The sequence below is a fragment of the Nicotiana tabacum genome, chromosome 1 (genome assembly GCF_000715075.1).
Source record: "Nicotiana tabacum cultivar K326 chromosome 1, ASM71507v2, whole genome shotgun sequence".
NCBI lineage: Eukaryota > Viridiplantae > Streptophyta > Magnoliopsida > Solanales > Solanaceae > Nicotiana > Nicotiana tabacum.
Window position 1 is genome coordinate 153,215,750 of NC_134080.1, and position 72,089 is coordinate 153,287,838.

At 38.7% G+C, this 72,089-nt stretch overlaps 2 protein-coding genes across 2 annotated transcripts; both read right to left on the bottom strand.

Annotated features, from left to right (window-relative positions):
• Positions 1-9,875: 9,875 nt before the first annotated feature.
• LOC107824792 (putative UDP-3-O-acyl-N-acetylglucosamine deacetylase 1, mitochondrial) lies at positions 9,876-30,308 on the bottom strand. The gene is made up of 7 exons (XM_075254098.1): positions 30,186-30,308; positions 29,785-30,096; positions 28,034-28,240; positions 27,456-27,557; positions 12,975-13,039; positions 12,535-12,679; positions 9,876-11,562 (listed from the first exon to the last, which is right to left on the bottom strand). Exons 1-7 carry the CDS (start codon positions 30,228-30,230, stop codon positions 11,509-11,511), a joined length of 930 nt encoding a protein of 309 aa, XP_075110199.1. The 5' UTR covers positions 30,231-30,308; the 3' UTR covers positions 9,876-11,508.
• A 7,048-nt stretch (positions 30,309-37,356) lies between these two features.
• On the bottom strand, positions 37,357-53,680 carry LOC142181243 (putative UDP-3-O-acyl-N-acetylglucosamine deacetylase 1, mitochondrial). Its single transcript, XM_075254107.1, has 5 exons — positions 53,569-53,680; positions 53,168-53,479; positions 51,437-51,643; positions 50,858-50,959; positions 37,357-37,653 (listed from the first exon to the last, which is right to left on the bottom strand). The coding sequence occupies exons 1-5, from the start codon at positions 53,611-53,613 to the stop codon at positions 37,507-37,509; spliced, it is 813 nt and encodes a 270-aa protein (XP_075110208.1). The 5' UTR covers positions 53,614-53,680; the 3' UTR covers positions 37,357-37,506.
• Positions 53,681-72,089: the final 18,409 nt, after the last annotated feature.

The following is a 72,089-nucleotide window of genomic DNA, read 5'->3' on the forward strand; positions in this document are numbered from 1 at the left end:
AAAAGCACAAAGGGTGATGTCGTGCATTTTCTGTTTGTTGTGTTTATTTGTTATTAACAATTCAAGTGTATTAACTGTTTAGATCCCTTTTACTGTTGTGATCCTTTGTGTTGTAACCCATAGTGTTTTCAATACTTCGTCGTATTTATATAAAGCTTTCAATACTTAAATTTTTAACAATTGTTATACCTCTAATTCAATTGGTTTCTTAATTAAACCTCCTTAAAACGTCTAAAGTCGTATTTTTACTTAAAATGGAATTTCTATTATGTTTTGATTTATTTATTTCTCGTGTTAAAGGTAATGATTTCTAAAAAATAACTTCATCTTTTCTTGTTGATTTTCTAATTGGGTTTGAAGTTGTACTCTACTTTATTAAATGAGGCTTCTTGAACATTCTTAATTGTATTGTGTTATGGACCTTATGAACTGAGTAACATAAGAACATTGTTGCGCAATGTATGACAGAAACATGTGGGCACTAGGTGCCGGGAAAAATATGATAATTTTATTTAATGGCACGTGAGTTGCCCGTGTGGTTGCAATAGAAATATGGGCACGAGATGCCGTGAAAATATGAAAGTGGGTTGAGACCTATATTATTTATGATTATGAAATGAGGCGTCACAAGGTGACCTTTACTCGAAAGAAATATTTTTGAAAGATGTTTATTTGAAGGAAATATATTCGAAACATATTTATTGGAAAGTATTATATCTTAGAGATTATTACTTGAAGGATTTATAGGCGAAAGGTTTATATTTGAAGGACTTGACTAATTGATTACACTTGTATTCATTATTCGTTGAACAATATTTATGGTGTTCTTGTTGCCCTGCTATTTATGTTACTGGTTGAATAATGTTGACATCGTTGTTAATTGCTTCCTATTATTTTTGTATGCTATATAGCACAGGTTATTAGACTAGTGAGTGTCTTGACTGTACCTCATCACTACTCTACCGAGGTTAGTCTTGATACTTATTGGGCACCGTCGTGGTGTGCCGATACTACTCTTCTGTACATTTTTTTGTACAGATCCAGGTAATTGATCGTTAGTGTTGTATGGATCGTTGCGGTGGAGACTCAAGGTAAACATGTTGCAGCGTTCGCAGGCCTCGGAGTCACCTTCAATTGTACTTATTTCCATATGTTCTCATGTTTCGGAACAGTGATGTATTTATTTTGTATAACTACTCCTAGAAAGGCTTATGACTTGTACCACCAGTTTTGTGAATTGTAATTTGTTCAGAATAATTTAATGCAAAGTTAGTAAATACCCATATTATTACAGTAAATGTTAGGCTTACCTAGTTTAGAGACTAGGTGTCATCACGACTTCTTTGGAGGAATTTTTGGGGCGTGACAAGTTTGATCTAATTAATCTAGATGATAAACTGATATTATAAGTTTGAACGGGTTCATTGAACCTGATCTTAATAGTCCCATCCGAGGTTTGTTCTATTTCTGTTACCTCAGTATTACTATTGTTCTGTTATTATTGTTATTATTGTTATTATTGTTATTGTTATTGTTATTGTTATTGTTATTGTTATTGTTATTGTTATTGTTATTTTTATTATTATTGTTATTATTGTTATTATTATTGTTATTGTTATTATTGTTATTATTGTTGTTATTATTGTTATTATTGTTATTATTGTTATTGTTATTATTGTTATTATTATCATCATCATCATTATTATTATTATTATTATTATTATTATTATTATTATTATTATTATCATTTTTTTTAATGGTTGATCGAACAGTTGCCCACATATCATGTGGGAACATGAATCAGATCTTACGAAGTTCAGGAAAATTAGGAATAAAGTAAATAAACTAACTCTTTTTTTATTTTGAATTTTTTTTTAATTTCCGAAAAAAGAACTTATAAGGAAGAAAGAAAATATTTTTGGATTACGATTTATTTTATTTTTTTGAGAATTTTTTAAAAGAAAGACTTCTAAGAAGCAAGAAATTTTTTTATTGGGGGGATTTCGAAAGAAAAACTTCTAAAGAAGAAAGGAAATATTTTTGGACTTTTATTTTGAATTTATGAAAGAAAAACTTCTACAGAACTTGCATTTTCTTTTCAAATATTCGAAAGAAAAACTTCTGAAGAAAAATAAAAATATTTTTGGATTTTGAGAAGAAATTAAAAAATATATATTTTTGGATTTTTTTAAAATTGGGGTCTCAAAGAAAGACTTTTCTAAAGAAGGAAGTAAAGGAAAATATTATGGATTTTTTTTAAAAAACAATTGCGGGCCGGAACCGATGAGGTTCCGGTGATAATCAAACCCGCGTAGTTCGGTCAGAAGTAGGGAATATTTCAAAATCGCAGTCTATTTTCAACAACATTTGAGTAAAATTTGACACAGTTCGAACACAAAGATTTTATGAGAACCAGTGAATTTCACTCTCTTACTCTTTTTCTCTTGGTTTTTCTTGATTTCTTTCCCTATTTTAGAAGCCAATAAACATGCAAACTAGATCAAACAAATGCACAAGTAGAACGTAAAATGCATTAGGATGGTCTTTAATTTTGGTACACTTGTCTTAGACGGATCCTACCCCTGTGTTGAGTCCCCAAAGTCAAATGCACATGATGCAAACAAACGTACCTACTAGGAATCTGGCATGAGACTATGTCATTATAAGTTTAAATCCTAGATGTATTGTTCTAGACCTGACTTACCCGAGCGGACAACTCGAGCCGATGGGAGCACCATATCGAGAATACAGAAGCTTCGGCTTTGCAACTTGTCCGATCCTCGTTCTAAAATTAGGGATATGACTCTAACATAAAAGAAGACACGCGAACCACACGCTTCCTAGAAGATTTAGAAGACTCAGAGAGAAGGAGGGTATCGTAACAATTTTATATACAGTTCAAACAATATCAAAGCGGTAAAAAGCAGCATTTAGACATTACGCTCAAACACGTTAAAAATTAGATAATAAATAAAAGTCAGGTATAAAAGTATTCTAAACTCGAATTTTGAACCCTGAACCAGAGATTTTGGGTTCGATTCCCCAGCAGAGTCGCCAGAGTTGTCACACCTCCTTTTTCCAAGGAATAAGGAGTTTTTCCAATTAAAGTAACATTAATCGAAATGGAATTATTTATGTGACGACCTGGCCAGTCGTCTTATGAGTTACCGCTCTGTTTTCCCTATTTCTACTTCTTTATGCTTTTTTTATCCGTGTTTGTGGTATCAGGTTGGTCGGATCGAGTTCGAAAAAGATTTGGTAAGGTTTGAGACACTTAGTCTCTTTAGAGTGAGTTTAAGTTGGAAAAGTCAACCGGATGTTGACTTATGTGTTAGAGTGATTGGATGTGAGTTCTGATGGTTCGAAAGCTTCGGGAGGTGATTTGTGACTTAGGAGTGTGGTCGGAATGAGTTTTGGAGGTTCGGAGTAGATTTAGGCTTGAGTTGGCGAAGTTGATATTTTGGCGATTTCCGGTTGATAGGTGAGATTTTGATATAGGGGTCGGAATGAAATTCCGAGAGTTGCAGTAGTTACGTGGTGTCATTTGGGATGTGTTTGCAAAATTTCAGGTCATGCGGACGTGGTTTGGTTGGGTTTTTGATCAAAAGCGGAATTCGGAAGATTTAGAAAGTTTGGCTTGAATCCGATGTGTTTTGGTTGATTTAATATTGATTGAGGTGTTTTGAAGATTGGTACAAGTTTGAATAAGGTATTAGGTTATGTTTGTGTTCTTGGTTGAGGTCCCGGGGGCCTCTGGGTGATTTCGGATGGTTGACGGAAAGGTTTGAGACTTGTTGCAGCTGCTGAACTTTGCTGCTTCTAGTATTTCCGCACATGCGGATTAGGGACCGCAGGTGCGACGCCGCATATGCGGGAGACGAGTCGCAGAAGCGGATTTTTGAGGAGTTGTCAGGAACCGCAGATGCGGTTAGGAGCCGCACCTGTGAAGGCGCAGATGCGGGAAAAGTATCGCAGATGCGGAAATGGGAATTTAAGTGATTTTCGCAGAAGCGGGTAAGTGACTGCAAATGCGGTACTGCAGAAGCGGGTATGGGACCTCAGATGCGGAAATGACTGGGCAGAAGGTATAAATTGTGGCATTCGCGAAATTGAGCTATTTCACCATTTTTATCTCGGCTTTGGAGATTTTTGGACGATTTGAAAGAGGGATTTCAAGGGAACTTCATTGAGGTAAGGAATTTGGACCTAAAACTCATTCATATGCTATTATTTCACGGATTAGAGCTAGAAATTATGAAAATTAAGGGTGAAATTGGGGAAACTAGGGCTTGTGAACTTAGGCCTTTGATTGAGGATTTGGTGGACCATTTGAGGTCGAATTTCAGAACTTTTGATATGTATAAATTCGTGGGGAGATAAGGAATCTATTGATGTAAAAATTATTGAATTCCGAGTTGTGGGCCCGGGGTCGGGTTTTGGTAATTTCGGGATTTACGTTGTAAATTGATTATTTTCGCTTGGGCTTCGTTCCCTTAGCATATTTTGACGTACTCGTTCTGATTTTGGATAGATTCGACGTGAGTGGAGGCCGACTCGGGGGCAAAGGCGTCGCGAGCTAGAGATTTGACCGGTTCGAGGTGAGTAACCCTTCGGGGATTTTCACTGGTATTTTCCTCACTGTTTTGACTTTATACTTGAACTCAATCATGTTATATTTCACTGTTTTCGTATTCAGCCATGTTTACTATGTTTTAAATACTTAAATGATTTTTTTAATGATAATTGGGCTGGGAATCACTGTTTTACTGTTGCCCGAGGGGCTTATGAGGATTTTTGACTGAGTAAGGTCGAGGGCCTATGTTGTGAGGAAATATTTGATACTGATTATGAGGCCGAGGGCCTGAGATATGTACGCCACGAGGTGGCTTGTTTTGATATGAGGCCGAGGGCCTAGTGATGATGCCACGAGGTGTCTTGATAATGCGTTTGGGCCGTAAGGGGCCCCTCTATGAGTTTGTACACCGCCAGTGAGCGCGGATACCCATTGTGATGTGAGATTGAGCCCGAGGGGCTGGTATTGTTCTATATGATTGCCTGAGGGGCTGCTACTGTTCTGAGATGTTGCCCTAAGGGCGGATTTGTTGATACTGTGCCCGGGGGGCGAGCCTATATGTGTTTACTTTTCATAATTTACTATCAATTTCCTGCTTAATTATTGAAAAAGTCTTTTCATGAAACTACGTTTGAGTTAAAGAATTTTACCATCTTTCACTGGTTTACTATTTTAATTGTTTACTTGTCACGACCCAACCCCAGTTGTGATGGCGCCCAACACATTGCTAGGCAAGCCTGGCCCACTGACAACCCTTTCTATTTTCTTATGAAAATCATTATCAGTTAACATAGTTAAATTGCTAAATTACTCCAATAAGAGTTTAAGACAACGAGTTAAATATGCGGAAAGTCAGATGATAATACCACTACATAGCCCATACAGATCTGGTGTCACAAGTCTCGAGCCTCTAGTACAAGTTTAACAACCTAATACATGTCCATCTACGAAATACTAATTAATAACAAGGATAGAAGGGAGAGATCAGGGCTGCGGATGCCATGCAGCTACCTCGATGCTCCCGGATATGCGCTGCTCAACTGAAATAATCCTCACTCAACCTCAGATGCACCTGGATCTGCACGCAAGGTGCAGGAAGTAATGTGAGTACTCCGACCCAGTGAGTAATAAGCATAAATAACGACTGAGAATAAGAAATCACGGAAAACACAGAGTAATCTACACTGCGGCAGTTTAAAAACAAGTAATATGAGAGTAATAAACCAATGGAAGTGAAATGTAGAAATACTACAACAAATAAGCAGTTAAGTGACAGACATATAAAGAGAAATCAACACATAGAACGGTACCCTATAGTACCCGCTGCGGCATGCAGCCCGCTCCATTTATTTATCGTCGACGGCGCTCACTGGGGGTGTGCAGACTCTGGGAGGGGCCCCTTGTAGCCCAAGCGCAATATCAAGCCATCTCATGGCATCAAATCTAGGCCATCAGCCTCATATCAATATCAGTATAACACTGTTGCGGCGCGCAGCCCGATCCCATAGTATCCTCACATCTGGCCCTTGGCCGTACTCAGTCCAAAAATCGTATAAGCTCCTCAGGCAATAGTAAAATAGTAGTCCTCAGCCCAAAACATCATTTAATATATCTTTTAGTTTTGAAAATCGAGTAAAAGTGGCTGAGTTGTAAGACAATAGAAAACGGTACGACTGAGTTCAAGTAGCAAGTCAAACAGTGAGGAAATAGTAAATAAACTCCCCGGAGGGTTCAAAGAATTGGCAAGAAACACAAATATGACAATCAATCCAAATAATGATGATAACAAATAAGCTTTAATCAAATACGCAGTAGAAGCATCACTCGGGACGGACCAAGTCACAATCCACAATAGTAAACGACCTGCGCTCATCATCAAGCTCGTGTCTCACCTCAATATAGCACTACGATGTGCAAATCCGGGGTTTCAAACCCTCAGGACATCATTTACATTCATTACTAACCTCAAGCAGGCCGAAATCCTAGCTCGCTACTCCCTTGCCTCGCAAATCAACCTCCTCGAGCGTCGAATCTGATCAAAACCACAAGTAATACGTTACAATAGGCTAAGGGAATACAACCCAATCGAAAAGACTCAAAAAATATCGAAAATCACGAAGTTGGCAAAACCCGAGCCCCGGACCCACTTCTCGAAAAATCAGAAAATTGACATCGCCGGATTCCTTATCTCGCCACGAGTCTATACATATCAAATTTACCAAAATCCGAGCTCAAATGCTCCCTCAAACCCCCAAATTTCTATTTCAAAAGTCAAGCCCTAAGCCTTCCCTTTTTAATCAAATTTCCATGAATTTAGATGTTGAATCTACAATTAAATGACGTTTCTAGGCCATAAAACTCACCTCCAATCGATTCCCAGTCAAAACCATCTTTAATACTCGTCAAAAGCTCCCAAGGTTACTCAACAATGGAGGAAATGGGACTTGGTTCGCAGGTGAAATGTTTATTAAAACCCTTCTGTCAGCCCAGATTTTACTCTATGCGATCGCATCCAAGCCTCGCCGATCGCATAGCTCAACTTTCCCAGGCCTCCAAAATGTCCTATGCGAACGCGACCCCTTAACTGCGATCACACTGCTTCACCAATCAAACCTACGCGATCGCATACACTACTCCGCGATCGCATTGAACAAAGTACCCCTCAGAACCTCTGGTCTATTTAACACTGTGCGGTCGCATGCGATCGCAATGAACAACCTCCTCAACCTATGCGATCGCATACCCTATTCCGTGATCGCATTGAGCAATCAGAACGGCCTTCCCTAAACCTTCTATGCGATCGCAATTGCACTCCTACGATCGCAGAGAACAAAAATGTTCTGCAACACTCAGCAGAAATCTGCAACTTCAAAAACCAAGATTGGTCCGATTGACCATCCGAAATCACCCCGAGGCCCCTGGGACCTCAACCAAAAGTGTCAACCCATCCTAAAACATCATTCAAACTTGTTCCAATCATCAAAACACCACAAACAACACCAAAACCATCAAATTACATCGGATTCAAGCCTAAATTTCTTAAAAACTTCCGAAATACGCATTTGATCAAAAACCCGACCAAAACACCTCCGAATGATCTGAACTTTTGCACACACATCCAAAATCACCTACGAAGCTACTGCAACTCTCGGAATTCCATTTCGACCCCCCATATCAAAATCTCACCTACCAACCGGAATTCGCCAAAATACTAACTTCGCCAATTCAAGCCTAATTCCACTCCGGACCTCCAAAATCAATTCCGATCACACTCCTAAGCCACATATCAACCCCCGAAGCTAACCGAATCACCGAAAATCACATCCGAGCCCTCTAACTCAATAGTCAACATGCGGTTGACTTTTCCAAAATAAGTTTTCCTTAAAGAGACTAAGTGTCTCATTTCTTATCAAAACCAATCCGATTTAACTCTACACACCGAATACCGATAACGAAACATGAAGAAGCATAAAAATGGGGGAAACAGGGCAGTAACTCACGTGACGACGGGCCGGGTCGTCACATTACTGCTTCATTATAGAATGTTTTGTGCCTTATGTGATTTCTTGCTTTCAGTCTTTATTTACATTTGTTACTCACTGAGTTGGAGTACTCACTTTACTCCATGCACCCCTGTATGCAGATTCAGACGTTGTTGATCCTGCCAGTGCGAGTTAAGAGCTCCCGGCAGATATCGGAGTCCACGAGGTAGCTGTTCGTCGTCCGCAGTCCCGTGTTTCTCCCTCTTTATCATTTCCATCTCTTAGCAGACATTTGTAATAGTTTGTGGATTTTTCAGACTTGTATTAGGTTTTATAGATGCTCGTGACTAGTGACACCCCGGTATCGGGCTATGTTGGGTTGTTCTTCCGCATATTTATGATATTATCTGCTACTTTGGATTATTTTATCATGTTTTGACTGTTTCGTAATGCTTAATTGCTAATAAATTGGAAAATCGGAAGTTTCGGATAGCCTTGTCTTCACGAGAGGCGCCATCACGACCGGGTCCTAGTTTAGGGTCGTGACAATTTATTTAAATTAGAGTCGCCACTTGGAATAATTGTTATGGTGTCCCAAGTCACCGATTTACTTTAAAATCCCAATCGAGGAAAATGGACTCTATTTATGGTCCGCGAACATAGAAGGTCAGGTAAGAAATTCTGTTAATCCGGAAGAAGGTGAGAGGCACTCTCGAGTTTCGGGGGTTTATCCGATCGCTTAACAATTAATAATTGGCCTAATTATCTGAATTATTACATGTTTTGAAACCTTTTCTGCTTGTCGCTTTTATACCGCTTTCATCTATTTTTAAGTAATTATGGAATTTATTTAGAAAACAAGTTACGATGTCGTACACTTCTCGTCTTGTATATACCGTAAATTGCGCCACGTGAAACGCACCCGCAATTTACAACATGTTTATTTTTAAAATTACATTGAAGTTGCAGCCAAGTCACACAAACTTGCACTCGAATTTGGAGTTACGTATCATGACTATGCCGCGGGAACCGCACCCATAGTCACGATAATTTATTATTAATCGCGCCTAAAGCAATTAGCATGTTTTGAATTATTTTCTTAAACTATTTTGAGATTTGTTGTAGGACAAATGAGTTATGGAAGTTATTGTGAAAGGGATAAAGTAGATTAATTAGGGAAAGAGGGCTAGCTTATTCAGGGATAAACTAATCCAAAAACCAAAAAATTTGTCCACCCAATTCTTCTCAATTCCAAACAAACAAGACACCACTGCTCGCTTCTTTCAGGTGGCCTATGCGCCTATTTCGTACCAAGAATTCAACAGATGTTTACCAACAATTATTTTTAATCACTTTGTTTAACAACCAAAATTTATGCTTCAAATAAATGATAATTAACTTAAGAACAGGATATTTGAATCACTAGCGCATTGATTATTCACATGAGGAACTAAATGATAAAAATAAGTTTATAACTAATTTCAAACCCCAACTATTTCCTTACCGGGCCAAAATCCCTTTTCAGTATATTAACTATTTTTTTAACATAAAAGCACGATAATTATATTACCGTGCTTTTATGTTCAAAAAAAATAGTTAATATACTGAAAAGGGACAGTTGAAAACCAAAACTTTTGATTCTAACTAAACCCAAAACTTATTGTTGTCCAAGTTCATTCACAATGAAGCATTCAAAAATTCCTCATCAAAGATGCATTACCAGAACCCAAACAAAACACATGGAAAAGATTCGTGAACAAACAAGAATTTAGAAAAAAAAGGCAATTAAGAAATTCGAATAGGAAAGGTGAGAATGAACCTTTATACTCAGCAAATAAACTTCTTCAATATATCAAAACATAAAGCTCCCAACGTCATCAAAATACATGAATCCCAGCGATTACTACCCAGATAAAGAACTAGAACGAGACCCGCGACAGGAGCACTCGAACGGCGACCTCGACGACCCTGACGGACTGAACATTTCCAATGATTTTATAGTAGAGGTTTCAGCTCTTTGGGTCTCACTCTCTTACTGCTGCATTTGGAATTTTGGGTGGTTTTGAGGCTGGTTTTGGGGTCATTTTGAAAGTATTTTCAGATGCTTTTGGATGGTTTTGAGACTAATTGTAGCTAGCTTTTTGCTGCTTTGTTGGTTGCGTTGTTGGCTGGATTGTTGGTGGATATGGAGGAGTTTTTTTATGTTTGTTTTAATTGGGTCTTAAGTGATAGAGACAGTGGCTGATTTTTAGGGAGAAGATTGAAGTTTTCATGGGTTTTTTATGATTTTTGCTTCTGAGCTTTTGCTATGAAACGCATCAGAAGGGTTTTTCCCTGCCTCTGTTCTTTTTCCCCTGTTTTCACGGGTTCCCCCTTTTTTTGTGTGTGGTTGGTTATCTGCAAGTGCCGACTTGGGGAGGTCTTTTCTATGGGTAAATTAGTTAGAGGAGATATGAGGTAATCTTCCATGTGGCCATTTATTATTGGCTCTCTTTTTGTTAATTTTCTTTTCTTGAAAATAAGTAAACAAAATAAAATCTACTCCTAAAAATATTAGTACATACTTAATATTTATTTATTGAAAGTCTCTAACTTAAAAATTGCACTAAACTATACATATACATATATATATTCTTTGTAAATGAAGATAAAACTTATACAAGAAATGTGATTTAATTTTTTTTTATTTTCTTAAGTAAAACCTATAATAGATGAAACAAAAGCTAAAATATTTAGATTAAACTTAAAAAATATTTACCTATTAAAAATGGTGAAAATAAAAATATGATCAAAAATTAGGTGCTCACACAGGGGCCACACACATCTTGTCCCGAATAACTTCATTCCTAATTTTATCTATCCTGATATGCTCGTACATCCATCTTAACATTCTCATTTCTGCCACCTTCATCTTCTGGACATGGAAGTTTTGACTGACCAACACTCAGTCTCATATAATATAGTCAGTCTGACCTTTAAGGTTTGGTGGCACAGTCTTATCATACAAAACACCAAAAGCAAGCCTCCATTTCATCCACCCCGCCCCATACTCATCCAATAACAAGAATAATAATGCAATGATTTTTAACTAATATGATTTGTGTAAACAAATGACCTTAATATCTGAAAAGTTGTGCTGAAACGGGCTCTTTAGACCCTCACCTTCGGCATTCTCCAAGTCATGATACCAACCATGCCTCAAAGTCGGGGTAATAGAATAGGCGTAAGTGCTCGTCTTACCAATTACACCATCCAAGTGATAATGTCGTCACGAGTTCGGTCATGTAACTCATGCTTCCTACTCTTAACACTTCGCTTACTATTTGACAACGTCCAGCAAATAATCAAGTGCAGTCTTAACGGCTTCTGGACCAGCAGGGAGTCAGGAAAAACTAGGCTTCTACCAACAACAAGAACTGAGCGCCAAAACTAGTAAATTTCCAACACACCAGCTCATTTGACTCTCGATAAGCAGCGAGCAAAATCCGTATGCAGTGCATGTCCACCCTGCATATATGAAGTTACTTAAGCAGCTGAAATTAATCAATTGAAAAATTATTAGCAAATTGTTCTATCTCCAACAAATATTAGGAGATGTTTACCATCAATCTAATGTTGAGCAATCCAAAAGTATATTTCATCATTACCGCCTTGTAAATACAATGCCTTCGACATCACTCATATCATGTACTTTTTCTTAAAAAGAAAGTCTTGTTTTTACTTTTCTCCAGAAATGAAGTTACCAGATTATGCCCTTGTCTCAGCCACAATACGTCGGGGGCATAATGGCAAGATTAGTGCCCTCTATCAATAATAAATTTTTGCACTTCCAGTACCAGTCAACGTCGTTTGTGAAAACACGTACAACAAAGCTCACCAATGACTTCATGAGCACATGCACAAAGACATTTTAAACCTTCGCACTTAATCCAAATAGCAAAGTTATTCAGAAACTATTAAAAAAATAAAAAGAGGAAGGAAAGCTGAGAATGCAAAATCGAAACACAAAAAGACTGGGACAGTGCTCACAATATGCAATTATGCATATGCCTATAGTAGTGTAGGGACCTGCATTACTATGACTATGACGAGAAGGTAACCAAGTTCATGATGCCCAACAATGAGGTTCAGGACAGATACAACACCATTGTAGAAATAAGATGCAGAAAAAGTTTTTACTGAGTAGAATTTAATTCAGTTTCTCTTTCACCTCTCTTCACAGAAGCAGAACATATAAGAACCTTTGCTAAAGAAGGCAGCATACTACATCGTAGTAAGCAGTGGCTTTAGAAAGCTCCCATGCCAATCAGAGTTTCAGCCAGATTTGAAAGCTCCATATAAAGCAGATGTGAGAACAAGGATTAAACAACAGATCAGGCAGAGGCTAAGAAAAGGTCACATTTTCTGCTAGACAATCCTTTCCATGGTCCATCACCATTAAACACCAAAACGAAATAATTGGAAGGCAAAGAAACAAACCTTATAGACAATAATGTGTGCCACTGGAAGCCCTTGGTTACCACCCTGCGCCAAAAGGGAAAGATCACCCATAAGATCTAAAACCTTGTGTCTGCAAGGTTCATCACTGAAACGCAGTGGTGGATTCAGCCAGCCTCTACTTTCACTGCAGAAGAGGAGATATCATATGTGAGGTTAAATCAAGAAAATACACCTAGTAGAAAGCATAATGGCCTCCGGTTGACAGTGGTGGTAATTTTTCATAAGGATGTATCATCGTAGCAGACATGTTATATCTGATTAAATATAGAACGAGACATACCATGCATCATTAGCTGACACTACTTACTCTTGATCAATTATTGCTTAAATTTTCTGAAAGTTGGATGAAGTGTAAGTGTTACCTAATTACATTTTCCAGCATTTTTCCAAATACAACTGAAAAAGAAAGTATCTCTTACCTACAAACAATGGCGTTTTCAGTGCTACCCCCTTTGATAAGTCCTGATTTGCGTAGTTGTTCAACCTGGACAGTTATTCAGCATAGAAACCATGTAAATGCCATAAACATAACAACATGAATGATGAACCATCAGCTATGCTTTGACTCCATAACTACTGATGAAAGAGGACTACCTTTTCATGATAACCAACTAGAAGACAGGTGATGAAAGCAATAAATGTGAAGAAGAAAGCATGAATTGAGCTAAGTCAATTCACAAAGATTTCGCACCATGAAACACAAATCAAGAATGTCAAGTTTATTTTTTGGGGACAGATTTTAGTTATTTTTTAACACCTCCAAGATAGCTCAAGTACTGAAAAAGAATGTCACAAGATGCTCAATGATGACACTCTTCTACAAACAAGAGCAATACCTGACTATCAATTGATAGCATTGATGGAAAGCTCAATGACCGGCCGGCAATGCTGTCTGGGCTGAATGTTAGGCAGCCAAGAATTCTCATACCCAGAAGATGAAAGTGGTAGAAATGAGGATGTTGAGATGGATGTGCAGACACACTAGGCTGGATAAGATTAGGAATGAACATATTTGGGAGAAGGTGGGCGTGGCTCCCATGGACGACAAGATCCGGGAAGCACGGCTTAGATAATTCGGGCACGTGCGGAGGAGAAGCATAGATGCCCTGGTTAGGAGGTGTGAGCAGTTGACACTGGAAGGTATGAGGAGAGGTCGAGGGCGGCTTAAGGAGTATTGGGGTGAGATGATCAGGCAGGACATGCCGCAACTTCAGATCTCCGAGGTCATGGCTCTGGATTGGAAGGTGTGAAAGTCGAGTATTAGAATTGTAGGTTATGAGGGAGGAGCGTTTTTCTATGTTGTTCCGGGGGCGGGGCTAGGCTGATAATGTTTCGCCTTGGGTTGTTAGGGGTTTACATAGCTTCTACACTATTTTCTATGGCATTATTACTGGTTATTGTTATTGCTATTATATCTATTTTTTGTTTCTTACGACGCTGATCTTTTTTTTCTGGCTTCTGTTGTTGTTAATGACCTATTGTCTATTGTTTATTTTATTCTTCTTGAGCCAAGGGTCTTTCGGAAACAGTCTTTCTACCTCTCCGGGGTAGGGGTAAAGTCTGCGTACATTCTGCCCACACCAAACCCCACTTGTGGGATTTTAATGGGTTGTTATTGTTGTTATTGCTGATGGAAAGCTCAATGGCATTAATGACAAAGATGAATATTTGGAAGTACCAACAAACCCATAACAAGATCCCAAACAAAGAAATTTCAAACTAGTGGAAGAAGAGTTCAAGCCCAAGGAGGATCTTTTGGCCAAATCTTACAACAATGTGGAGGCTCAAATTGAAGTCCAAGAGAAGGTGGACTAGGGCCCAAAGCCAATCCAAAAAGGAACAAGTCCAGCAGCCCAAACTAATGCTTAACTCTAGCTTTATAGAATCTGCCTTTTAGGCTTAAATAGTTGAGCCTTGTACGCCCCCTCCCCCTGGAAATTTCAACTTATTTAGTTTAGTTTGACCACCCCGAAAGTAATTTCAAGGGGTTGGCAGCCCCCTTTTATGCTCCTATATAAAGGGGTGCTTTGTTCTTGATTATAACTTAAATTTTGATGAATACTATTATTTGAGAGTTCTTTTAAACCTTTGAGGCATCTTACTCCGGATTTTATCTTTCAATCTAAACAAGTTCATAGTTCCAGATTGTAAGGTAATTTCTTCTTTGATATCTCCGATTTTTTCTTGGTATTCTTAGAAGACGATTAGTAACCGAGTACTAATTGTTGCCTAACGTCGCTCACAAAGCGGTAAAGATTTGATTCTAAGTTTTGATTTGTTTATCAAGTATAGGCGTTTAGTTCATCCAATAACTAATTTGTTGTTACCTGGATCTTGTCAAATCATTAGAACTTGAGTACTTGGAAATTCTAGGAACTATTTACTTGAGTTTTCCCATATCCTTTAATTCTTACTTCAGTGTTTTTCAATTTCTTTTCTAGTTTTGCTTCCACATTTATTCTCAAACCATACTCTAGCTTGAGATTCCCAACCATTATGTTACAAAGTAATATCAGAGTTGTTCTATCAAGATTCGGTTCTTGTTAATCTTTCGAATTATGAACACAACAGCAACACAAAAAAACAAAAAAACAAAAACAAAAAAAAAAGTTATTGCAACAACATGAACAGTTAAAAAGAAAGTCAAAAAAACGAAATTCAATCAAAAAAACAAAGAGAATCATATTGCTCTTCAAGAAATCAAATTTTATTACTTTGCTTCCTAATCAAAAACGGAAACAAGAAACGGGAATCCTAGATCTTTAAGGATAAAAAAGTTTCGATGTAAAGATTCCTCTACCAACACATTAACTCCATTTGTTAGAATAGCTTCCACTAAGTCTCTGCACCTATCCTTTTTTTCTGAACCTTTTGTTTGTTTTCAGAAAATAGGATTTTTTTGTTAACTCCAAGGTTTCTCTAAATTTGAAAGTGATCACTTAGTAAGTTTCGATACAAAGGCTCAAACCAATTAATCCCATAGTGTAAATGTCGAATCAACCCATTTGCCCTTATTTCAACAAAAGAAACATGGGCTTCTTCACAAGAACTTTTTTTGTCTTGGTTCCAATTAGACCTGTTTAATCTAGTACGGAACATGCAATCCTTGAATACCAAGTGGAAATAGCTTTCTATCATTCAATGAGCACCTTGTATTTCATAAAAATTGGGGGAAATATAATCCTAACGTAAGGGCCACATCCTATCCAACTTTAGTGATAATGAAGGGAGGACTCTTCAAGAGGCCGAGCGCCAAGCAAGAAAGAAATTTACTCTGCAAGCTATGTAGCAACAACTAAAGATGGACTTTACAATTCCATAAGATGAGGGACACCATTGTTCAACAAAGAGAGACAAGACGGACTTAGCAGGGGAAATCAACATGTTGTACAACCCCGAAATAATTCTAGGCTACAGAATATAAGGTATGTATCCCATACCCTCATTGTAAATCAAGAAGCCCTATAGATGATATTGTTGATGATGTTAATATAAATCTTGATAGGGTAAGAAAAACCAGTAGGCGACAACGAGGTAAGAAAGAAGAAGATATATTAGTAGCATAAAGATAAAAGTGTCATCTTCCAAAGGCACAAGATATCCTTACTTGCACCTTGATCGGGAGAGGAAAGTCGAAGGCATCTTTGATTGTCATAACTACTCTAAAGGTAAGAAGGTTAAACTTGCTATTGTTGAATTTTCTTAACTATGTTGCTATTTGGTAGAAAAGGCTGACAAGGGACAAACAACAAGATGGAGAACCACTCATTGCTATTTGGGTCGAGATGAAGCAGCAAAGGTTTGTGCATTCCCACTTTCAAAGAGACCTACAATGTCTTCGGACCTTGAATCAAGGAACCATGACTATTGATGAATACTTTAAAGCTACAGATATGGCTAGGATCCAAACTAATTGTATGGAAAAGGAATATGCTAATATGGCTAGATCTCTTAATGATTTAGATAAAGAAATAGCCGATGCAGTAGAGACACAATAATATATAACTTCAGATGAGTTAGTAGATTGGTTGTAAAGAGAGAAAAGCAAAATAAAAAGAAAGCAACAAGCTAGCTCACGGAGAAGTTGGCCAAACATCAATTTCAAGAAGTCATGGCCAAAACAAGAAGTGACTGCTACAGCTCAAGAAGACAAGAGGAAAGATGATGAAAAAGAGGAAGGTAAAACTTTTAATCCTAAATCTTCCAAACCATCTAAGTCTATTCAATATCACAAATGTCATAGAAGAGGGCATATGATGCATGAATGTCCAAATAGAAAAAATATTCCTTTTAGAAAAGAGGGAAATATAGGGATGAAAAGAGAGAGAAGGGGGAAATTGTGACGACCCGGACGGTCATCTTAAGAATTAACGCCTTGATCCCCTATTAACTGCTTTCCCCAAGTTTATTCTGCTATTTTAAAGTGTCGGGATGTTCGATTCTGAGTTTCGGAGAGTTTTGGGACACTTAGTCCCTAAATGAGAGCTTAAGTGTTGGAAAAGTGACTGTAGTCGAAACAGTGTGGAGACGGCCTCGGAACGGAAATCCGATGGTTCCGTTAGCTCCGTTGGGCGATTTCGGGGTTAGGAGCGTGTTCGGATTGTGTTTTGGAGGTCCGTAGCTAATTTAGGCTTGAAATGCCGAAAGTTGAATTTTGGAAGTTTCCGGTTTGATGGTGAGATTATGATCCGCGGACCGGAATGGAATTCCGAGAGTTGCAGCAGTTCCGTTGTGTCATTTGGGATGTGTGTGCAAAATTTCAGGTCATTCAGACGTGTTTTGGTTGGGTTTTTGATCGAAAGCGGAATTCAGAAGATTTTAGAAACTTAGGCTTGAATCCGATGTGTTTTAGTTGTTTTGATGTTGTTTAAGGTGTTTTGAAGATTTGTACAAATTTGAATAAGGTTTTAGGATATGTTGACGCCTTTGGTTGAGGTCCCGGGGACCTCGGGATGAATTCGGATGGTTAACGGAGGAAATTTTAGAGTTGAAGTTGTTGCAACAGCTGGTCTTCTGGTATTTTTGCATCTGCGGTTTGGGGACCGCAGATGCGGCGCCGCAGAAGCGGCTTTGTGTCAATTCCTCAGGAACCGCAGATGCGGTGAAGGGCTCCCAGAAGCGGAACCGCTCCTGCAGTTAGAGGTCCGCAGATGCGGAAGCTGGCATTTTAATGAAAGTCGCAGATGCGACGTTGTGTCCGCAGATGCGGTCTCAGGGCCGCAAATGCGGAAATCGCTGGGCAGAACATATAAATAGTTGCCTTCGCGAATTTAAGAGATTCTTTCACCATTTTCATCTGGGTTTGAAACTTTTGAGAGAGATTTTTGAGGAAAACAAAGGGGAATCGCTTGGAGGTAACATCCTTGACTTCATAACTCGTTTTTATATGATTAAAGACCTAATTAGTGGTGAGAAATCTAGGAAAATGGGTAATTAGGGCTTGAGTTTAATAGGCTTTTAATTGAGGATTTGAGGGGTCATTTGGACTCAGATTTCAGTGTTCTTATTATGTATAGACTCGTGAGAGTACAAGGTTTCTAAAAATGTAAATTTCACCCGATTCCGAGACGTGGGCCGAGGGGCGTTTTGGTCATTTTACATAATTTCGAGTATTAGCTTAGAATTTAATTGTAGAATCAGTTATTTAAAGTGTTATTTACATTATGCAATTGAATTGAATAGATTTGGGCCATTTGGAGTCGAGTACTCGTGGCAAAGACGTGGTATTGGGTTGATTTTAAGCCGGTTCGAGGTAAGTGGCTTGTCTAACCTTATGTGGGAGACCTTCCCCTTAGGATTGGTATATTTGGTAATTGAAATGCCTTGTACGTGAGGTGACGAGTGCGTACTTGTGCTAATTGTTGGAAATCTGGTTTTCTTTAAGTACTTACTAGTATGTTTCCTTTCCTGTTTCTATTACTTGCACTATTAAGCCTGTTGTTAGCTTAGGAAAGCATGTCTAAGTGACTTAATTGCTTCATTTGATTTAACCGCCTTACTTGAATTATGTGCAACATGCTAGGCTAGAATCACTTATTGCCTTGAATTTTGCTATTTCTGTCTATCTTCCTGTTGTTGCTGTATATTTATTTTGGGACTACGGATGTGGGATTCCGGTAGCTCCCCCTTGTCTGTTTACTTTGGGACTACGGGTTAGATTCCTGGTAGATCTCCCTGCACATTTACTTTAGGACTACGGGTTAGATTCCCGGTAGATCCCCCTGCACATTTACTTTGGGACTACGGGTTAGATTCCTGGTAGATCCCCTTGCACAGTTATAAGGAACTACGGGAATGCACCCGGTAGATTCTCCCAGTACTGGGTATTTACATTTGGGACTACGGAACGGGATTCCAGTAGATCCCCGTGCACTATGAGTTGGACTACGGGACGGGATCCCGGGAGATCCTTCGAACATATATATGATGGACTACGGGACGGTATCCCGGGAGATTCACTAGATATGTAAAGATGGGACTACAGGACGGTATCCTGGGAGATCCCCGATTGTTACTATTGGTACTGAGCTGAATTTCCTTTCCATGTTTACCGTGTTCTGTATAATTGTTGTTGTTTTGTATATCATGTCTTATTTTACAGCCGTACTTATTTATATTGTTTTGTCCTATACTGTTGACCTTTATATTTGTTTAACCTCAGTAAGGCCCTGACCTTCCTCGTCACTACCCAACCGAGGTTAGGCTTGGCACTTACTGAGTACCGCTGTGGTGTACTCATGCCCCTTCTGCGCATGTTTTTCATGTGCACATCCAGGTACCGCTGATCAGGCTTACTATCCTTGAGGGAGGCGACTGCCCTAGAGACTTCGAGGTACATCTGCCACGTCCGCAGACCAAGAATTCCCTTTCTATTCCTGCTTTTAGTATTTAGCCCTTCTATACTTTCTATTCTTATTAGACAAATTCCGGAGTTAGAGCTATGTAGTATTTCCTTTTCTTAGCTTGTGATTCGTGGGTTTCCGGGTCGTGGATTTAGATATTGGTTTTGAGATCTATATAATTATGGTGTATGCCGAGCGGCACATTTAACACTGTTATTGCCTTACTTCTGTTTTTAAATTGTTTTACTTCCGCAAGTTTTGGTTATCATCCGCAAGTTTTGGTTATCTTCCGCAAGTTTAGGCTTACCTAGCCGTAGAGACTAGGTGCCGTCACGATGGTTCACGGAGGCCGAACCGGGGTCGTGACAAGTTGGTATCAGGGCTCTAGGTTCATAGGAGTCACGGATCACAACCCGATTTATTAGAGTCTCGCAGATCGGAACAGAGACGTCTGTACTTATCTACGAGAGGCTATGTAACTGTTAGGAAAATTCACTTAATTTGATTTCCTTGTCGTGTGGTATTTTGACATCACAATTCTAAACTTTTGTCTTCCATTCTCTCACAGATGGTGAGGACACGTGCTACCCGAGACGATCAGGCACCCGCGCCCCTACTGCAGCCGTCAGAGGCAAGGGGGGGTAGAGGCCGAGGACGCGCACGTGGTGCAGCAAGAGCACCTGCGCGAGCTGCCGCCAAAGTATCACTAGCGGATCGAGCCGGAGTCCAAGCACCTGACACGCCTACTGCTACTACCACTCCAGCTCTTCAGGAGACTTTGGCACAGTTCATGAGCATGTACACCACCTTGGCTCAGGCAGGGTTGTTTCCCCTTGCTGCAGCTACGTCTCAGGCCGGGGGAGGAGCACAAACTCCCGCCGTCCGCACTCCTGAGCAAGGACTGCATGTTGAGTAGGTCCCTGAGATTATTCCTGTGCCGCCTGCAGTGCTAGTTCAGCCCGAGTACAGGGCAGCGGCTTCCGAGGATGAGCAGTTGAGGCTTGAGAGGTTCAAGAAGTACAAGCCCCCTGTATTTAGTGGTCTAGCATCGGAGGATGCTCTGCGATTTCTTGATGAGTGTTACCGCATTCTCCGTACCATGGGTATCTCAGGATCGAGCGGGGTTTCTTTCTCTATCTTCCAGCTTCGAGGAGCCGCCTATGAGTGGTGACGCACCTATGAGTTAGATAGTCCAGATGAGGCCGCTTCACTGACTTGGACTTAGTTTTCAGATCTGTTCTTGAGAGAGTATGTTCCTCAGAGCCTCAGGGACGCATGGCGCGCAGAGTTTGAGCATTTGCGCCAGGGCGTTATGACTGTCTCAGAGTATATTGTCCGTTACACCAGTTTGGCTAGGCATGCGCCAGCCTTGGTTTCTACTGTCCACGAGAGGGTTCACCGGTTTATTGAGGGCCTTATTCCCAGCATCAGATCTAGCATGGCTCGTGAGTTGGAGATGGATATTTCTTATCAGCAGGTGGTGAGCATTGCTAGGAGGATCGAGGGTATGCATGCTAGGGAGAGAGAGGAGAGGGAGGCCAAGAGGTCTCGAGAGTCGGGCCATTAGATAGTAAGATTATGATCCGAGAGCCGGAATGGAATTCCGAGAGTTGCAGTAGTTTCGTTGTATCATTTAGGATGTGTGTGCAAAATTTCAGGTCATTCGGACGTGTTTTGGTTGGGTGTTTGATCGCAAGCGGAATACGGGTTAGATCCCGGTAGATCACCCTACACATTTACTTTGGGACTACGGGTTAGATTCTCGGTAGATCCCCCTGCACAGTTATATGGAACTACGGGAATGCACCCGGTAGATTCTCCCAGTACTGGGTATTTACATTTGGGATTACGGAACGGGATTCCAGTAGATCCCCGTGCACTATGAGTTGGACTACGGGACGAGATCCCGGGAGATCCTTCGGACATATATATGATGGACTACGGGACAGTATCCCGGGAGATTCACTAGATATGTAAAGATGGGACTACAGGACGGTATCCTGGGAGATCCCGATTGTTACTATTGGTGCTGAGCTGTATTTCCGTTCCATGTTTACCGTGTTCTGTATAATTGTTGTTGTTTTGTATATCCTGTGTTATTTTACTGCCATACTTATTTATATTGTTATGTCCTATACTGTTGACCTTTATATTTGTTTAACTTCAGTAGGGCCTTGACCCTCTTCGTCACTACCCAACCGAAGTTAGGCTTGGCACTTACTGAGTACTGTTGTGGTGTACTCATACCCCTTCTGCGCATGTTTTTCATGTGCAGATCCAGGTACCGCTGATCAGGCCTACTATCCTTGAGGGAGGCGACTGCCCTAGAGACTTCAAGGTACATCTGTCGCGTCCGCAGACCGAGAAGTCCCTTTCTATTCCTGCTTTTAGTATTTAGCCCTTCTGTACTTTCTGTTCTTATAAGACAAATTCCGGAGTAAGAGCTATGTAGTATTTCCTTTTCTTAGCTTGTGATTCGTGGGTTTCCGGGTCGTGGATTTAGATATTGGTTTTGAGATCTATATAATTATGGTTTATGCCGAGCGGCACATTTAACACTGTTATTGCCTTACTTCTGTTTTAAAATTGTTTTACTTCCGCAAGTTTTCGTTATCTTCCGCAAGTTTAGGCTTACCTAGTCTTAGAGACTAGGTGCCGTCACGATGGTTCACGAAGAGCGAACCGGGGTCGTGACAAGTTGGTATCAGAGCTCTAGGTTCATAGGAGTCACGGATCACAAGCCGGTTTATTAGAGTCTCGCTGATCGGTACGGAGACGTCTGTACGTATCTACGAGAGGCTATGTAACTGTTAGGAAAAATTTCCACTTCATTTGATTTCCTTGTCGTGCGGTATTTTGACATCACAATTCTAAACTTCTGTCTTCCATTCTCTCACATATGGTGAGGACACGTGCTACCCGAGACGATCAGTTACTCGCGCCCCCTACTGCAGCCGTCAGAGGCCGGGGCCGGTGTAGAGGCCGAAGACGCGCACGTGGTGCAGCCAGAGCACTTGTGCGAGCTGCCGCCGAGGTACCACCAGCGGATCCAACCGGAGTCCAAGCACCTGACACGCCCACTGCTACTACCACTCCAGCTCTTCAGGAGACTTTGGCACAGTTCATGAGCATGTACACCACATTGGCTCAGGCAGGGTTGCTTCCCCTTGCTGCAGCTACGTCTCAGGCCGGGGGAGGAGCACAGACTCCCGCCGCCCGCACTCCTGAGCAACGAGTGCATGTTGAGAAGGTCCCTGAGATTATTCCTGTGCCGCCTGCGGTGCCAGTTCAGCCTGAGTACAGGGCAGCGGCTTCCGAGGATGAGCAGTTGAGGCTTGAGAGGTTCAAGAAGTACAAGCCCCCTGTATTTAGTGGTCTAGCGTCGGAGGATGCTCTGGGATTTCTTGATGAATGTTACCGCATTCTCCGTACCATGGGCATCTCAGGATCGAGCGGGGTTTCTTTCACTACCTTCCAGCTTCGAGGAGCCGCCTATGAGTGGTGGCGCACCTATGAGTTAGATAGTCCAGATGAGGCTGCTTCACTGACTTGGACTCAGTTTTTAGATCTGTTCCTGAGAGAGTATGTTCCTCAGAGCCTCAGGGACGCATGGCGCGCAGAGTTTGAGCATTTGCACCATGGCGCTATAACTGTCTCAGAGTATGTTGTCTGTTACACCAGTTTGGCTAGGCATGCGCTAGCCTTGTTTCTACTATCAGCGAGAGGGTTCGCCGGTTTATTGGGGGCCTTATTCCCAGCATCAGATCTAGCATGGCTCGTGAGTTGGAGATGGATATTTCTTATCAACAAGTGGTGAGCATTGCCGGGAGGATCGAGGGTATGCATGCTAGGGGGAGAGAGGAGAGGGAGGCCAAGAGGTCTCGAGAGTTGGGCCATTATTCTGGTGCTCGTACCCCAGCTGCAGGTAGTCATGGTAGGGGTTATATGAGTCGCCCTGTTCATTCAGCTCTTCAAGCAGCCAGTAGTGCTCCAGCTCCTCCTAGACCGCAAGAGCCCTATTATGCACCACCAGTTTCTAGCGCGCCTCCTGCGCGGGTTGCTTTCAAAGGCCGGTCCAGCAGACCTGGCCCTAGTTTCGTTGAGATTATGATCCGAGGGCCAGAATGGAATTTCGAGAGTTGCAGTAGTTTCGTTGTGTCATTTGGAATGTGTGTGCAAAATTTCAGGTCATTCGGACGTGTTTTGATTGGGTTTTTGATTGAAAGCGGAATTCGGAAGATTTTAGAAACTTAGGCTTGAATCCGATGTGTTTTGGTTGTTTTGATGTTGTTTGAGGTGTTTTGAAGATTTGTACAAGTTTGAATAAGGTTTTAGGATATGTTGATGCCTTTATTTGAGGTCCCGGGGACCTCGGAATGAATTCGGATGGTTAACGGAGGAAATTTTGGAGTTGAAGTTGCTGCAACAGCTGGTCTTCTGGTATTTTCGCATCTGCGGTTTGGGGACCGCATATGCGGCGCCGCAGAAGCGGCTTTGTGTCAATTCCTCAGAAACCGCAGATGTGGTGAAGGGCTCGCAGAAGCGGAACCGCTCCTGCAGTTAGAGGTCCGCAGATGCGGAAGCTAGCATTTTAATGAAAGTCGCAGATGCGACGTTGTGTCCGCAGATGCGGTCCCAAGGCCGCAAATGCGGAAATCGCTGGGCAGAACATATAAATAGTTGCCTTCGCGAATTTAAGGGATTCTTTCACCATTTTCATCCGGATTTGAAGCTTTTGAGAGATATTTTGAGGAAAACAAAGGTGAATCGCTTGGAGGTAACATCCTTGACTTCATAACTCGTTTTTATGTGATTAAAGACCTAATTAGTGGTGAGAAATCTGGGAAAAATGGGTAATTAGGGCTTGAGTTTAATAGGCCTTTAATTGAGGATTTGAGGGGTCATTTGGACTCCGATTTCAGTATTTTTGTTATGTAGACTCGTGAGAGTACGAGGTTTCTGAAAATGTAAATTTCACCCGATTCCGAGACGTGGGACCGAGGGGCATTTTGGTCATTTTACATAATTTCGCGTATTAGCTTAAAATTTAATTGTAGAATCAGTTACTTGAACTAGTTGTGAAGAAGATTTAGACTTATTATTATTATTATTATTATTATTATTATTACTACTACTTTCATTATTATTACTACTACTATTATATATACATATATTTAACTGAATTTTCACTTTTACGTTTATTTTAGAGAGAATTAAACATAAGTACAACTCATACACCTACATTGCAACATAATAACCCAATCATAATTTTGCAAATCTATAGCCCAAAGATAATAGCCCACGGCTACAAAAAGAGCATGTTTCTGTTTATTTATTCTGCATATATCTTTAAGCGTGAAAATTCCATTATTCTTCCCAAAGTTCATATACATCACTATTCCAACTACAAAAATGCAAAATCATACATCATACAACTCGAACAACTTAAATTCTCTACTTTCCCAAGTTCCAAATAGCATAAATCAAACGCAAATATTAAAAAAATTGCTGCAAGTTCGTAATTTGGCAGAAAAATCAACAAGGAAAGTCAATTTCTACATAGATTGTTCAAGAAAAGTAAGAAAACGCACAAAAATTTTAAATTTCAGTTTTAGCTGGACATGAGCAATACATGTATAACTTTGTATAAATTTGTATATGGAATGTATAATGATGTATACCAGTATTTCACTGACACAAAAAAGTAAAACTAGTGTTAACAAAAAGCATATAGGATACAAAGTAAAAGAAAAAAGAAAACTCTAAATAAAATGTATGCAAAACAAAAGCAAAACGGAAACACAGCAAAACAAAAAACCAAAAACATGCAACAAAACTAGAATTACTATGGCGAAATAGGAAATTACTTCAAACGAGGGAGTAGAATAAAAATCGTGAACAGAAAGATCAATGTTGTATAATAGTATTTTCATACCAAATGTACAAAATTATATACATATTATAATGTTGTATGATATTGTATAATGATGTATAACGTTGTATACGAAAATTGGGTTTCATCTTCAACTTCCTTTTTCAACTGGTATGATTCCCAAAACGAACGTTAATCAAATTTTGGTTTCCATTTGATTCAACTGGTATGATTCCCAAAATCAACGTTGTATATGAAAACTAGGTTTTTTCCATTTTTAACTATGGAAATTTTGACCTCTTTAATAGGGATATTAAATAATAAGTTTTCTATTAATTGTCGTATTCTTTTTTCCTTTTTAACCTACAAGAGTTTTGACTTCCCCAACAAACTAGGATATGAACGGGCCGTTTTTACACTCTTGTTATTAGGAATATTAATTAAAGAAGGATTCTCCTACTTATGTTTTACACCTAAACTTCGCAAAGGTCCTATTATTCTTTCTATTTTTGTTCAAAATAAAATTAATACCATTTTGATTGCCCATGTGGCATATATTAACTCATGAGAACCCCGCTATTGTAAATATGCTCCCCATGTGTATTACACTATTATTGAGTACAAATATCATTCACTATTCTTTTCCATATTTTCTTTTGCACTTTTAGATGTTATTTTCAGCCGTTTCACTAATAAAACCTAGAAAAATATTGAACACCGAATTTATATTAGACAAAACTTAGATGATTTTGAACTCCTAAATAGTAGGAAAATTTTTTATTTTACACTTTTATCCAATGAAAAATATGTTTAAGGGGTAAAAAAAGGCGAACGACAATGTGTTAAGGGCCTTCGTGCTTTTAATATAACATATATGGATATAGATTTCGGTCGTAGGTTATCTCTACACAGTATAAATACACTAGAACCACATTTTTAAGGGAATTTTGACCTAGGGAGCTATTGGAGAGCATTGGAGGCTTCAAACACAAGATTTCATCATCCTTCCACCAACTCAATACGCGAGTTTGGATTGTAGCATTGGATTAATATTTTCTTATTCTTTAACTCTATTGTGATGACTTTCTCCATATCTATGGAGTAGATTACCTAAGGGTTTGACATGATTTGGTAATTTGGTTGTTGTTTATGGGTTTGATTATTATTTAATTGCTTGAATATGATGGTGGATCTTTAATCTTAGTTGTGATTTTATTCGTTATCTTGTTTAACATAAAGAGGAACACTTTATTGAATATTTTTTGCAGCATATGCTTTAATTTGTTTTGGTAGTCCATAGTTCTTTAACCTAATCGAATGAGCTTCGTGATCTACCGTTTGAATTACAACAACAACAAGATTGAGAAATATTCGCGAGAAGTTTCTCTTAGACCATTCCTACCAATAGATTCTTGCAAGTTTCACCGCACTTCACATTAGCTTATTTGAGCGGTTCAAATTTAATCAATAGAGGAGTCTGAATCAGAATAATAAGATAATAACATGTTGAATGCGTGAGAATCAATAAAACCTTTAACTGTGTCAAATCTAGGACAGCAATCGTACACATATCATGTCATGACCCTTATTTCTCGCAGTGATGACAACCCAAGTTTACTACTCTCTAGTTCTCTGTGATCAATTATTAATGCTTTAATTTTAGCTAGTTAATTATAGTTCATAATCATCCCAAATCAAAGTGTTGAACATCCTAAATAGCATTAACCCAGAAATTATTTGAATTATCTAAATCCAACCCCTATGGAGGCGATATTTCACTATACTATCTTTGACTAATGAGTTTCAATTTATATGCGCCAGTTTTGCGCTCGTCAGGATTCCCAACCATTGTGTTACCATCAGTGCTATCACATATTTAACAGATTCAAATTCATTTAAAAGTTCAGATTTAAACCATGATGGAACATATTTATCAAAAATAATCTTTCATGACTACTTTGGTAATTTCCTTGACTAAGTACTAATGTAAAATTACGCGCTGAGCAAACATTCCATTTGTTCGCCTAGTCCAAAGATGGCATATCAAAATAGGTTCATGGTGGATAAAGTATAAGAAAGTGCTTCTTGTTGCCAAAGCTAGATTGTAATATCATATTAATGTTCTAATTCAGAAAAGCAAAAAGGAGAGCTGAAATAACATTTTGAATCAGAAGATTGGAAGTTACCTGCTCATAAATGCAAAAGGTTCTAGCAGAAGCTAGTTCTTTGGCAAAGAAATCTTTATCCGAACAGGTTGAAGAGAACCACTGGCAGCCAATTTCAGGTGCCTACGCCAAATGCATTCATTTAGTAGACCTTTCTATCAAAAACATTTGCCTAATCTTGGTAGCTCAACATGTCATATTTCTTAGCCAGAAAAAAAAAAGCCTCATATCTCCTTTCAAATTTTGATTTTTGAAACAAAATACTACATCACCCATGCCCCAGAGCTAATTTATAGTGGTTTTGACCATCAAGCTATTTGCTACACAATCAATTGCCGCTCATCAGATAAACAAGTTTAGCACAGATATGACAGCCAAGAGTACGAATTCAATTAAGGGATTTTAGCAAAAAAAAAAAACTTGCCCTATGTCAGGCAATCACTGCTATCAGTTAGATGCATGAAGTATCCATACCATGGTCTATTGATGTGCACAAAAACAATGTCATTTACTTCATTACCATCCGTTACACTTAACTTTTTCCTTATTTTACCTAACTGAGAAGAAGAATAGCACAGCAGACAATCTAATGAAATTACCTGTAGAAAGTCAATGCCATAGGTAATCTTGACCTTTGAATAAGGGAATGCAGCTATAAAAGAATCGTTCCTCCATGCAGTAATAGGTTCTGTAAGAACACGAGCCAATTTCTCACGGCTTTTACCACTACGATCTAAAGATGCCTTCAGCCCAGCTTCTTCAATTGCTTCTACCCATTCTCTTGCTGACCCATCCAGAATAGGAACCTGTCTCAGTTTGTTTAGTTCAACAATTAATTATTTTACTGCTAATCCAATATTGTTTTTGACACTGCCATTCATCTAGTCAAATAAAGATTTTTGAACACCATAATTTCCATTATTAATTGCTAAAATTACCACCAAAGAAAAAAAAAATGAATAAGTCAAAAGCACAAATTATTCTTTGTTATCGGTATCCCTTTCATATTCTTTGTTGCTATCTTCGATTTAGTTTTCTAATTATTTTGTCTTGCTATTACTTGCTATCAGGGCTTCTCCCACCTTCTTTAGCCGAGGGTCTATCCGAAACCGTCTCTCTGCCCTTTCAGGGTAGGGGTAAGGGTAGGGGTAGGGGTAAGGGTAGGGGTAAGGCTGTGTACATCCTACCCTCCCCAGACCCCACTTATGGGATTATACTGGGTGGTTGTTGTTGTTGTTGTAGTACTATCCCACATTGACTTTGGTGGTCAAAATTAGGAAAGCTGATCATCAAACCATTGTTAATGTACTTAGACTTAAACAACTGAACTCAATATTCTTATAAGTAAATCAAGAATCTCATTAAAATAGAAGAAGCACCATAAAAGTGCAGACCATGTACAGTGAGGTTACAAAAAAATATACGAGACCCCGATGAGCTTTGGAGGAAGTCAAGGAAGACCAAAAAAAAGTATGTATATATATATACATCTTTCACTTTGCACACAAAATCTAATAGATGTAGACATTGTGTATTTTAGGGTTATTAAGCTACTTGTTTGGAAGCACCTATTTCTCCTCTCCTTTCAGAGATCTTTGCCTCAAATTTGGTAGCCAAGTTAAACAAATTGGAGACTCCACCCTAAAGGGAGAATGCATTAATATCCTAATTAATTATTACTTCGTTAATTCCAAATGTTATAGTTCTATTTTGACTTGACACAGTTGAAATTGGAGGAATTTATGTACTGATATGAGTAAGGGATTCCACAAATATTGCTTGTTGAACTAGCCTTATGTGCAGTGCCGGCTTAGGGTAAGGCAAGTAAAGCAAAGGCTTTAGGCCCCAAAAATAGTCCATTGATATTGACGATTTAGACTTATATTTCAAACTAAAACTGTTAAGAAAAATAGTATAATCAGAAGGTAATACTCTAAACGATATACTTAATCATATAAGAGGACTTGATTCTTTTCAAAAGAATAATATTAATAATTTTTATACTAGTTGCATATACGGAATTCTTTTTTTAAATTAAAATTAATAAAATCTTAATTAAGATCAACAATATCTCAAGATAAATTAAATGGATTATCTATACATATTACTAATTGAAAAAATTATCACAAAAAGTTAATTATAAACAAAATTATTACTTAATAATTTTATATTTCAAAAAGCTAGATAAATAAACTTCAAAGAAAAATATATAGGAAGTTTTTGTTTTAAAGAAAAAAAAAGGTCTCTAATCTGGCTTTAGGCCACCAATTCCGTTGAGCCACCCTGATTGTGAGTACTGAGTCAAATTAGGACTACACTTGAAAGTGCGATAAGAATGGAATGGGAGTACCTCAAAGGAGGAGGGATGATGAGGATCAGAGGTTTCCACTTCGAGACGGCAATTATCGACGCCGGTGGCTTCCAAAGCGGAAAGCAAGTGCTCAACGGTACTAATAGAGTGGCCATCTTTACACAGCGTGGTGCACAGTGGAGACTCCTTGGCGAAGTCAATGGATGCCTGAATGACCTTTGAACCGAGTTCAAAGTACCTACCCTCGCCGGCAAGCTCCGGGCAGATTCTAACGGTGGATACTTTGCCGGAGTGGAGACCGATTCCGGTGACTTCTACACAGTTGGCTACTGTTTGCTGGAGCTTACCAGTCTGTAAAAAATGAATTTAATTTGTCAGTTAACAGTCTTGTGTGTGTGTGTCTATGTAGAGAGAAAAAGAGAGTGAATTAGTGTGTGTACGGAAATCCAAGAGATGAGGGTTGACGAGTTGCGAACGAATGTCATTACAGATTGTTAGGTCAAGGAAATGTCTTCTTCAAGCGAAGGGAATAAACCAGTCAAACCTTAAATTTCTTCAAAGAGAATCTATATTTATCTATATTCTACATTATTATTATTATTTATTTTTATTATTATAAAAGCATGAATAAAATATTGGATTACAAAAATAATATTTTAATATTAAGTATAATAACTCATATTAAAGGACATAATTGGAATTCTACACATTAATCTTGTAATCATATTAGTTTTAGGACATAATACTACACATTAGGAATCCTACATAAATTATCTTTAGGAATCTTATTAGTATAATTATTTTTGGGTATAAATATATAATACTACATGTTAGCATGTAAATCTAATACCTTTAGGAACATATTAGATTTTCTATTAGTATAGGCACGGCGTATTTGATTCGCTTCTTTTTGTATTCAGTCTAAACGGCAGCGGCAATCTAAACAACAAGAATTTGACCCAATTATGATGGTAGTCCAAAAGCGAGTCCGACCTAATGTATCTATCTATATCTAGCTATCTAGCTATTTATCTATTTATATCTATATCTATATTATTATAAAAACATGAATAAAAATGTTGGATTACAAATATAACCTTTTAATATTAAGCATAATAACTCACAATAAAATGACATAATCGGAATTCTAGACATTCGCATTGTAATCCTATTAATTTTATGACATAATACTACATGTTAAGAATCTTACATGAATACCTTTAAGAATCCTATTAGTATAATTACTTATCGGCATATATATTTATAATACTACATGTTAGCATCTAAACCTAATACCTTTATTAGCATGTAAACCTAATACCTTTAGGAACATCTTAGATTTTCTATTAGTATAGTTACTTTCGGGATGACATATTTTTGGTCATGTAATCCTATTACTTTTAGGATATACTTCTTAAAAAATTTCTATTATTAATTTAATTTGAAAACGTATTATATTGTCCAAATTCATTTAGAAAAAGAAGAGTATATTATCATAAAAGCAAGAATATAATATTGATGGACGAAAATAACCCAAAAATATTAAACATAAGAACCCATATGGAAAGGACATACTTGTAATAACTTATTTTTTGGACGACAATAACTTCTATATTAATTTTTTAATATTTAAGATTTTAAAATTAATACAATATTGTCTATTAAATTCTTATTAAAAATATATAGGAAGGTTTAATAAAATCAATTTCACAAGAATCCTCCATATAATATTCAATACCAAAAAAATAAAAGTAATGTTAAACGGACTGAATAAAGCGTTGAAATTGAAAAAAAATCCCCACAATAATATATTATTATATTATTTTTGAACTGCTTTTCTACTCAAATAATATTTTTGTAACGGTCCGGTCGGTCGTTTCATGAGTTACAGTCTCGTTCTCCCCGTTTCTGCTTCTTTATATGTTGTTCAGCTATATTTCATCGTATCGTGTTGGTTGTTCTATGTTCGAAACGGTCATGGAGTGAAATGAGACACTTAGTCTAATATTTGAAAGCTTAGGTTGGAAAAGCCAATCAGATGTTGACTTATGTGTAGAAGTTCTCGGATGTGAATTCTGATGGTTCGGATAGCTTCGTTAGGTGATTTTGGACTTAGGAGTGTGTTCGGAATGCAATTTGGATGTCCATGGTAGATTTAGGCTTGAAAGGCGAAATTAGATATTTGGCATTTTTTGGTCGACAGTGAAAATTTTGATATCGGGGTCGGAATAGCATTACAAGAATTGAAGTAGGTCTGTTGTGTCATTTGTGACGTGTGTGCAAAATTTCAGGTCATTCGGATGAGGTTTGATAGGTTTTTGGATCGGTTGCGGAATTGGGAAGTTTTGAAATCCTTAGGCTTGAATCCGAGGGTGATTTGGTGTTTCGATGTTGTTTTGAGTATTCCGAGGGTTGGTATGAGTTTGAATAATGATATGTGACTTGTTCGTATTTTTGGTTGAGGTCTCGGGGGCATCTGGATGAATTCGGAAGTTTGTTGGAAAGTTTGGTCTTGAAATTAAGCAGCTTCAGTTGTTGCTTCTGTCATAACCGCACTTGCGGATTAGAGACCGCAGGTGCGAGCCGCAGAAGCGAAAGGAGATCGCAGGAGCGGCAGTGATTGCCGGAGCGGAAGGCTGGACCGCATCTGCGAGTCCATAGGTGCGCGACATGGGTCGCAGGTGCGGCTTTTGAGGAATTAATGAAAAATCGCAGATGCGGTTAAGTTGACCGCAGGTGCGGAAATGCCTGGGCAGAAACTATATAAGCATCCCTTCGCAAATTTTTGCCTATTTCCACCATTTTTGAGACGGGATTGGAGCTTTTAGAGGGTTTTGAAGAGGAAATCAAGGAGTTCTTGTTGAGGTAAGATTTTTGAACTTAATACACATATCTATGGTGAATTTCAGTTGATTAACATGGAAATTGAAGAGATTAGGGGTGAAAATTTGGGAAATTAGGGCTTGAAATTGGAAAGTTTAAATTGGGGATTTGAGAGGCCATTTGGGGTCCGATTCTGATGATTTTGGTATGTATAGACTCGTGGGAGGATAAGGATTTGTGATTTTTATCGAATTTCGAGACATGGGCCCGGGGTTCGAGTTTGACCAATTTGGGAATTTTGAGTTTAATTTGATAATTTTCGCGTGGGCTTTGTCCCTTTGTCTTGTATTGATGTTATGATTCTTATTTTGGATAGATTCAGAATGATTTGAGGCCGAGTCGAGAGGCAAGGGCATTGCGGAGTAGATTTTCTTCTGGTTCGAGGTAAGTAACGATTGTAAATCTAGATCTGAGGGTATGAAACCCCGGAATTTCGTACTATTTTGATAAATGAGGTGACGCACATGCAAGGTGACGGGCATGTGGGCGTGCACCCGTAGGGATTGTGACTTGGTCCGTCCCGTGACAACTGTTGTGTTGATTTTTGAGTCAATTTTGTGTTTCGAGCCCCTAAAAGTCTCTTTTTGTCTCACCTCGATATGTGTGTGCAGTCCGGACGCGTTTTCGGAAAGTTTTTATGTGAAATCTAAGAAAAATAAGGGAATTGGCTTTTAAAATTGATTAGAGTTGACTTTGGCCAACATTCTTGGCAAGCGGACCCGGACCCGTGATCTGACGGTCTCGTAGGGTCCGTAGTAAAATTTGGTACTTGGGCATATGCCCGAAATCGAATTCCGAGGTCCCAAGCCCGAGAAATGAATTTTTAAAAAAAATTATTTTCTGGAAATTATAAAGGTTTTTAGAAGTGAATTGATGTAAATCTTGATGTTATCAGGCTCGTATCTTGGTTCTGGAGCTCGGTACAAGTTTGAAATAATAATTAAGTTGAATATGTGAAGTTTGGTAAGAATCAGAGTTCGTTTGGTATAAATCGGACCTTTATTTGAGAATTAGGAGATTTTGATGTTCTTGAGAGATTTCATGAATTTGAGGTTTAATTCATAGTTATTGATGTTATTTTGATCATTTGATCGTGCGCGCAAGTCCGTAAGATGTTTTTAGGTTAGGGTGCATGTTTGGTTTGGAGCCCCGAGGGCTCGGGTGAGTTTTGGATAGACCGCGGAGTGAAATTGAACTTAGAAAAACTGTTGGTATATTGCAGGTCTTGCAGGCTTCGCAATTGCGAGCTTGCATTTGCGAACACCCATCGCATTTGTGAAGACTGGGTTGGATAGGGAACCTTCGCATTTGCGAAGTTTATGTCGCAAATGCGACCTTGATAGGCACCGCAATTGCGAACATTGTTCGCATTTGCGAAGAAAGCAAAGATAGGCCATCCTTCGCAATTGCTAAGCTTTGGCCGCAATTGCGAGTTCGCATTTGCGAACATCCCATCGCAAATGCGATATATGCGCCTGTGTAAATCATAACTTAGTCGAAAATTCTTCATTTTTCAAACTTTCTCAAAACCTAAACTCTCTTGGGCGATTTTCTAAAGAAAAGTTCTTCTCCAAATCGATTGTAAGTCATTTCTAACCCATTTTCTTTAATCTATAACATCTTTTCACATGATTTCAACTCAAAATCAAGGGTTTTCAGGGGGGAAATTGGGTGTTTTGGGTAGAACTTAAGATTTTCAATTTTTGGGAATTTGAACCTCGACTTGAGGTCCGATTTCAAAACAAATTATATATTTGGGTTCTTGGACGAATGAGTATTCGGGTTTTGGTTCGAACCTCGGGTTTTGACCCATGTGGGCCCGGGGTCGATTTTTGACTTTTGGGGAAATCTTTATAAAACCTATTTTCATGCATTAGAATTGATTCATTTAGCATTTATTAATATCGTTAAGTAAATTATGGATAGATACAAGCGAATTGGTGGTGGAAACAAGAGATAAAGCGATAGTTGAGGCTTGAATTATGTTCGTGGCATCGAGGTAAGTGTTTGGTCTAACCTTGGCTTGAGTGAATAGATATTGTGTCTTATTTGCTATGTGCTAGTATAGTATATGACATATAGGGGTGGTGACGAGTATCTATACGTCGGTGTCAAGCATGCCCGTGAGTCTTAAATTGTAATTGTCATATTTCTTAATAAGTACTAAAATTGTCTAAATTGTTGATTATCCATGTTGAGCAAAATTTATGATTATTTTCTTGGTATTTCGTTATTTTGAGCATTGGCTCTAGTTGAGGTTCAATTGTGAGGTTAATTATTGGTACAAGTTTGGTTATAGCTGATTCCCTTGTCGGGACATATTTAATTCTTATTGTTGATTCCCTTGTCGGGATGTATTTATACTTATTGTTGATTCCCTTGTCGGGATATTGTTGTTGCTATTATTTGGATAAGGAAAGAGTGATAAAGCACGAAGGGTGATGTTGTGCACATTCATATTTATGCATTTGGTGAGGAAAGAGTGATAAAGCACGAAAGGTGATGTCGTGCACATTTTATTAATATTGATGCATATGGTGAGGAAGAGAGATAAAGCACGAAAGGTGATGCCGTGCACATTTCTAATAGTATATGGTGAGGAAGAGAGATAAAGCATGAAGGGTGATGTCGTACACATTTTCATTACTTGATTGCATTGGTGAGGAATGAGAGTAAAAGTACGAAGGGTGATGCCGTGTACTTATTGCCGGTTTATTATGATTTCTTGCTTTGGTTCAAGTACTTTAATTGTCTTATTCTACTATTACTGTGATTTATTATGTTGGTATTTTTCCCCATAGCATGTTACCCTTTCCCCATTACTTCCGAATTACTTTTATTACTGTTATCTTGTTAGATACTGTTTAGCTACAGGTTATTGGTTATTGTGTCCTAGCCTCGTCGCTACTTTGCTGAGGTTAGGCCCGACACTTACCAGCACATGGAGCCGGTTGTGGTGATACTACACTCTGCGCTTGAGACCTGAGGTAGTTCTACAGGCGTCCGCCGGCCTTGACATCCCCTCCCTATCTGGTTTTCATCTGTTCTTTACTATTTCAGAGACAGACATGTACTTTCTTGTTCAGACTTTATTTTGTAGTTTTCTTAGACAGTCCGTGAGATTGTGACACCAGTTCTGGGTAGTATATGTTAAGGATTAGTATTGATATTAGTTAAATTGTTAAATTTTCATTCTTCCGCTCTTATTAATTTCCATTGTTTATAATTGTTAAATTATAATTATTAATGGATTAAAGATGAAAAGAGTAAGATAAGTGGCTTGCCTAGCTTTCACTAGTAGGCGTCATCACGACTCCCGAGGGTGGGAAGTCCGGGTCGTGACAACTGTAGAGTTGCATATTTTGATAAACTCTATATGATATCTATGTGTTTTCGAAATGAATTTGTTAACTTGGGCTGCATGCCATGTTTGGGTCCTTGTGTCGAACTGTTTGGACCTTTAGGGGTATTTTTACTACTATCCTCACACTGTTTCAATTTGAAAGTATATTCTCCGTCATGATTTTTACCTGTTAATTGTTTGATTCAGTTTCATTACTCTACTTTCAAATATATGAAAACTGTTTGGACTGAGTTCCCTGATTTTTCACTAAAATGTCCGAGTGGCTGTGAGGTTGATGATTGAGAGAGGTCAAGGACCTTATGGTGAGGATCCGATATATATATATATATATATATATATCGGGCTGCACGCCGCAGCGATATAGCGCTTAGGCTATAGGAGCCCCTACGGAGTCTGTACACCCCTAGTGAGCGCAGTCGGCTATATACATTTACGAATCGGGCTGCACACCGCAACGGTTATTGTAATGAGATATTTATTGAGCGGGAGTGTTGAGTGTGAGTACTGATTGAAGAGAGCTGAGTCATGAGTGACTGAGAGGGTTGCCCGAGGGGCTATACTTATGAGTGATACTTTACTCGAGGGTCTTGTTTATGAAATTACTGTTTTCAATAATTAATAATTGTCTACCAAATTAACGTAGATAACTAAAATTAGATATTTAAAATTATGTTTTGGCATTAGTCTATTCAGAGATAAAGCTCGAGGGACTTGTTTATACTAGTCTCTATGAACGTGCGTTGCACGTTAATAGTTGCACGTAGATATTCAATCTGTTTAATAATTGCACGTAGATATTCAGCCAATAATTAATATTTCGCCTTGAAGATTTATGTTTTATAATAATACTTATTATTATAATTATTATTATAATTAATATAATTGCATGTAGATATGTGTCAAATTATACGAAATGCATATTGACTGTAATAAACTTGCAATTGCATAGATATTCTAAATTGTTATTAAATGTATATGAGATTCAATAACATGTTTCGTAAAATAAAAGAAAGAATATATTATATAAATAAAACTAGTTCATTGATAAAGTTTTGACACAATTAAAGTTATGCAATTAAAATTGTAAAGATACTGAGGGCTCGTTTGGTACGACGGATAAGGGATAATTAATCCCGAGATTAAATTTGAGATTAGTTTATTCTATGTTTGGTTGGGGTAAAATTGTAGTAAAACTAATTTCGGAATTAGTTATCTCGGGATTATAATGTTATTTTATTAATTAGTGGGCATTTGGACTGTCACGACCCCGGTTCGCCCTCCGTGAACCATCGTGACGGCACCTAGTCTCTACGACTAGGTAAGCCTAAAAATGCGGAAAATACACCAATTTGCGGAAGAAGCAATTAAAAACCAAAATAATGAAATAAAACAACGTTTAAAAGTGTCGCTCGACATACACAATATCATCTCTAAAAAACTAATACATTTCCCAAAACCCGGAATCTCATGATCACAAGCCTTTGAATGTCTACAAGCATCTAACTCCAGAATGTCTAACAAAGAAATGAAAATACAGAAGGGCTAATACAAAAGGGAGAGTAGAAAGGGACTCTTCGGTCTGCGGACGCGGTAGATATACCTCGGAGTCTCTTCAAGCGCCTCGTCTCAAGCGTGATAAGTCTGAGTAGAAGTACCTGGATCTGCACATGAAAAACATGCGCAGAAAGGGCATAAGTACACCACAGCGGTACTCAGTAAGTGTCAAACCTAACCTCGGTCGGGTAGTGACGAGAAAGGTCAGGGCCCTACTGAGGTTAAATAAAATATAAGGTTCAACAGTGTAAAATAAAACAGTATAAATGAGTACAACAGTAAAAGTAACACAGGATATAAAGGACAACAACAACTACTCCAAAGGCAAAGTAAACACAGAAGGAAAATACAACTCAACACAAAGATAACAACCGGGGATCTCCCAGGCTATCGTCCTGTAGTCCCAAATGTAAATAACTAGTGGATCTCCCGGGTTACCGTCCCGTAGTCCAACTCATAATGCGAGGGGATCTCCCGGAATACCGATCCGTAGTCCCAAATTTAAATACTCTGTACAGAGGGAATCTACCGAGTGCAGTCCTGTAGTTCCAATGTAAATGTGCAGGGAGATCTCCCGGAATACCGTTCCGTAGTCCCAAAGTAAACATACATGGGGATCTCTCGGGATACCGTCCCGTAGTCCCAAAGTAAATGCACAGCAACAGCAAGAAGAGTACACAATTCAATTCAATTCCATACCAAGGTAAAACAGGTATTTCTAACCTAGCATGCTGCACGTAATCCAAATAAGGCAGTTTGAACAAGTAAGGCAAATAAGTCAATTAGACATGCTTTCCTAAGCTAACAACAGACTTAAATTGCAAGTAACATAAACAGGAAAGGAAACATACTAGTAATTACTTAATGAAAACCGGATTATCAATAATTAGCACAAGTACACACTCGTCACTGTCGCACCCCCTTTTTCCTTCACGGAATCGGGTTTATGACATTTTGGTTGGGATAACTCTTTCCTTTTGGGAAAGGGGCTTTGCATATTAGAGAGTCGCCACCTAACGATTTAAAGTGCGTTAGGGCACCTATAGGGTTCATTTATAACTATGTTTGGTAACGAGAGATTGGGTAAGGGCTTGAAATTATCCTAAGGGGCAGGTGTTAGGCACCTCTCAAGATCCACTAGTATGGTTCCCAGCCAAACAGTTTTTGTGAATTTGTACAATTAGCAAATAAACAAGTATGGCTCAAATAGTAGGGGATTAAAGTTTAAGAACACAGATGCTTGAAAAGCAATTAATGAATAGCAAGAGTTTAAAAGAATTACAATCTAAGCACATTTGTGAATGTAAATAGGGGTGTCCTAGGTTTGTTTATAATATGGATCACATCAATGCAATACCGGTATGACACTCCTCAAAGAGGGGCTACACGTGGTATTAATGCACCGGTCATCATGTCCATATCTACTCTTTCCCGCCCCATGAAGGTAATTAAAGCGAGGGTTGGTCTCGACCCCTATTGCATGTTGTTACCTATCCCTTCCTATCAATCCCGGAGGAATTTAGGACTCCTATCCTATAGGGGGTTCTAGGCAGATCCTCAGGTTTAAAGGCAAAATGCTAAGCGACGAATAAGAACACATAGGACTACATTTAGGGGGAAAACACAGAAAATAGATAGAAGGCTCAGATATACCTCCATAAGTAATGCACATAGACAACACGACTCAAACATAGATAAGGTCCACATTTGAACTCAGAATTCTAAAGCATGGTATCTAAGTGATAGCAGCAGAACCAGATTTATTACATGACTCAGAAAAGAAGTCCGAATCAAGCTTGCCTACTGATTTTAACACGTTGACAGTTAAACACTAATCACAAAGACGGTTCTGATTTTATTTAAGTTTACTACCTAAGGCTTGCCTAGGCATAACATAATATGCAGCAGTCACCAGGATTATTGAAAAAAGTTAAAAGTTATTTTACCTAAAGGCATGTTGTTCTAAATGTTGCAAATACATGCAGGATTATGACCAGTTTCGCTTAAACAAGATAATTAAACATGAGACTGTTTTATGCCCTTTTTTCATGCATAAATAGTTTAACTAGGTCAGAACGGCCTTCCCCAAACCTTCTATGCGATCACAATTGCACTCCTACGATCGCAGAGAACAAAAATGTTCTGCAACACTCAGCAGAAATCTGCAACTTCAAAAACCAAGATTGGTCCGATTGACCATCCGAAATCACCCCGAGGCCCCTGGGACCTCAACCAAAAGTGTCAACCCATCCTAAAACATCATTCAAACTTGTTCTAATCAACAAAACACCACAAACAACACCAAAACCATCAAATTACATCGGATTCAAGCCTAAATTTCTTAAAAACTTCCGAAATACGCATTTGATCAAAAACCCGACCAAAACACCTCCGAATGATCTGAAATTTTGCATACACATCCAAAATCACCTAACGAAGCTACTGCAACTCTCGGAATCTCGGAATTCCATTTCGACCCCCCATATCAAAATCTCACCTACCAACCGGAATTCGCCAAAATACTAACTTCGCCAATTCAAGCCTAATTCCACTCCGGACCTCCAAAATCAATTCCGATCACACTCCTAAGCCACATATCAACCCCCGAAGCTAACCGAATCACCGGAAATCACATCCGAGCCCTCTAACTCAATAGTCAACATGCGGTTGACTTTTCCAAAATAAGTCTTCCTTAAAGAGACTAAGTATCTCATTTCCTATCAAAACCAATCCGATTTAACTCTACACACCGAATACCGATAACGAAACATGAAGAAGCATAAAAATGGGGGAAACGGGGCAGTAACTCACGTGACGACGGGCCGGGTCGTCACATTACTGCTTCATTATAGAATGCTTTGTGCCTTATGTGATTTCTTGCTTTCAGTCTTTATTTACATTTGTTACTCACTGAGTTGGAGTACTCACTTTACTCCCTGCACCCCTGTATGCAGATTCAGACGTTGTTGATCCTGCCAGTGCGAGTTAAGAGCTCCCGGCAGATATCGGAGTCCACGAGGTAGCTGTTCGTCATCCGCAGTCCCGTGTTTCTCCCTCTTTATCATTTCCATCTCTTAGCAGACATTTGTAATAGTTTGTGGATTTTTCAGACTTGTATTAGGTTTTATAGATGCTCGTGACTAGTGACACCCCGGTATCGGGCTATGTTGGGTTGTTCTTCCGCATATTTATGATATTATCTGCTACTTTGGATTATTTTATCATGTTTCGACTGTTTCGTAATGCTTAATTGCTAATAAATTGGAAAATCGGAAGTTTCGGATAGCCTTGTCTTCACGAGAGGCGCCATCACGACCGGGTCCTAGTTTAGGGTCGTGACAATTTATTTAAATTAGAGTCGCCACTTGGAATAATTGTTATGGTGTCCCAAATCACCGATTTACTTTAAAATCCCAATCGAGGAAAATGGACTCTATTTATGGTCCGCGAACATAGAAGGTCAGGTAAGAAATTCTGTTAATCCGGAAGAAGGTGAGAGGCACTCTCGAGTTTCGGGGGTTTATCCGATCGCTTAACAATTAATAATTGGCCTAATTATCTGAATTATTACATGTTTTGAAACCTTTTCTGCTTGTCGCTTTTATACCGCTTTCATCTATTTTTAAGTAATTATGGAATTTATTTAGAAAACAAGTTACGATGTCGTACACTTCTCGTCTTGTATATACAGTAAATTGCGCCACGTGAAACGCACCTGCAATTTACAACATATTAATTTTTAAAATTACATTGAAGTTGCGGTCAAGTCACACAAACTTGCACTCGAATTTGGAGTTACGTATCATGACTATGCCGCGGGAACCGCATCCATAGTCACAATAATTTATTATTAATCGCGCCTAAAGCAATTAGCATGTTTTGAATTATTTTCTTAAACTATTTTGAGATTTGTTGTAGGGCAAATGAGTTATGGAAGTTATTGTGAAAGGGATAAAGTAGATTAATTAGGGAAAGAGGGCTAGCTTATTCAGGGATAAACTAATCCAAAAACCAAAAAATTTGTCCACCCAATTCTTCTCAATTCCAAACAAACAAGACACCACTGCTCGCCTCTTTCAGGTGGCCTATGCGCCTATTTCGTACCAAGAATTCAACAGATGTTTACCAACAATTATTTTTAATCACTTTGTTTAACAACCAAAATTTATGCTTCAAGTAAATGATAATTAACTTAAGAACAGGATATTTGAATCGCTAGCGCATTGATTATTCACATGAGGAACTAAATGATAAAAATAAGTTTATAACTAATTTCAAACCCCAACTATTTCCTTACCGGGCCAAAATCCCTTTTCAGTATATTAACTATTTTTTTAACATAAAAGCACGATAATTATATTACCGTGCTTTTATGTTCAAAAAAAATAGTTAATATACTGAAAAGGGACAGTTGAAAACCAAAACTTTTGATTCTAACTAAACCCAAAACTTATTGTTGTCCAAGTTCATTCACAATGAAGCATTCAAAAATTCCTCATCAAAGATGCATTAACAGAACCCAAACAAAACACATGGAAAAGATTCGTGAACAAACAAGAATTTAGAAAAAAAAGGCAATTAAGAAATTCGAATAGGAAAGGTGAGAGTGAACCTTTATACTCAGCAAATAAACTTCTTCAATATATCAAAACATAAAGCTCCCAACGTCATCAAAATACATGAATCCCAGCGATTACAACCCAGATAAAGAACTAGAACGAGACCCGCGATAGGAGCACTCGAACGGCAACCTCGACGACCCTGACGGACTGAACATTTCCAATGATTTTATAGTAGAGGTTTCAGCTCTTTGGGTCTCACTCTCTTACTGCTGCATTTGGAGTTTTGGGTGGTTTTGAGGCTGGTTTTGGGGTCATTTTGAAAGTATTTTCAGATGCTTTTGGATGGTTTTGAGACTAATTGTAGCTAGCTTTTTGCTGCTTTGTTGGTTGCGTTGTTGGCTGGATTGTTGGTGGATATGGAGGAGTTTTTTTATGTTTGTTTTAATTGGGTCTTAAGTGATACAGACAGTGGCTGATTTTTACGGGGAAGATTGAAGTTTTCATGGGTTTTTTATGATTTTTGCTTCTGAGCTTTTGCTATGAAACGCATCAGAAGGGTTTTTCCCTGCCTCTGTTCTTTTTCCCCTGTTTTCACGGGTTCCCCCTTTTTTTGTGTGTGGTTGGTTATCTGCAAGTGCCGACTTGGGGAGGTCTTTTCTATGGGTAAATTAGTTAGAGGAGATATGAGGTAATCTTCCATGTGGCCATTTATTATTGGCTCTCTTTTTGTTAATTTTCTTTTCTTGAAAATAAGTAAACAAAATAAAATCTACTCCTAAAAATATTAGTACATACTTAATATTTATTTATTGAAAGTCTCTAACTTAAAAATTGCACTAAACTATACATATACATATATATATTCTTTGTAAATGAAGATAAAACTTATACAAGAAATGTGATTTAATTTTTTTTTATTTTCTTAAGTAAAACCTATAATAGATGAAACAAAAGCTAAAATATTTAGATTAAACTTAAAAAATATTTACCTATTAAAAATGGTGAAAATAAAAATATGATCAAAAATTAGGTGCTCACACAGGGGCCACACACATCTTGTCCCGAATAACTTCATTCCTAATTTTATCTATCCTGATATGCTCGTACATCCATCTTAACATTCTCATTTCTGCCACCTTCATCTTCTGGACATGGAAGTTTTGACTGACCAACACTCGGTCTCATATCTTCGGGATGAATTCGGATGGTTAACGGAGGAAATTTTAGAGTTGAAGTTGCTGCAACAGCTGGTCTTCTGGTATTTTTGCATCTGCGGTTTGGGGACCGCAGATGCGGCGCCGCAGAAGCGGCTTTGTGTCAATTCTTCAGGAACCGCAGATGCGGTGAAGGGCTCCCAGAAGCGGAACCGCTCCTGCAGTTAGAGGTCCGCAGATGCGGAAGCTGGCATTTTAATGAAAGTCGCAGATGCGACGTTGTGTCCGCAGATGCGGTCCCAGGGCCGCAAATGCGGAAATCGCTGGGCAGAACATATAAATAGTTGCCTTCGCGAATTTAAGAGATTCTTTCACCATTTTCATCTGGGTTTGAAACTTTTGAGAGAGATTTTTGAGGAAAACAAAGGGGAATCGCTTGGAGGTAACATCCTTGACTTCATAACTCGTTTTTATATGATTAAAGACCTAATTAGTGGTGAGAAATCTAGGAAAAATGGGTAATGAGGGCTTGAGTTTAATAGGCTTTTAATTGAGGATTTGAGGGGTCATTTGGACTCCGATTTCAGTGTTCTTATTATGTATAGACTCGTGAGAGTACAAGGTTTCTAAAAATGTAAATTTCACCCGATTCCGAGACGTGGGCCGAGGGGCGTTTTGGTCATTTTACATAATTTCGAGTATTAGCTTAGAATTTAATTGTAGAATCAGTTATTTAAAGTGTTATTTACATTATGCAATTGAATTGAATAGATTTGGGCCATTTGGAGTTAAGTACTAGTGGCAAAGACGTGGTATTGGGTTGATTTTAAGCCGGTTCGAGGTAAGTGGCTTATCTAACCTTATGTGGGAGACCTTCCCCTTAGGATTGGTATATTTGGTAATTGAAATGCCTTGTACGTGAGGTGACAAGTGCGTACTTGTGCTAATTGTTGGAAATCTGGTTTTCTTTAAGTACTTACTAGTATGTTTCCTTTCCTGTTTCTATTACTTGCACTATTAAGCCTGTTGTTAGCTTAGGAAAGCATGTCTAAGTGACTTAATTGCTTCATTTGATTTAACCGCGTTACTTGAATTCTGTGCAACATGCTAGGCTAGAATCACTTATTGCCTTGAATTTTGCTATTTCTGTTTATCTTCTTGTTGTTGCTGTATATTTATTTTGGGACAACGGATGTGGGATTCCGGTAGCTCCCCCTTGTCTGTTTACTTTGGGACTACGGGTTAGATTCCTGGTATATCTCCCTGCACATTTACTTTGGGACTACGGGTTAGATTCCCGGTAGATCCCCTTGCACAGTTATAAGGAACTACGGGAATGCACCCGGTAGATTCTCCCAGTACTGGGTATTTACATTTGGGACTACGGCACGGGATTCCAGTAGATCCCCGTGCACTATGAGTTGGACTACGGGACGGGATCCCGGGAGATCCTTCGAACATATATATGATGGACTACGGGACGGTATCCCGGGAGATTCACTGGATATGTAAAGATGGGACTACATGACGGTATCTTGGGAGATCCCCGATTGTTACTATTGGTACTGAGCTGAATTTCCTTTCCATGTTTACCGTGTTCTGTATAATTGTTGCTGTTCTGTATATCATGTCTTATTTTACAGCCGTACTTATTTATATTGTTCTGTCCTATACTGTTAGACCTTTATATTTGTTTAACCTCAGTAGGGCACTGACCTTCCTCGTCACTACCCAACCGAGGTTAGGCTTGGCACTTACTGAGTACCGCTGTGGTGTACTCATACCCCTTCTGCGCATGTTTTTCATGTGCAGATCCAGGTACCGCTGATCAGGCCTACTATCCTTGAGGGAGGCGACTGCCCTAGAGACTTCAAGGTACATCTGCCGCGTCCGCAGACCGAGAAGTCCCTTTCTATTCCTGCTTTTCGTATTTATCCCTTCTGTACTTTCTGTTCTTATAAGACAAATTCCGGAGTAAGAGCTATGTAGTATTTCCTTTTCTTAGCTTGTGATTCGTGGGTTTCCGGGTCGTGGATTTAGATATTGGTTTTGAGATCTATATAATTATGGTGTATGCCGAGCGACACATTTAACACTGTTATTGCCTTACTTCTGTTTTAAAATTGTTTTACTTCCGCAAGTTTTGGTTATCTTCCGCAAGTTTAGGCTTACCTAGTCTTAGAGACTAGGTGCCGTCACGATGGTTCACGAAGAGCGAACCGGGGTCGTGACAAGTTGGTATCAGAGCTCTAGGTTCATAGGAGTCACGGATCACAAGCCGGTTTATTAGAGTCTCGCTGATCGGTACGGAGACGTCTGTACTTATCTACGAGAGGCTATGTAACTGTTAGGAAAAATTTCCACTTCATTTGATTTCCTTATCGTGCGGTATTTTGACATCACAATTCTAAACTTCTGTCTTCCATTCTCTCACATATGGTGAGGACACGTGCTACCCGAGACGATCAGGCACCCGCGCCCCCTACTGCAGCCGTCAGAGGCCGGGGCCGGTGTAGAGGCCGAGGACGCGCACGTGGTGCAGCCAGAGCACCTGTGCGAGCTGCCGCCGAGGTACCACCAGCGGATCCAACCGGAGTCCAAGCACCTGACACGCCCACTGCTACTACCACTCCAGCTCTTCAGGAGACTTTGGCACAGTTCATGAGCATGTACACCACATTGGCTCAGGCAGGGTTGCTTCCCCTTGCTGCAGCTACGTCTCAGGCCGGGGAGGAGCACAGACTCCCGCCGCCCGCACTCCTGAGCAACGAGTGCATGTTGAGAAGGTCCCTGAGATTATTCCTGTGCCGCCTGCGGTGCCAGTTCAGCCTGAGTACAGGGCAGCGGCTTCCGAGGATGAGCAGTTGAGGCTTGAGAGGTTCAAGAAGTACAAGCCCCCTGTATTTAGTGGTCTAGCGTCGGAGGATGCTCTGGGATTTCTTGATGAATGTTACCGCATTCTCCGTACCATGGGCATCTCAGGATCGAGCGGGGTTTCTTTCACTACCTTCCAGCTTTGAGGAGCCGCCTATGAGTGGTGGCGCACCTATGAGTTAGATAGTCCAGATGAGGCTGCTTCACTGACTTGGACTCAGTTTTCAGATCTGTTCCTGAGAGAGTATGTTCCTCAGAGCCTCAGGGACGCATGGCGCGCAGAGTTTGAGCATTTGCACCATGGCGCTATGACTGTCTCAGAGTATGCTGTCCGTTACACCAGTTTGGCTAGGCATGCGCCAGCCTTGTTTCTACTATCAGCGAGAGGGTTCGCCGGTTTATTGGGGGCCTTATTCCCAGCATCAGATCTAGCATGGCTCGTGAGTTAGAGATGGATATTTCTTATCAACAAGTGGTGAGCATTGCCGGGAGGATCGAGGGTATGCATGCTAGGGAGAGAGAGGAGAGGGAGGCCAAGAGGTCTCGAGAGTTGGGCCATTATTCTGGTGCTCGTACCCCAGCTGCAGGTAGTCATGGTAGGGGTTATATGAGTCGCCCTGTTCATTCAGCTCTTCAAGTAGCCAGTAGTGCTCCAGCTCCTCCTAGACCGCAAGAGCCCTATTATGCACCACCGGTTTCTAGCGCGCCTCCTGCGCGGGTCGCTTTCAAAGGCCAGTCTAGCAGACCTGGCCCTAGTTTCGTTGAGATTATGATCCGAGGGCCAGAATGGAATTCCGAGAGTTGCAGTAGTTTCGTTGTGTCATTTGGAATGTGTGTGCAAAATTTCAGGTCATTCGGACGTGTTTTGATTGGGTTTTTGACTGAAAGCGGAATTCGGAAGATTTTAGAAACTTAGGCTTGAATCCGATGTGTTTTGGTTGTTTTGATGTTGTTTGAGGTGTTTTGAAGATTTGCACAAGTTTGAATAAGGTTTTAGGATATGTTGATGCCTTTATTTGAGGTCCCGGGGACCTCGGAATGAATTCGGATGGTTAACGGAGGAAATTTTGGAGTTAAAGTTGCTGCAACAGCTGGTCTTCTGGTATTTTCGCATCTGCGATTTGGGGACCGCATATGCGGCGCCGCAGAAGCGGCTTTGTGTCAATTCCTCAGGAACCGCAGATGTGGTGAAGGGCTCGCAGAAGCGGAATCGCTCTTGCAGTTAGAGGTCCGCAGATGCGGAAGCTGGCATTTTAATGAAAGTCGCAGATGCGACGTTGTGTCCGCAGATGCGGTCCCAGGGCCGCAAATGCGGAAATCGCTGGGCAGAACATATAAATAGTTGCCTTCGCGAATTTAAGAGATTCTTTCACCATTTTCATCTGGGTTTGAAACTTTTGAGAGAGATTTTTGAGGAAAACAAAGGGGAATCGCTTGGAGGTAACATCCTTGACTTCATAACTCGTTTTTATGTGATTAAAGATCTAATTAGTGGTGAGAAATCTGGGGAAAATGGGTAATTAGGGCTTGAGTTTAATAGGCCTTTAATTGAGGATTTGAGGGGTCATTTGGACTCCGATTTCAGTATTCTTGTTATGTAGACTCGTGAGAGTACGAGGTTTCTGAAAATGTAAATTTCACCCGATTCCGAGACATGGGACCGAGGGGCATTTTGGTCATTTTACATAATTTTGCGTATTAGCTTAAAATTTAATTGTAGAATCAGTTACTTGAACTAGTTGTGAAGAAGATTTAGACTTATTATTATTATTATTATTATTATTATTATTATTACTACTACTTTCATTATTATTACTACTACTATTATATATACATATATTTAACTGAATTTTCACTTTTACGTTTATTTTAGAGAGAATTAAACATAAGTACAACTCATACACCTACATTGCAACATAATAACCCAATCATAATTTTGCAAATCTATAGCCCAAAGATAATAGCCCACGGCTACAAAAAGAGCATGTTTCTGTTTATTTATTCTGCATATATCTTTAAGCGTGAAAATTCCATTATTCTTCCCAAAGTTCATATACATCACTATTCCAACTACAAAAATGCAAAATCATACATCATACAACTCGAACACCTTAAATTCTCTACTTTCCCAAGTTCCAAATAGCATAAATCAAACGCAAATATTAAAAAAATTGCTGCAAGTTCGTAATTTGGCAGAAAAATCAACAAGGAAAGTCAATTTCTACATAGATTGTTCAAGAAATTAAGAAAACGCACAAAAATTTTAAATTTCAGTTTTAGCTGGACATGAGCAATACATGTATAACTTTGTATAAATTTGTATATGAAATGTATAATGATGTATACCAGTATTTCACTGACACAAAAAAGTAAAACTAGTGTTAACAAAAAGCATATAGGATACAAAGTAAAAGAAAAAAGAAAACTCTAAATAAAATGTATGCAAAACAAAAGCAAAACGGAAACACAGCAAAACAAAAAACCAAAAACATGCAACAAAACTAGAATTACTATGGCGAAATAGGAAATTACTTCAAACGAGGGAGTAGAATAAAAATCGTGAACAGAAAGATCAATGTTGTATAATAGTATTTTCATACCAAATGTACAAAATTATATACATATTATAATGTTGTATGATATTGTATAATGATGTACAACGTTGTATACGAAAACTGGGTTGCATCTTCAACTTCCTTTTTCAACTGGTATGATTCCCAAAACGAACGTTAATCAAATTTTGGTTTCCATTTGATTCAACTGGTATGATTCCCAAAATCAACGTTGTATATGAAAACTAGGTTTTTTCCATTTTTAACTATGGAAATTTTGACCTCTTTAATAGGGATATTAAATAATAAGTTTTCTATTAATTGTCGTATTCTTTTTTCCTTTTTAACCTACAAGAGTTTTTGACTTCCCCAACAAACTGGGATATGAACGGGCCGTTTTTACACTCTTGTTATTAGGAATATTAATTAAAGAAGGATTCTCCTACTTATGTTTTACACCTAAACTTCGCAAAGGTCCTATTATTCTTTCTATTTTTGTTCAAAATAAAATTAATACCATTTTGATTGCCCATGTGGCGTATATTAACTCATGAGAACCCCGCTATTGTAAATATGCTCCCCATGTGTATTACACTATTATTGAGTACAAATATCATTCACTATTCTTTTCCATATTTTCTTTTGCACTTTTAGATGTTATTTTCAGCCGTTTCACTAATAAAACCTAGAAAAATATTGAACACCGAATTTATATTAGACAAAACTTAGATGATTTTGAACTCCTAAATAGTAGGAAAGTTTTTTATTTTACACTTTTATCCAATGAAAAATATGTTTAAGGGGTAAAAAAAGGCGAACGACATTGTGTTAAGGGCCTTCGTGCTTTTAATATAACATATATAGATATAGATTTCGGTCGTAGGTTATCTCTACACAGTATAAATACACTAGAACCACATTTTTAAGGGAATTTTGACCTAGGGAGCTATTGGAGAGCATCAGAGGCTTCAAACACAAGATTTCATCATCCTTCCACCAATTCAATACGCGAGTTTGGATTGTAGCATTGGATTAATATTTTCTTATTCTTTAACTCTATTGTGATGACTTTCTCCATATCTATGGAATAGATTACCTAAGGGTTTGACATGATTTGGTAATTTGGTTGTTGTTTATGGGTTTGATTATTATTTAATTGCTTGAATATGATGGTGGAGCTTTAATCTTAGTTGTGATTTTATTCGTTATCTTGTTTAACATAAAGAGGAACACTTTATTGAATATTTTTTGCAGCATATGCTTTAATTTGTTTTGGTAGTCCATAGTTCTTTAACCTAATCGAAAGAGCTTCGTGATCTACCGTTTGAATTACAACAACAACAAGATTGAGAAATATTCGCGAGAAGTTTCTCTTAGACCATTCCTACCAATAGATTCTTGCAAGTTTCACCGCACTTCACATTAGCTTATTTGAGCGGTTCAAATTTAATCAATAGAGGAGTCTGAATCAGAATAATAAGATAATAACATGTTGAATGCGTGAGAATCAATAAAACCTTTAACTGTGTCAAATCTAGGACAGCAATCGTACACATATCATGTCATGACCCTTATTTCTCGCAGTGATGACAACCCAAGTTTACTACTCTCTAGTTCTCTGTGATCAATTATTAATGCTTTAATTTTAGCTAGTTAATTATAGTTCATAATCATCCCAAATCAAAGTGTTGAACATCCTAAATAGCATTAACCCAGAAATTATTTGAATTATCTAAATCCAACCCCTATGGAGGCGATATTTCACTATACTATCTTTGACTAATGAGTTTCAATTTATATGCGCCAGTTTTGCGCTCGTCAGGATTCCCAACCATTGTGTTACCATCAGTGCTATCACATATTTAACAGATTCAAATTCATTTAAAAGTTCAGATTTAAACCATGATGGAACATATTTATCAAAAATAATCTTTCATGACTACTTTGGTAATTTCCTTGACTAAGTACTAATGTAAAATTACGCGCTGAGCAAACATTCCATTTGTTCGCCTAGTCCAAAGATGGCATATCAAAATAGGTTCATGGTGGATAAAGTATAAGAAAGTGCTTGTTGCCAAAGCTAGATTGTAATATCATATTAATGTTCTAATTCAGAAAAGCAAAAAGGAGAGCTGAAATAACATTTTGAATCAGAAGATTGGAAGTTACCTGCTCATAAATGCAAAAGGTTCTAGCAGAAGCTAGTTCTTTGGCAAAGAAATCTTTATCCGGACAGGTTGAAGAGAACCACTGGCAGCCAATTTCAGGTGCCTACGCCAAATGCATTCATTTAGTAGACCTTTCTATCAAAAACATTTGCCTAATCTTGGTAGCTCAACATGTCATATTTCTTAGCCAGAAAAAAAAAAGCCTCATATCTCCTTTCAAATTTTGATTTTTGAAACAAAATACTACATCACCCATGCCCCAGAGCTAATTTATAGTGGTTTTGACCATCAAGCTATTTGCTACACAATCAATTGCCGCTCATCAGATAAACAAGTTTAGCACAGATATGACAGCCAAGAGTACGAATTCAATTAAGGGATTTTAGCAAAAAAAAAAAAACTTGCCCTATGTCAGGCAATCACTGCTATCAGTTAGATGCATGAAGTATCCATACCATGGTCTATTGATGTGCACAAAAACAATGTCATTTACTTCATTACCATCCGTTACACTTAACTTTTTCCTTATTTTACCTAACTGAGAAGAAGAATAGCACAGCAGACAATCTAATGAAATTACCTGTAGAAAGTCAATGCCATAGGTAATCTTGACCTTTGAATAAGGGAATGCAGCTATAAAAGAATCGTTCCTCCATGCAGTAATAGGTTCTGTAAGAACACGAGCCAATTTCTCACGGCTTTTACCACTACGATCTAAAGATGCCTTCAGCCCAGCTTCTTCAATTGCTTCTACCCATTCTCTTGCTGACCCATCCAGAATAGGAACCTGTCTCAGTTTGTTTAGTTCAACAATTAATTATTTTACTGCTAATCCAATATTGTTTTTGACACTGCCATTCATCTAGTCAAATAAAGATTTTTGAACACCATAATTTCCATAATTAATTGCTAAAATTACCACCAAAGAAAAAAAAATGAATAAGTCAAAAGCACAAATTATTCTTTGTTATCGGTATCCCTTTCATATTCTTTGTTGCTATCTTCGATTTAGTTTTCTAATTATTTTGTCTTGCTATTACTTGCTATCAGGGCTTCTCTCACCTTCTTTAGCCGAGGGTCTATCCGAAACCGTCTCTCTGCCCTTTCAGGGTAGGGGTAAGGGTAGGGGTAAGGCTGTGTACATCCTACCCTCCCCAGACCCCACATATGGGATTATACTGGGTGGTTGTTGTTGTTGTTGTAGTACTATCCACATTGACTTTGGTGGTCAAAATTAGGAAAGCTGATCATCAAACCATTGTTAATGTACTTAGACTTAAACAACTGAACTCAATATTCTTATAAGTAAATCAAGAATCTCATTAAAATAGAAGAAGCACCATAAAAGTGCAGACTATGTACAGTGAGGTTACAAAAAAATATACGAGGCCCCGATGAGCTTAGGAGGAAGTCAAGGAAGACCAAAAAAAAGTATGTATATATATATACATCTTTCACTTTGCACACAAAATCTAATAGATGTAGACATTGTGTATTTTAGGGTTATGAAGCTACTTGTTTGGAAGCACCTATTTCTCCTCTCCTTTCAGAGATCTTTGCCTCAAATTTGGTAGCCAAGTTAAACAAATTGGAGACTCCACCCTAAAGGGAGAATGCATTATTATCCTAATTAATTATTACTTCGTTAATTCCAAATGTTATAGTTCTATTTTGACTTGACACAGTTGAAATTGGAGGAATTTATGTACTGATATGAGTAAGGGATTCCACAAATATTGCTTGTTGAACTAGCCTTATGTGTAGTACCGGCTTAGGGTAAGGCAAGTAAAGCAAAGGCTTTAGGCCCCAAAAATAGTCCATTGATATTGACGATTTAGACTTATATTTCAAACTAAAACTGTTAAGAAAAATAGTATAATCAGAAGGTAATACTCTAAACGATATACTTAATCATATAAGAGGACTTGATTCTTTTCAAAAGAATAATATTAATAATTTTTATACTAGTTGCATATACGGAATTCTTTTTTTAAATTAAAATTAATAAAATCTTAATTAAGATCAACAATATCTCAAGATAAATTAAATGGATTATCTATACATATTACTAATTGAAAAAATTATCACAAAAAGTTAATTATAAACAAAATTATTACTTAATAATTTTATATTTCAAAAAGCTAGATAAATAAACTTCAAAGAAAAATATATAGGAAGTTTTTGTTTTAAAGAAAAAAAAAGGTCTCTAATCTGGCTTTAGGCCACCAATTCCGTTGAGCCACCCTGATTGTGAGTACTGAGTCAAATTAGGACTACACTTGAAAGTGCGATAAGAATGGAATGGGAGTACCTCAAAGGAGGAGGGATGATGAGGATCAGAGGTTTCCACTTCGAGACGGCAATTATCGACGCCGGTGGCTTCCAAAGCGGAAAGCAAGTGCTCAACGGTACTAATAGAGTGGCCATCTTTACACAGCGTGGTGCACAGTGGAGACTCCTTGGCGAAGTCAATGGATGCCTGAATGACCTTTGAACCGAGTTCAAAGTACCTACCCTCGCCGGCAAGCTCCGGGCAGATTCTAACGGTGGATACTTTGCCGGAGTGGAGACCGATTCCGGTGACTTCTACACAGTTGGCTACTGTTTGCTGGAGCTTACCAGTCTGTAAAAAATGAATTTAATTTGTCAGTTAACAGTCTTGTGTGTGTGTGTCTATGTAGAGAGAAAAAGAGAGTGAATTAGTGTGTGTACGGAAATCCAAGAGATGAGGGTTGACGAGTTGCGAACGAATGTCATTACAGATTGTTAGGTCAAGGAAATGTCTTCTTCAAGCGAAGGGAATAAACCAGTCAAACCTTAAATGTCTTCAAAGAGAATCTATATTTATCTATATTCTACATTATTATTATTATTTATTTTTATTATTATAAAAGCATGAATAAAATATTGGATTACAAAAATAATATTTTAATATTAAGTATAATAACTCATATTAAAGGACATAATTGGAATTCTACACATTAATCTTGTAATCATATTAGTTTTAGGACATAATACTACACATTAGGAATCCTACATAAATTATCTTTAGGAATCTTATTAGTATAATTATTTTTGGGTATAAATATATAATACTACATGTTAGCATGTAAATCTAATACCTTTAGGAACATATTAGATTTTCTATTAGTATAGGCACGGCGTATTTGATTCGCTTCTTTTTGTATTCAGTCTAAACGGCAGCGGCAATCTAAACAGCAAGAATTTGACCCAATTATGATGGTAGTCCAAAAGCGAGTCCGACCTAATCTATCTATCTATATCTAGCTATCTAGCTATTTATCTATCTATATCTATATCTATATTATTATAAAAACATGAATAAAAATGTTGGATTACAAATATAACCTTTTAATATTAAGCATAATAACTCACAATAAAATGACATAATCGGAATTCTAGACATTCGCATTGTAATCCTATTAGTTTTATGACATAATACTACATGTTAAGAATCTTACATGAATACCTTTAAGAATCCTATTAGTATAATTACTTATCGGCATATATATATAATACTACATGTTAGCATCTAAACCTAATACCTTTATTAGCATGTAAACCTAATACCTTTAGGAACATCTTAGATTTTCTATTAGTATAGTTACTTCCGGGATGACATATTTTTGGTCATGTAATCCTATTACTTTTAGGATATACTTCTTAAAAAATTTCTATTATTAATTTAATTTGAAAACGTATTATATTGTCCAAATTCATTTAGAAAAAGAAGAGTATATTATCATAAAAGCAAGAATATAATATTGATGGACGAAAATAACCCAAAAATATTAAACATAAGAACCCATATGGAAAGGACATACTTGTAATAACTTATTTTTTGGACGACAATAACTTCTATATTAATTTTTTAATATTTAAGATTTTAAAATTAATACAATATTGTCTATTAAATTCTTATTAAAAATATATAGGAAGGTTTAATAAAAATCAATTTCACAAGAATCCTCCATATAATATTCAATACCAAAAAAATAAAAGTAATGTTAAACGGACTGAATAAAGCGTTGAAATTGAAAAAAAATCCCCACAATAATATATTATTATATTATTTTTGAACTGCTTTTCTACTCAAATAATATTTTTGTAACGGTCCGGTCGGTCGTTTCATGAGTTACAGTCCCGTTCTCCCTGTTTCTGCTTCTTTATATGTTGTTCAGCTGTATTTCATCGTATCGTGTTGGTTGTTCTATGTTCAAAACGGTCATGGAGTGAAATGAGACACTTAGTCTAATATTTGAAAGCTTAGGTTGGAAAAGCCAATCGGATGTTGACTTATGTGTAGAAGTTCTCGGATGTGAATTCTGATGGTTCGGATAGCTTCGTTAGGTGATTTTGGACTTAGGAGCGTGTTCGGAATGCAATTTGGATGTCCATGGTAGATTTAGACTTGAAAGGCGAAATTAGATATTTGGCATTTTTTGGTCGGCAGTGAAAATTTTGATATCGGGGTCGGAATAGAATTACAAAATTGAAGTAGGTCTGTTGTGTCATTTGTGACGTGTGTGCAAAATTTCAGGTCATTCGGATGAGGTTTGATAGGTTTTTGGATCGGTTGCGGAATTGGGAAGTTTTGAAATCCTTAGGCTTGAATCCGAGGGTGATTTGGTGTTTCGATGTTGTTTTGAGTATTCCGAGGGTTGGTATGAGTTTGAATAATGATATGTGACTTGTTCGTATTTTTGGTTGAGGTCTCGGGGGCATCTGGATGAATTCGGAAGTTTGTTGGAAAGTTTGGTCTTGAAATTAAGCAGCTTCAGTTGTTGCTTCTGTCATAACCGCACTTGCGGATTAGAGACCGCAGGTGCGAGCCGCAGAAGCGAAAGGAGATCGCAGGAGCGGCAGTGATTGCCGGAGCGGAAGGCTGGACCGCATCTACGAGCCCGTAGGTGCGCGACATGGGTCGCAGGTGCGGCTTTTGAGGAATTAATGAAAAATCGCAGATGCGGTTAAGTTGACCGCAGGTGCGGAAATGCCTGGGCAGAAACTATATAAGCATCCCTTCGCAAATTTTTTGCCTATTTCCACCATTTTTGAGACGAGATTGGAGCTTTTAGAGGGTTTTGGAGAGGAAATCAAGGAGTTCTTGTTGAGGTAAGATTTTTGAACTTAATACACATATCTATGGTGAATTTCAGTTGATTAACATGGAAATTGAAGAGATTAGGGGTGAAAATTTGGGAAATTAGGGCTTGAAATTAGAGAGTTTAAATTGGGGATTTGAGAGGCCATTTGGGGTCCGATTCTGATGATTTTGGTATGTATAGACTCGTGGGAGGATAAGGATTTGTGATTTTTATCGAATTTCGAGACATGGGCCGGGGGTCGAGTTTGACCAATTTGGGAATTTTGAGTTTAATTTGATAATTTTCGTGTGGGCTTTGTCCCTTTGTCTTGTATTGATGTTATGATTCTTATTTTGGATAGATTCGGAATGATTTGAGGCCGAGTCGAGAGGCAAGGGCATTGCGGAGTAGATTTTCTTCTGGTTCGAGGTAAGTAACGATTGTAAATCTAGATCTGAGTTTATGAAACCCCGGAATTTCGTACTATTTTGATAAATAAGGTGACGGGCATGTGGGCGTGCACCCGTAGGGATTGTGACTTGGTCCGTCCCGTGACAACTGTTGTGTTGATTTTTGAGTCAATTTTGTGTTTCGAGCCCCTAAAAGTCTCTTTTTGTCTCACCTCGATATGTGTGTGCAGTCCGGACGCGTTTTCGGAAAGTTTTTATGTGAAATCTAAGAAAAATAAGGGAATTGGCTTTTAAAATTGATTAGAGTTGACTTTGGCCAACATTCTTGGCAAGCGGACCCGGACCCGTGATCCGACGGTCTCGTAGGGTCCGTAGTAAAATTTGGGACTTGGGCATATGCCCGAAATTGAATTCCGAGGTCCCAAGCCCGAGAAATGAATTTTTAAGAAAAATTATTTTCTGGAAATTATAAAGGTTTTTAGAAGTGAATTGATGTAATTCTTGATGTTATCAGGCTCGTATCTTGGTTCCGGAGCTCGGTACAAGTTTGAAATAATAATTAAGTTGAATATGTGAAGTTTGGTAAGAATCAGAGTTCGTTTGGTATAAATCGGACCTTTATTTGAGAATTAGGAGATTTTGATGTTCTTGAGAGATTTCATGAATTTGAGGTTTAATTCATAGTTATTGATGTTATTTTGATCATTTGATCGTGCGCGCAAGTCCGTAGGATGTTTTTAGGTTAGGGTGCATGTTTGGTTTGGAGCCCCGAGGGCTCGGGTGAGTTTTGGATAGACCGCGGAGTGAAATTGAACTTAGAAAAACTGTTGGTATATTGCAGGTCTTGCAGGCTTCGCAATTGCGAGCTCGCATTTGCGAACACCCATCGCATTTGTGAAGACTGGGTTGGATAGGGAACCTTCGCATTTGCGAAGCTTATGTCGCAAATGCGACCTTGACAGGCACCGCAATTGCGAACATTGTTCGCATTTGCGAAGAAAGCAAAGATAGGCCATCCTTCGCAATTGCTAAGCTTTGGCCGCAATTGCGAGTCCATCGCAAATGCGATATATGCGCCTGTGTAAATCATAACTTAGTCGAAAATTCTTCATTTTTCAAACTTTCTCAAAACCTAAGCTCTCTTGGGCGATTTTCTAAAGAAAAGTTCTTCACCAAATCGATTGTAAGTCATTTCTAACCCATTTTCTTTAATCTATAACATCTTTTCACATGATTTCAACTCAAAATCAAGGGTTTTCAGGGGGGAAATTGGGTGTTTTGGGTAGAACTTAAGATTTTCAATTTTTGGGAATTTGAACCTCGACTTGAGGTCCGATTTCAAAACAAATTATATATTTGGGTTCGTGGACGAATGAGTATTCGGGTTTTGGTTCGAACCTCGGGTTTTGACCCATGTGGGCCCGGGGTCGATTTTTGACTTTTTGGGGAAATTTTTATAAAACCTATTTTCATGCATTAGAATTGATTCATTTAGCATTTATTAATATCGTTAAGTAAATTATGGATAAATACAAGCGAATTGGTGGTGGAAACAAGAGGTAAAGCGATAGTTGAGGCTTGAATTGTGTTCGTGGCATCGAGGTAAGTGTTTGGTCTAACCTTAGCTTGAGTGAATAGGTATTGTGCCTTATTTGCTATGTGCTAGTATAGTATATGACATATAGGTGTGGTGACGAGTATCTATACGTCGGTGTCAAGCATGCCGTGAGTCTTAAATTGTAATTGTCATATTTCTTAATAAGTACTAAAATTGTCTAAATTGTTGATTATCCATGTTGAGCAAAATTTATGATTATTTTCTTGGTATTTCGTTATTTTGAGCATTGGCTCTAGTTGAGGTTCAATTGTGAGGTTAATTATTGGTACAAGTTTGGTTATAGCTGATTCCCTTGTCGGGACATATTTAATTCTTATTGTTGATTCCCTTGCCGGGATGTATTTATACTTATTGTTGATTCCCTTGTCGGGATATTGTTGTTGCTATTATTTGGGTAAGGAAAGAGTGATAAAGCACGAAGGGTGATGTTGTGCACATTCATATTTATGCATTTGGTGAGGAAAGAGTTATAAAGCACGAAGGGTGATGTCGTGCACATTTTATTAATATTGATGCATATGGTGAGGAAGAGATATAAAGCACGAAGGGTGATGCCGTGCACATTTCTAATAGTATATGGTGAGGAAGAGAGATAAAGCATGAAGGGTGATGTCGTACACATTTTCATTACTTGATTGCATTGGTGAGGAATGAGAGTAAAAGTACGAAGGGTGATGCCGTGTACTTATTGCCTGTTTATTATGATTTCTTGCTTTGGTTCAAGTACTTTAATTGTCTTATTCTACTATTACTGTGATTCATTATGTTGGTATTTTTACCCATAGCATGTTACCCTTTCCCCATTACTTCCGAATTACTTTTATTACTGTTATCCTATTAGATACTGTTTAGCTACAGGTTATTGGTTATTGTGTCCTAGCCTCGTCACTGCTTCTCCGAGGTTAGGCCCGACACTTACCAGCACATGGAGCCGGTTGTGGTGATACTACACTCTGCGCTTGAGACCTGAGGTAGTTCTACAGGCGTCCGCCGGCCTTGACATCCCCTCCCTATCTGGTTTTCATCTGTTCTTTACTATTTCAGAGACAGACATGTACTTTCTTGTTCAGACTTTATTTTGTAGTTTTCTTAGACAGTCCGTGAGATTGTGATACCAGTTCTGGGTAGTATATGTTATGGATTCGTATTGATATTAGTTAAATTGTTAAATTTTCATTTTTCTGCTCTATTAATTTCCATTGTTTATAATTGTTAAATTATAATTGTTAATGGATTAAAGATGAAAAGAGTAAGATAAGTGGATTGCCTAGCTTTCACTAGTAGGCGTCATTACGACTCCCGAGGGTGGGAAATCCGGGTCGTGACAACTGTAGAGTTGCATATTTTGATAAACTCTATATGATATCTATGTGTTTTAGAAATGAATTTGTTAACTTGGGCTGCATGCCATGTTTGGGTCCTTGTGTCGAACTGTTTGGACCTTTAGGGGTATTTTTACTACTATCCTCACACTGTTTCAATTTGAAAGTATATTCTCAGTCATGATTTTTACCTGTTAATTGTTTGATTCAGTTTCATTACTCTACTTTCAAATATATGAAAACTGTTTGGACTGAGTTCCCTGATTTTTCACTAAAATGTCCGAGTGGCTGTGAGGTTGATGATTGAGAGAGGTCAAGGACCTTATGGTGAGGATCCGATATATATATATATATATATATATCGGGCTGCACGCCGCAGCGATATAACGCTTAGGCTGTAGGAGCCCCTACGGAGTCTGTACACCCCTAGTGAGCGCAGTCGGCTATATATATTTACGGATCGGGCTGCACACCGCAACGGTTATTGTTATGAGATATTTATTGAGCGGGAGTGTTGAGTGTGAGTACTGATTGAAGAGAGCTGAGTCATGAGTGACTGAGAGGCTTGCCCGAGGGGCTATACTTATGAGTGATACTTTACTCGAGGGTCTTGTTTATGAAATTACTGTTTTCAATAATTAATAATTTTCTACCAAATTAACGTAGATAACTAAAATTAGATATTTAAAATTATGTTTTGGCATTAGTCTATTCAGAGATAAAGCTCGAGGGACTTGTTTATACTAGTCTCTATGAACGTGCGTTGCACGTTAATAGTTGCACGTAGATATTCAATCTGTTTAATAATTGCACGTAGAAATTCAGCCAATAATTAATATTTCGCCTTGAAGATTTATGTTTTATAATAATACTTATTATTATAATTAATATAATTGCATGTAGATATGTGTCAAATTATACGAAATGCATATTGACTGTAATAAACTTGCAATTGCATAGATATTCTAAATTGTTATTAAATGTATATGAGATTCAATAACATGTTTCGTAAAATAAAAGAAAGAATATATTATATAAATAAAACTAATTCATTGATAAAGTTTTGACACAATTAAAGTTATGCAATTAAAATTGTAAAGATACTGAGGGCTCGTTTGGTACGACGGATAAGGGATAATTAATCCCGAGATTAAATTTGAGATTAGTTTATTCCATGTTTGGTTGGGGTAAAATTGTAGTAAAACTAATTTCGGAATTAGTTATCTCGGGATTATAATGTTATTTTATTAATTAGTGGGCATTTGGACTGTCACGACCCCGGTTCGCCCTCCGTGAACCATCGTGACGGCACCTAGTCTCTACGGCTAGGTAAGCCTAAAAATGCGGAAAATACACCAATTTGCGGAAGAAGCAATTAAAAACCAAAATAATAAAATAAAACAATGTTTAAAAGTGTCGCTCGGCATACACAATATCAACTCTAAAAAACTAATACATTTCCCAAAACCCGAAATCTCATGATCACAAGCCTTTGAATGTCTACAAGCATCTAACTCCAGAATGTCTAACAAAGAAATGAAAATACAGAAGGGCTAATACAAAAGGGAGAGTAGAAAGGGACTCTTCGGTCTGCGGACGCGGTAGATATACCTCGGAGTCTCTTCAAGCGCCTCGTCTCAAGCGTGATAAGTCTGAGTAGAAGTACCTGGATCTGCACATGAAAAACATGCGCAGAAAGGGCATGAGTACACCACAGCGGTACTCAGTAAGTGTCAAACCTAACCTCGGTCGGGTAGTGACGAGAAAGGTCAGGGCCCTACTGAGGTTAAATAAAATATAAGGTTCAACAGTGTAAAATAAAGCAGTATAAATGAGTACAACAGTAAAAGTAACACAGGATATAAAGGACAACAACAACTACTCCAAAGGCAAAGTAAACACAGAAGGAAAATACAACTCAACACAAAGATAACAACCGGGGATCTCCCAGGCTATCGTCCTGTAGTCCCAAATGTAAATAACTAGTGGATATCCCGGGTTACCGTCCCGTAGTCCAACTCATAATGCGAGGGGATCTCCCGGAATACCGATCCGTAGTCCCAAATTTAAATACTCTGTACAGAGGGAATCTACCGAGTGCAGTCCTGTAGTTCCAATGTAAATGTGCAGGGAGATCTCCCGGAATACCGTTCCGTAGTCCCAAAGTAAACATACATGGGGATCTCTCGGGATACCGTCCCGTAGTCCCAAAGTAAATGCACAGCAACAGCAAGAAGAGTACACAATTCAATTCAATTCCATACCAAGGTAAAACAGGTATTTCTAACCTAGCATGCTGCACGTAATCCAAATAAGGCAGTTTGAACAAGTAAGGCAAATAAGTCAATTAGACATGCTTTCCTAAGCTAACAACAGACTTAAATTGCAAGTAACATAAACAGTAAAGGAAACATACTAGTAATTACTTAATGAAAATCGGATTTTCAATAATTAGCACAAGTACGCACTCGTCACTGTCGCACCCCCTTTTTCCTTCACGGAATCGGGTTTATGACATTTTGGTTGGGATAACTCTTTCCTTTTGGGAAAGGGGCTTTGCATATTAGAGAGTCACAACCTAACGATTTAAAGTGCGTTAGGGCACCTATAGGGTTCATTTATAACTATGTTTGGTAACGAGAGATTGGATAAGGTCTTGAAATTATCCTAAGGGGCAGGTGTTAGGCACCTCTCAAGATCCACTAGTATGGTTCCCAGCCAAACAGTTTTTGTGAATTTGTACAATTAGCAAATAAACAAGTATGGCTCAAATAGTAGGGGATTAAAGTTTAAGAACACAGATGTTTGAAAAGCAATTAATGAATAGCAAGAGTTTAAAAGAATTACAATCTAAGCACATTTGTGAATGTAAATAGGGGTGTCCTAGGTTTGTTTATAATATGGATCACATCAATGCAATACCGGTATGACACTCCTCAAAGAGGGGCTACACGTGGTATTAATGCACTGGTCATCATGTCTATATCTACTCTTTCCCGCCCCATGAAGGTAATTAAAGCGAGGGTTGGTCTCGACCCCTATTGCATGCTGTTACCTATCCCTTCCTATCAATCCCAGAGGAATTTAGGACTCCTATCCTATAGGGGGGTTCTAGGCAGATCCTCAGGTTTAAAGGCAAAATGCTAAGCGACGAATAAGAACACATAGGACTACATTTAGGGGGAAAACACAGAAAACAGATAGAAGGCTCAGATATACCTCCATAAGTAATGCATATAGACAACACGACTCAAACATAGATAAGGTCCACATTTGAACTCAGAATTCTAAAGCATGGTATCTAAGTGATAGCAGCAGAACCAGATTTATTACATGACTCAGAAAAGAAGTCCGAATCAAGCTTGCCTACTGATTTTAACACGTTGACAGTTAAACACTAATCACAAAGACGGTTCTGGTTTTATTTAAGTTTACTACCTAAGGCTTGCCTAGGCATAACATAATATGCAGCAGTCACCAAGATTATTGAAAACAGTTAAAAGTTATTTTATCTAAAGGCATGTTGTTCTAAATGTTGCAAATACATGCAGGATTATGACCAGTTTCGCTTAAACAAGATAATTAAACATGAGACTGTTTTATGCCCTTTTTTCATGCATCAATAGTTTAACTAGGTGTAACTGAGTGAGATCCTAAAAACAGGGTATCTAACGTGAACATATGAAAAATGCAGAATGATTGCAAAATATGTAGAATTCCTAAAGCATGGTTTCTAAATGCCCAAAGAGTTACATCATGACTTCAAGATGTGCAGGAGCAACAATTTATATTAATATTGTTATTTAGCCTAAAACATGATTTCTAAGTGATAAAGTGATGCCAAATGAGATGCTGAAACAGTAAACCTAAGAACATGGTATCTAATGCATGACATGCTTTGAATGGGTTGATAATGCACATATAGGAAATGTAAACCTAAGACATTGTTTCTACCCATTGATGTTGATAACATACATAACTACCCTCCCCTTTTCACTAGCCAGCCCCAATACTTGTTTACAACAGATTATTACAGACCAACATTGAAATGAATTACATAAGTAGAAATGAAAAATAAGAGATTACACTATAGGGAGCCTGATTAGGATTTCCTCCCTGAGTTATGTAATAAATCACCTCAAGTGCTAAGATTGTTTCATAGCCCTTCTCATATCCGGGTGTGTCAGAGTTCCTTAAGGACCTCAAGGGATTCCGAACAGTGCTCACACCCAGATTTCATAGCCAAGACAGAGTAAGTGTAGTGTGGAAAGGCCAACTTTTGTGTGTCCAAGTTCAGAAGTAGCTCAAGGATCCCAAGGCAAGGCTCACACAAAAGGGGCAAAACTTGGTGGTCTAAGAGTAAGGTGAGAGTGCTTAGCATAGTTTTGAAAAGGTTGAATTGGAAAAACAATTTTGAAACAGTATGTTTGAAATAAGTTTGCGAAACAACAGAAGGGTTGCTTAGGGAAAAATAGTTTTTGAAAGGAGAAGGGAATAGGAGCAACAACAACTTGGAACAAGCCAACACACACAGAACAAGTTCAAAGAATAGTATCACTTCAACATTTACAAGCAGGGAAGTAAAGGGTTGGGGACATAGAGAGCCCAAATCAGAAACACGTAAACATGGATGAGAATAGAGGTATATAGACCAGCAGGTACAAAGAACAAGTAGCAACTGATTGGCCTCCAGAACACAAAACTACTACTTCAAAGTGTTAACAAGGAATCATGCTCGAAATTAGAATAGTAATAGGCAATAAGACATAGAGACAGGGTATGGGAGTAGTCATGCTGAGGATAGGGGTCTATTACACGTAATTAGTCATGCCACTTAGTGTTAATCAAGTACATTATGAGTCTATGATACTAACATGGCATACTAGTTGAGGGAAATAAACAAGAACTCAAGTAGATTTGCTGGCCGAGTATCAAACAAGACAAGTGATACCCAGACATGCTGAGTACACACTTGAACAAGAGAGGGCAAAACTTAAGCATGTTGTATAACGTAGTAAACAAGAAGAGTAATTAAATACGTAAGCCATTAAATTAGTGCAGAAAGAGACATAGATTAAGAAACATGAAGCACATAGAGTTGAGTTTCAGAATTGAACTAGGAACATACCAGTTAAGGAAGCAAAATGCAGAAAGTAAAGCAAGTAGAGTTCCACGGTCTAGCCTTGGCTTTCAACCGGCTAGACAAGCAGTTAGCACAAGTAGCAGAGAGAGAAGAGAGAATTTTATGTGTGTCTGTTTTTTGAACTGATTGTTCGTCTGGAAGTGAGAATAGAGGGGAGTATATATAGTAGTTGAGAGTAGAGTAAAATAAGGTAAAAAATCAATCATTCAGTAATTAGGAAAAATTACATAATCAATCATGCACAAAATCAGCAAGGTTCTCTTCTAGTAAAGGGGTGACCAGTTAATGATAAAGAGTAGGGCATATAATAAAGGAAAGAAAATTAAATACATAAGTACGTGGTTGGCAATTAAGGGTAAATGAACAAAAAATCAATTAAGGGAACAATCAATAAGAATTAGCAAGTACCATAGTTAATCGTAAACAAGGCAAGAAATAATCAGAGGTCGTAGAAATAGGAAAATAACCGAAAATCAGTATATAGGTATTACCATAGCAAATCAGTGAATAAGGATTCAAAATAATACTAATTTAGGGAAAATAATGTAGGTTTTCCATGAATAAGCAACTAAGCCAAGTGTAAACGGAAAAAATCGAATTTGAAACCCTAATAGAGGCATACTAGGGTAAAATCACAAGATATTCTAATTAAACGAAGAAGTAATCATGTAAATCAAAGCATAGAACATTGGCATGCATCAAATAACACGGACAAGTGCAGAATCCAAACTAAGTGTCAAAAATTGGGGGTTTTAGCATAGGCTAGTTAGGGTTAAGGAAGAACTCAACAAAATCAATCAAAACACATAGACATAGAGGCTAAACACTTAAAACCAGAAAGCATTTTGAAGAAAAGGATTTTCAGAAACCCTAGTTTAGAAAAGAGTGACTAAAATCAAAATAGTTAGTTAAAATGGGAGATTTTTAAAGGAAAATGCTTAATAATACTCGAATCACCTCAAATCTATAAAGATCTAAGAAGAATCGAACAGTAGCGAACATAGGGTTTACAGAAAATAGTAGAGACGAAGAAAATCAGTTAAAAACTCATGGATTCAAACGAAAAACAAGAGGAAATCCTTTCTTACAAACGAAAATGGCCGAGGACAGGCCAGTGAACGAGTTTCAAACCGGAACAGGTTGGATTTACTTGAGATCTTCTCAAGGACTCATAAAGTCGAAGAGCCATGAAGTATAGGAGACCAGAGGTGGTCGGAGAAGGCACGAAAACACCATAGGAAGGAGGTTCTCGCCGATAATAGTGATTAGGGTTAGGGTCAGTTGAGAGAGAATTTGGGAGAGGAGGGATTCAGAGGCGGTGCAAATGAGAGAATAGGGGTAGGGTTTGGGGCGTCATTTGATTAAAAAGGGAAAGGGATAACATGGACCGTTGATTTGGGAGATCAACGGTCGAGATTAAATGGGGTAGGTGGGTTCTGGGTTTGGGTATGGGTTAATAGGGTGTGGGTCGGGTTTTTTAATTATAAAATTGGGCTGGGAATTAGGGTCCGATTTGGCCAAACATGGTATCCTTATGCAAGAATGTAGATGGAGACATCGTTTAGTCTCGGAAGGCAGAATGGTAGCCTTATGCAATGCGGATGCAGATGGAGACAACGTTTAGTCTCGGAAGGCAGAATGGTAGCCTTATGCAATGCAAATGTAGATGGAGACAACGTTTAGTCTCAGAAGGCAGAATGGTAGCCTTATGCAATGTAGGTGCAGATGGAGACAATGTTTAGTCCCGGAAGGCAGAATGGTAGCCTTATATAATGCAAATGCAGATGGAGACAATGTTTAGTCTCAGAAGGCAGAATAATAGTCTTATGCAATGCAGATGCAGATGGAGACAATGTTTAGTCTCGGAAGGCAGAATGGTAGCCTTATGCAATACAAATGTAGATAGAGACAACGTTTAGTCTCGGAAGGCAGAATAGTAGCCTTATGCAAGAAATAAAATAACAAATGACAGTAGAGTTTTCTTAGCTCATAGCAGATTGCGGCGTTGTGATTACTGGGAGCATCGTGACATATTGGACATCACTGGTGTGCGCTGATAGCAAATGTTGGCAAGTGCAATGGTTCGGAGAGTCGTATTCTTGAACAATGTTTATCCCATGGGCGTATAGTACGTGTAACGATTTCGCAATCCTAGTGCCTGCATTTAAAGAAAAATCGTGAGTTTTGTAAGGGGAAGGTTAGCTCGTATCCCTGCTGACTTTGCTTGACTCGTTCGACTTTGATCTGGTAATACCGTTTGTATCATTGGGGTAGCGTTGCTAAACAAAGCAGTCTCAATAAACATGCGTGATTTTGTAAAAGTATGACATAAATATATAACTAAAAATAGCTTTTAGATGAACCGATGACTGTGACGTAGTTCAAGACATTGCAATCTCTCCTGTTACAGAATTTTGAGGGTCCTCCTCAAAATTTTGCCCCAGTTTGATAGGTTGACGTTTCTGACTATTGCTCGTGCAGCGATCGGCTGAAATTACTTCGGAATTTTGAGGGTCCTCCTCAAAATTCTACCCCAATTTCCAATTGCGGGGGGGGGGGAATGAAATTTTTATTGCATTATAACCGAACCCATAGGGCTGCCTACGTATCCCCTCTTAAACGGGAATCAGGTCAGGCATAGTTCAATTTACATTATATAAGGAAAGCATAAAGATTACACATAATAACGCTTGACTGCATCTGAATTGATCGGCTTTGGCCAGACTTCTCCATCCATTTCTGCAAGTATGAGAGCTCCTCCTGTCAAAACCCAGTGAACCATGTATGGGCCCTGCCAGTTGGGAGAGAACTTCCCTTTGGATTCATCTTGATGCGGGAAAATTTTCTTTAACACCAGCTGCCCCGGTGTGAACTGTCTTGGCTTGACTCTTTTGTTGAAGGCTCTGGACATTCTGTTCTGATAAAGTTGACCATGACAGACTGCATTCATTCTCTTTCCACCTATAAGGGCTAGTTGCTCATAACGACTTTTCACCTACTCCGCGTCGTCGAGCTTAGCTTCTTGTATGATCCTTAGAGAAGGAATTTCTACCTCAGCGAGAACGATAGCCTCTGTACCATAAAATAGTAGCATATAGGGGGTTGCCCCGGTTGATGTGTGGACTGTGGTACGATACCATAGTAGAGCAAATAATAACTTCGCGTGCCACTATCTGTGCTTCTCTATCATCTTCCTCAATATCTTCTTGATATTCTTATTGGCGGCTTCTACAGCTCCACTCATATGAGGTCTGTAGGCTGTGGAATTCTTGTGTTTGATCTTGAAAGTTTTGCACATAGCTTTCATCAAGTCGATGTTGAGGTTGGAGCCATTATCAGTAATGATTGACTCTGGAATCCCGAATCGGCAAACAGTGCGGTTGCGGACAAAGTCTGCCACGACTTTCTTAGTCACTACTTTGTAAGATGTTGCTTCGACCCATTTGGTGAAATAGTCTATGGCTACTAGGATAAACCTGTGTCCGTTGGAAGCAGCAGGCTCAATTGGTCCAATAACATCCATCCCCAGGCGGCGAACGACCACAGTGAGCTTGTTGTGTTGAACTCGCTTGGAGGTACCTTTATCATGTCTGCATGTATCTGACAGCGGTGGCATTTCCGGACATAATGGATGCAGTCTATTTCCATAGTCATCCAAAAGTAACCAGCCCAAAGTATCTTCTTTGCTAAGACAAAACCATTTATATGTGGACAACAAGTCCCAGCATGAATTTCCTCTAGTAGCCTGGATGCTTCCTTTGCGTCAACACATCTTAATAATCCTAAATCGGGAGTCCTCCTATACAGGATTCCTCCGCTGTGAAAGAAGTTGTTGGACAATCTCCGAAGTGTGCATTTCTGAGTAGGATTAGCAAGCTTCGGGTACTTTCCTTTTGCCAAATATTCCTTGATATCATGAAACCAAGCCTTTCCGTCTGCTTCCTCTTCAACATGGGCACAATAAGCTGGCTAATTATGGATTTTCACCGAAATAGGATCAATGAAATTCTTGTCGGGATGCTGTATCATGGATGATAGGGTAGCCAATACATCAACAAACTCATTCTGGATTCTAGGAACATGCTAGAATTCCGCCTTCGTGAACCTCTTTCTCAATTCCTATACGTGATGCAGATACAGGAGTATCTTGGAGTTCTTGGTTGTCCATTCTCCTCGTACCTGATATATAAGTAAGTCTGAATCTCCAATCACTAGCAGCTCTTGAACGTTCATGTCAATGGCCATTTTGAGTCTTAAGAGTTGCAAGCTTCATATTCGGCCATATTGTTGGTGCAGGGGAACCTGAGTTTGGCAAACATCAGATAATGCTGACCGGTTTCTGATATTAGAACTGCTCCTATGCCAACTCCTTTGAAGTTTGCTGCTCCATCGAAGAACATTCTCCAACCGTCATAGGATTCCGCAATGTCTTCTCCTATGAATGATACCTCTTCATCAGGAAAATACATTTTAGGGGTTCGTATCCTCCATCCACGGGGTTTTCAGCAAGGTGGTCTGCCATTGCTTGTCCCTTGACCACTTTATGAGTTACGTAAACTATGCCGAACTCACTCAACAGGATTTGCCACTTGGCTAGCTTGCCGGTGGGCATGGGCTTCTGAAAGATGTACTTCAAGGGATACATCCTCAATATGAGATATGTAGTATAGGTGTAGAAGTAATGTCTCAGTCTCTGAGCTACCCAAGTCAAAGCATAATAGGTGCGTTCCAATAGAGAATACCAGGACTCGTACGGGGTGAACTTCTTATTGAGATAATAAATGGCTTGATCCTTCCTCCTCGTTTCATCATGCTGCCCCAAAACACAGCCGAAAGCTCCATCCAACACTGCAAGGTAGAGTAATAAGGGTCTACCTGGCTCGGGCGGGACTAAGACCGGTGGCATTGACAGATACTCTTTGATTCTGTCGAAGGCCTTTTGGCAGTCATTAGTCCATTTGGTGGTGGCGTCCTTCTTAAACATCTTAAAGTTTGGCTCACAGATAACTGTAGACTGTGCTATGAATCAGTTGATGTAGTTAAGCCTTCCTAAGAAACTCATCACATCCTTCTTGTTCTTTGGCGGTGGTAGTTCTTGAATGGCTTTGACTTTCGATGGATCCAGTTCTATTCCTCGACGGCTCACAATAAACCCAAGCAATTTCCCAGCAGGAACCCCAAATGCGCATTTTGCGGGGTTTAGTTTCAGGTTGTATCTCCGCAGTCTATTGAAGAACTTCCTCAGATCTTCTATGTGGTCAGTGGCCTTCTTGGATTTGATAATAACATCATCCACATATACCTCTATCTCCTTGTGTATCATATAATGGAAAATGGTAGTCATGGCCCTCATGTAGGTGGCCCTTGCATTCTTCAGGCCGAATGGCATCATCTTGTAACAGTACACTCCCCACGGTGTAATGAAAGTCGTCTGCTTAGCATCTTCCTCATCCATCCATATTTGATGATATCCAGTGAAGCAATCTATGAATGACTGTAGCTCATGCTTGGCGCAATTGTCAATCAGGATGTGTATTTGGCAAAGGGAAGTCATTTTTTGGACTGGCCCGGTTGAGATCCCGGTAGTTAACACAGACTCTGACCTTCCCATCCTTCTTTGGCACTGGCATAATGTTGGCTAACCATGTCGGGCATTCTACTACCCTGAGAACCTTAGCGTTGATCTGTTTGGTGACTTCTTCCTTGATTTTCAAACTCATATCACGCTTGAACTTTCTGAGCTTTTGCTTTACCGGTGGACACATTGGATCGGTTGGCAGTTTGTGAGCCACAATAGACGTACTCAGACCAGTCATGTCATCATATGACCAGGCGAATATGTCCTCATACTCCTTTAGAAATTCTGTGTATTCTCCCTTCTCTAATGGCGATAGGTGAATGCTGATTCGCGTTTCCTTGATGTTTTCTGCATCTCCCAGGTTGACAATTTCGGTCTCATCCAGGTTGGACTTAGGTCTGTTCTCAAAGTTCTCAACTTTTTTGACAATCTCGTCAGTTATGTCATCTTTCTCTGAATCCATGTCTGTTTGTTGCGTTGTCTCATTGCATGTCACAGTTATTGGTTCATCAAGACAAGTAATAGTAATGTTGTATTGGTAAAACAAAGAGAGAAAATGATAGCAATAAATATTAATTCATAAGAAAAATCAGAAATGCTTTTGATGAATTGAATAACTGGTTTGAACATCAAAGATCTTATTGCGGGAATTTAAAAATGTGAAAAGAAAATCATTTAGTAAATAAAATAGTGAATAATGCTTGTTTTAGCCTTGCTACCCCAAGGTCGTCGGGCTTTGGTTATCCTGATGGTCCAATTCTTGAGATGTGCCCCTCTGCTCACAGCCTGTATGGAAGGGCCTTCCTCTCCCTCCTCGAGAATAACGCAACAGTCCATATCACTGTCCTCTAGAAACAAGTTCTTTACTGCTGCAAGTGCTTCTTCTTCATCTGACCCATAAATAATGTCAGCTTGTTGGAAAGTCTGCTCTAGATGCGGTATTGGCTGCTCTAGTGGTTAGTAAGTACCGTGCCATGGTGGAGACCAGTTATTGAATTCTTCCCAGGTGTATTCATATCCCAAGCCGAAGGTAGTTCCATGTTTCTTGAGTTTTATAAGTTTAGAGATTCCTTGGAGGTTCTTGCCGAGCCCTTTGTCAGGCTTGTACCCATTCCAACTCAGCATACTCTCGATTTTGCTATCCCACCATTTGTCTTTGTGGATAGCATTAACCCGCTCATTGTGGTGGTAAGTTTCTCCACCCAACTTCCTTCTTCCCTCGATCGCCGGAATGGTCTGGCGACTGTATATAGGGTTGCTACAGTTGTCGTGAATGATCACTTCTTGTTGATTCCATTCGAACTTTACTGCCTGATGCAGCGTTGATGCTATGGCCCCAGCAACATGAATCCATGGCCGTCCCAACAGCAAGTTGTAAGACGTTGGTACATCTATCACCTAGAAATTGACTTCAAACCAGGTTGGTCCCATTTGCAGGCATAGACTAATCGCCCCAATGGTGGACCTCTAAGAACCATCGAAGGCTTTCACATTGATTGCTCCATCCTTTATCTCATGCATCCCTTTACCCAACTTCTTGAGAGTTATCAGCGAACAAATGTTAAGACTGGAACCTCCATCGATCAGGATTCTGGTGATGAAATAATCTTCGCGTTACACGATGATGTGCAGTGCTTTGTTGTGCCCCAGCCCTTCAGGTGGCAGTTCGTCCTCATGAAAGGTGATCTTATGGCTTTCCAGCACTTGTCCTACCATATTAGCCACTTCCCTGCTAGTGATGTTACTTGGTACGTACGCTTCATTTAGCACCTTTAACAAAGAATTCTTGTGCGTCTCAGAATTTTGCAGCAAGGAGATAATGGATATTTGTGCTGGCATCTTGTTTAACTGGTCGATGACCGAATATTCCTTGGCTTGTATTTTCCTCCAAAGGTCGTCCAAACATGTCTAAATGAGGGGCGGCCGGTTGGAGGCCTACTTGCTTGATTCAGCCAGATGTTCACGGGTATAGACTCTACCAGTTTTTGTCATACCTTGTGCTGCGACAGTTTCTTCAATCTTGATCTTGCCTTTCCTTCTCGCCTCGGCTGTAT

Bases quoted from the DNA above. Each gene is read 5' to 3' on its own strand.
- LOC142181243 (XM_075254107.1), bottom strand. From the start codon at position 53,613: ATGACATTCGTTCGCAACTCGTCAACCCTCATCTCTTGGATTTCC. The intron at 50,960-51,436 runs GTAATTTCATTA...CATTTGGCGTAG, and splicing joins ATGGCATTGACTTTCTACAG to GCACCTGAAATTGGCTGCCA. The intron at 37,654-50,857 runs GTAACTTCCAAT...TTTCATGTGCAG, and splicing joins CCTTTTGCATTTATGAGCAG to ATCCAGGTACTTCTACTCAG.
- LOC107824792 (XM_075254098.1), bottom strand. From the start codon at position 30,230: ATGACATTCGTTCGCAACTCGTCAACCCTCATCTCTTGGATTTCC. The intron at 27,558-28,033 runs GTAATTTCATTA...CATTTGGCGTAG, and splicing joins ATGGCATTGACTTTCTACAG to GCACCTGAAATTGGCTGCCA. The intron at 13,040-27,455 runs GTAACTTCCAAT...ATAACTGTCCAG, and splicing joins CCTTTTGCATTTATGAGCAG to GTTGAACAACTACGCAAATC.